The following is a 70,066-nucleotide window of genomic DNA, read 5'->3' on the forward strand; positions in this document are numbered from 1 at the left end:
AGGGGCCCAGCTCTTAGATAGGAGGGAGGCACTCCCCAGGGATCCAAGAAGCAGCAGGGAGGAGCCCGGCAGGGGCTGGTGTCCCTGAATTGCTGGCTTCACTAAGTTCTTGGGCTTCTATAGCGCAGGAAGTCGGTGCACCCCAGAGCTGCCTCCGCTGCTTTGACTCTTGCTAATTAAAAAAATATATATATTTTAATAGTTTTTAATATATATATTTATTGATTTTAGAGAGGAAGGGAGAGGGAGAGAGAGATAGAAGCATCAATGATGAGAGAGAATCATTAATCGGCTGCCTCCTGCACGCCCCCTACTAGGGATTGAGCCTGCATCCTGGGCACGTGCCCTGACCGGGAATCGAAACGCAACTTCTTGGTTCATAGGTCAATGCTCAACCACTGAGCCACACCAGCTGGGCAAGCTTTTCTTTTCAAAAAGGTCCCATTTCTTACGGACTCTGGAGCCTCCCCTGCTGTTCGGTGGCATGAGGGGCGGGCAGGGCGGGGCACAGCTGCCTCTCAGGCTGTGGGAGCGACACCTCTCCTCGTAGCGGCACAGCCGTGGAGCTCCTCGCACCCCAGCTGATGGTTTTCTTTTTTTTTTTTTTTTAAACTTCACTTATAGTGCTTCATTTCTTTTTTTTTTTAAATATATTTTATTGATTTTTTACAGAGAGGAAGGGAGAGGGATAGAGAGTTAGAAACATCGATGAGAGAGAAACATGGATCAGCTGCCTCCTGCACACCTCCTTCTGGGGATGTGCCCGCAACCAAGGTACATGCCCTTGGCCGGAATCAAACCTGGGACCTTTCAGTCCGCAGGCCGACGCTCTATCCACTGAGCCAAACCGGTTAGGGCTTCAAGCTGATGGTTTTCTAGTCTGTTGTTGTCTCAGTCTGGGCAGACTTCTCCCTGGGCCCAGCTGGCCTCCCACCTGCCTGCTCCCTCATGCACAGCCTAGGTTTGTCTGTAGCCACGGATGGGCAGATCTTGGCAGCTCCAGGCTCATCTCTGGAACTGCCCGGAAAAACAAGCAATGATCAGTTGCTAAGTTTTAAATGAATCTTACCTTCTGGGATCCACTCAGCTTTGGGGGGGGGGGGCTTGGGAGTTGGGTTCAGAACGTGGAATAGGATCCCAGTTTCCCTAGTTACTGACTGCAGGGCCTTGGGCAGGTCACCTCACTTCTGTGGTCCTGTGTTTTCCTCCCCTGGACACCCCCGGGGGCTCTGTTGTTCCCTCACAGGGAGGGCCTGCACAGATTAGGAAGGGATGGGTTACATGGGGGATGAACATAGCAGGTACTTCCTGCTCCTTCCCACTCCGCCCACCTCTCTCCTTGGCTGGAGAGGTGACCAGACTGACTTGTACTTTCACTGGCAAAGTTCCTGGAGGGGAAGCTGTTGGTGGGCTGCTCCAAGCCAGGGCGGCAGAGATCCTGCGTTTTTGTTAAAACGTGCTTCTCCATCCAGGCTATGGGGAAGTACTATCTCAGTGTCCTTGCCAGGCATTTGCTCACCCCGGAGTCCCCAGGCGATCTGTAAGCAGGCCTCTGGTCTCTCCCTGCCTTCTGACAGCCCTTCCCGTGCTGTGAGGGTCAGAACATGGAATAGGATCCCAGAATTGGCCCTGTGCCAGGCTCTGTGCTGGGTGCCAGGCTCTGTGCTGGGTGAACAGGACAGACATGGGCTAGCCACTCCAGAAACATTAGCTCATTATAGCTGCTTTCACCCTGAAATATCCTCCAGAAAACCCACACGGAGGAAGAAGGGCACCAGCAGCCTCACTCCAGTACAGTAATCTGTTCCAAAGAATAAATGACAACCAATACAAACAATAGGATTTCAGTGAAGGAGCAGGGTACAAAAATTAACATATACGAACAGTCCACAGAGGTTATGAGGGTGTGAAAATCCCAGGCACAATGTTAACAAAGAAGATTAAATACTTTGGAATAAGTTTAGCAAGAAATGTGCAAACCTATACAAGAACAATGTTAAAGGCACCGTGTAGGACTTGAACAGTCCATTCTTGGATGACAGGACTCAGCATGATAAAGATGCCAGTTTCCCTAAGTTAATTTACACATTCAACGCAGTCCCACTGGGAACCTCGTAGGCTATTTTACGAAGTTGGTCACATTTGACCAAAGTTCATGTAAAAAACCCCCACAAACCCATAGAAATAACCAGGAAACCACTGAGGAAGAAAAACAACGATGGGGGACTCACCTTTCCACACATTCAAACACACAGTTAAGCCACGTGGTCCTGGTGCAGGAAGAGACACATAGACCGGAATAGAATAGAGGGCCCGGAGGGGGATCCACGGACGCGTGGACACAGCATCCGATGAAGGTGCCATCTCAAGTCATTGGGTGGGAGATGGACTTTTTATCAATAGCACTGAGATGACTGGTAACCATTTGGAAAAAGGCAAAAGTAGATCCATATCTCACACCATTCCTAAGAACCCCTGGTTAGGGATCTGAGTGTAAACATTAGAACCATACAAGTACTAGCAGGAAACATGGGTGAATTCTGTTTTAAAACCTTGATGTAGGGAGAGCTTTCTACCTGAGGGTCAAAATTCAGGGGCAATGAAAGATGAATACATTTGAGTAAATAAAAATCTAAAAATTCACGTGACAAAAGCACACACACCATAAACAAAGACAAACTTGAAGCATAATCACAACATACATTACAAAGGGCTAATATCCCTAAATATCCATGTAGATTATTTAGAAAATGAAGGACAGAGGATCAAAAATCCAATAGAAAAATGAGAAAAAGATGTGAACAATTTACAGAAATGGCCCTTAAACATGAAAAATACTCAGATTGACTCAATTAGAGGAATGCAAATACTGTGGTCTGAATATTGTGTTTCCCCCTCCCCCAAGTTCATACGCTGAAACCCTAATGCACTTGGTGATGACATTGGGAGGTGGACCTTTGGGAGGTGAGTCAGTCATGAGGGTGGGGCCCTCATGAGTGGGATTAGTGCTCTTTTAAGAAACCCCAGAGCCACTCCACCACGTGAGGACACCGTGAGAAGTTGGCAGCCTGCAGCCCAGAAGAGGGTCTTCACCAGAACCCGCTGTGCTGGCACCACAATCTCGGAATGCCAGCCTCCAGGACTGTGGGAAATAAATTTCTGTTGTTTGTAAGCTACCCCGTGTGTGGAATTTTGTTACAGCAGTCCGGACAGACTAAGTCAGCAAATTAAAACTGAGATTCCATTTCTCACCTACCAGCTGGCAAAAACAAATCCACCCCCAAAACCCAATGACCAGAAAACCCCACATTCTGTTGGTGAGAGGCCATGGGAAAAAAAGCACTCTCAAATTGTGTGTGTGTGTAAATTTGTACAACCCTCTGGAGAGAAATCTGGTAATATCTAATAAATCGCATATATACTTGCATTATGACCCAGCAATCCCTCTTCTAGGATCTAATACGCTTTTCTACAACAAGAAAATGTATATGCACATGGTTATTTATTGCGGCATTGTTTGTAAATGCAAAATATTGGAAGAACCCTAAAGTCCCATTCACAAGAGAGTGGTTAAGTGAACTCCAGCTCACCCACACAGAGGAGTAGTATGCAGCTGTAAAAAAAGGATGAGGGAGATCTTTGTGATCAGATAATGTGATTGCCAGGACACACTATTAAGTGAAAAATAAGCAATGTCCAAATGAGCATCTGGAGTATGCTTCCCTTTCGTAAACAAGAAGAGGCATAAGAAAACGGGTGCCTGGGGAGTGCGGGAAGGATAACCAGAAACTGCAGAGCAGGGTGGAAAGAAGGGAAGAATGGGTTGCAGAAGGGAATGGCACTTCTGCGAATGTGTCTTTCGCATGACGCTGACTCCTAGAGCCACAGCAATGGTTTCACGTTACACCCTCCCCCAAATGAACAATTAAGGTCAACTGGGATGTAGGGGGAACGGAGAACGGAATATAGACACGCTGTCAAGCCGTAACAGTTTCACAAGTGAATAGCAACCACACTGGCTGGGAAAGAAAACAATATTATGGTCTGGGAGATAATTAGTTGCAGAAGAAGGAATAAAAGGGAATTCTTTGTACTATTTTGAATGTTTTCTCTAAGATTAGTTAAAAATAACTCCATGAGGAAAAAAAGCAGAATGCAACACTATAAATGTTAACATCCCACATTTTAAATGTATGTACATGTAGGGAAAAAGGCTGAAGGAATTGCACGAACACCATAATATTGGGTATCTCCAACGGTGGACATTGCATTAATTTTTGCTTTTGCTGTCATTCATCTGTATTTTCTGAGTTCTCCTTTGATGGTTTTATTTGATGGGTCCTGGGAAACAGGTGAACAAGACAAAGTATCTCATGGAGCTTACATTTTAGTAGGGGACATGGGAAACGAGTTAAAATAGCTTGTGCAGAAAATTAACCGAAGTTGATGTGATGGAGAGATTGGTGGTCAGGAAGGTCTCTCCCAGAAAGGGACGTTTAAGGTAAGAGGTGAGTAACCGGAAAGAGAAGGGCTGGGGTATGGAGTGGGAGGGGTGGAGGGAGCAGTGGGCAGAGGCTGCGAGGTTGGGGTGGCTGAGCCTGGTTAGGGCCTGGAAGAAGCCAGGTGCGCTGGGGGGAAGGGGCACGGATAAGCTCGGAAGGATAGTGAGGGGCTGAGTTTGGGGCCTGGTGTGGCCTTGAGAGCCCCTGGAGGGAATTGAGCATATGAGGTTTTTTTAAAAAAATTGATTCCAGAGAGAGGAAGGAAGAGGGAGAGAGAGAGAGAAACATCAATGATGAGGGGCAGCCAGCAGCCTATGGTGTCCACAGCCATTGCTCCTGTGTGAGAATGAAGGCAGGGCAGGCAGCAGAACCAAGAGACAACACACCTGCCCGTGTTCTCGGACCCCAAAGGCCCAGCTGCGCCTAAAGCTGGAATGATCACTCGGACCAGTGGTCAGCAAACTCATTAGTCAACAGAGCCAATATCAACAGCACAACGATTGAAATTTCTTTTGAGAGCCCAATTTTTTAAACGAACTTCTTCTAACGCCACTTCTTCAAAATAGACTCGCCCAGGCCGTGGTATTTTGTGGAAGAGCCACACTCAAGGGGCCAAAGAGCCGCATGTGGCTCGCGAGCCGCGATTTGCCGACCACAGACTTGGACAATTTGGGCACATGAGCGGATAAATAGCCTTTCTTGTTTAAGTTGGGTTTCTGTCTCTTGAAATTGACTAACAGGCTCAGAGCCTATCAGTGAGTGGAGGGTCCCCCATTTCCAGGGCTGTCTACCCCCCTCCACCCTGTAGTTCAGGTGCCAGCTTTGTGGCAGGTCCTGGACCAGGCAGCCAGCAGCCGTAGGGCAGAAGGTAGGGCAGACCTGGGATGCCTTGGAGAGATGCTGAGCAGGCACAGCTGGGCTGCAGCCCTGTGGGCAAAGGCATGCCCCGCCCCCAGCCAGGCAATTGGTCCTGATAGAGTTCACGTGGGCTTGGGGAGGTGCCACGTGAGGTCAAGCCGTGAGGTCAAGCCGTGAGGTCAAGCTGTAAGGTCAAGCCAAGCAGAGCCCAGGAAGGAAGACTCACTCTCCCACGAGGACGCTGCTGGTCCTTCCATTGCTCACAGCCAGAACCTGGTCAGTCATCAGGTCAGTCACCTGACAGGAGAGTGGGTTGCCTTGGAGTGTGTATGTGGGACCTCTAAGTATGCAAGGGGGGCTCATGTGTGTGCACCAAAGCCGTCTAAGCAGACACACACGAAACTGCAGGTGCTGTGAGCTGAGCGATGCTACATTCAGTGTGTTCAGGGTGTCTAGGAGCAGGGTGTGGGACCCCCAGGAGTGGATGTGCAGGGGGCTTGGCCAGCCGTGGACGGCCATACTTTGTAACAACCCTCCTTCCTCCTTCTCTCGCGTGATTTCTGCTGCTCGTGTGGCGTGCTACTGGTGCCCTGTCCAATGACCTTGGAATGCGCCGTGTCCACACACGCCAGCCCACTGTGATAGCCTCAGATGCCATCCGCTGCAGCTCCCCTTTCTGAAGACTGTGGCGAGAGGAGGCCACCCGGCATGCACAAGGGTCCCTCCTCAGCCCCCACCCCTCGGGCCCCTGGCAGAGAGAGGTCAGCCTTGTTTGCAGAAGGACCTTGAATGTGGTGCCCTATGTGGCCACAGGGCGTGTCGTGGGTAGAGGAGGCAGGAAAAGCTGAGCCAAACAGTCCCCTGTGCCAGTGGGACCCTGAGTGTGTTTGTCGTTGGGACGGGGTGTCAGTGTAGGGTGGTGATGCCACTACCATGAAGGCTGCTACAGTCATTCTCAGGAGGAGCGGCCCCAGAACACGGAGGTGGCCCCTGAGCCATGCACACTGGTGTTTAGGACAGAGGAGTGATTATATCGCACACAGAGATGGGGCTTAAGCAGCAGGCTGTGCCGGAGAGAGATGCTGGCGGGGGTGGGGGGGGGGCGCAGGGGCTATTCCTGAAAATGGAATTCTTGAATGGGTTAAACCTCATGGAACATCCCAAGGGTGGAAGGCAAGTTTCGTCTACAACTCTGAGTGACCACGGACAGTGGGTTTGAATGTAGGACAAGGGAATTTGCTCGTTCTTCAGGTGTAGATTCATTTGCTTTGAACAGTGGCAGCAGGTGGCCAGCAGGTGGCAGTGTGCGCTTGGAGCGGGACTGATGGAAGCAGGAGTCTTGTAAGTCACTGACTCCTCAAATATTCAATATTCGGTCCACAGGAAAATGACAAGGCTTCAGTGGGCGCTAATTTTGAGAGAATATATTTTCAGTTTGATGTTGATTCCTGTTTCCTTTCCTTACGAGTTTCAGATGGCACAAGCCCCCTTAGATACAATGTTACTTTTTATTTTGAAATTTAAAAATAAGTCTTCATTGTTGAAAGTATTCATATGTCTCCCTTTCCCTGCATTGACCTCTTCTAGCCCACCCCGCCCCAGTTACTTCTTGCAACACTTTTTATTGAGATGATGTATTTATTTCGAACACAGAAAAGATCCACTGTTGCTTAAATAGCGCTTAATCCAGGAGCAAGAAAAAGCTGTTCACCTTCCAACACTGATGAGTACATAGGGGGTGCCCCCGGCCCCCCCACAGCACTCTTAAGGGTTGCAGAAGCAGGATGGGTTTCACCCCTGGAGTGCATGTAAAGCTATACAGTACAGCAGACAGATATATTTTTTGCCTGAAAAAAAACAATACAAGTAAACCACAAGGTGCCAGAACTGCTTGTAAACAAGGTCCCTACTCCACATGGAGCCAGAAGCTCCAGGTGCTGCCGAACCTTTGACCGGATTCCTTTCAGTCCTGCACGGACAAAAATACTAGTTCTATACAAAACAAAATTCACAATTGCCATTCTTGCTAGCCCTCTTCTTAAGAAAGGGGTTAGTGAGTTGTTTTAGCCCTTTGTGGGGTGGGGGAGAAGATGGAGAGGGGGTGTTTAAGGACGGGCGAGGGAGGCAGAGTGGACTTGAGGTCTCTGCTCCCTGCCGCTGGTGATGCTGGTGGGACCCTCCTCAGAGATTCTCAGCTGTCCCCCTCTGGCAGTCTAGGCATTCAGGAGTCTGCTCTGTTACCTGCCTGGTCTCTGATGGAAACTGCTGGATTTCATGCGCCAAGATCGGGGCCTCTCTACCCCACACACGTCCTTCTGTGGCGCCCAGCATCAAGGCCGAGATGCAACCACTGGTCCTCGCGGCGGCGTGAGGGGACTCGCGTTGCCCTATATTGTCTCTGCAAACACCCCAGAGGGCAAGACCAGCTCCGGGGCCCATGTAAGCTCAGGCCATCTGGGCCCATCCTTAGCGAGGGGCCGTTCCTGCGTCTCAGAGACCTTATGTTCTTTGAAGATGCTCAGTCCTGGGAAATGGCTGGACTGGTAGGGGGGCAGCTGCGACCCCTCACCACCATGGCACACCCACCAGGAGCCCTGTTCATCCCTGTGGTTCAGGGCGGGGGCTTCGGGGATAACTGGGCTGGCACCGCCAGGCAGAGGGCACTCGGTTAGGTGAGGGCAGAGAGGGCTGTAAGGGCCTCCAGGGTGTGCCTGAGCCCCACAGGCCCGTGTCCGCACCTCGTAAGTGGCAGGTGGTGATGTGGTTCTGCTGCCCTGGACTTGGTAGAGAGGTTCAGTGTGTAGCTGAGTCCCACTGAGACCTGTCCCACCAACCAGGGAACAGGCAGCCCTTGGAGGGGGTGGGGCAGACAGCTGACCTGCGATGGCCAGGCTGTTTCTAGAGACAGAATCAGAGTTTGGGCACCGCCTGCCAGGCGAGGGCAGGGGCAAACAGGCCCGGGAGAGGCAGGAGCAAGCCTTAGTCCCTTCTGCACCTCTCTCCTCCATGTTGTCTATAAGTCATGACCGGCAGGCTGGGGAGGGACGGGAGGTAGGGAGAGCTTCCTTTTGAATGAAACCTTCACAGATGAGTTTGCATGGTGCGTGTGAGGGGGGGCGTCTGTGTATGTGTCTTCACATGTGTGAGGCATGTTTGGATGTGTATGTACACATGGGTATTCAGTGTGTATATGTCTGTGTGTATGTATAAGTTGTATTATATGTGTGCATGTAGGAGTGCTGTGTGTGTGCAAGAGTGTGTGTGTGTGCATGTGAGTGTATGTGTTTGTGTGTGCATGAGTTTGTGTGTGTATGTCTATGTGTGCATGAGTTTGTGTGCATGTTTCTCTGTGTGTGTGTGCATGAGTTTGTGTCTGTGTGTCTGTATGTGTGCGTGTGTGTATGTGTGCATGTGTGTATGTGTGCGTGCACACGCTCCCATGTTCCCGAAAGGTCTTAGCCCCTAGGGACTGGCAGGACGTGACCTGCTGGCTTTCACACAATCATATCTGGGCTGGAAGCCAGGCTTCCTTTTGGGGTCGGTGGGCCCTGGAGGCTGCTTGGCTCCGGTTCTGAGCCTGGCAGTGGCAGCAGGCTCAGCGGAGGGCAAGGCCCCCACAAAGCCTCGTAAGGGGGCAGGGCATCGATGGAGATGGTGTGGAGGTCGCTGTGCGCCTGCTGGTGTCCGCCGGAGCCGTGGCCGCTGTCAGTGTCCATCAGTGAGTAGGGTGGTGGCGCCTCCGTGGGGAGGTACAGCTGAGTGGACCCTGGGCCCGTGCACTCTTCGTAGCTACGAGAGAAGGAAGGGGCTCCCTCAGGGCCTTGGGGCCTGGCCCTCGGGCGGGTGTGGTCTTTCCCCAGAGCTGAGGGCCTGCGCTCAGTGACAAGCTGCCTGGCTCGGACCAGCCAGGCCTTTGTCACGGCAGCTCCAGGGAAACCTCTCCGCCCCACAGAACCACGGAGACCTAGATTCTGGTGTTCTGTGTGAACTCCGTGAGCAGGTCTCTGAGCGCAGGGTCGCAGGTGGCTCAGAGCAGCAGGATGCTGGGGACCAAATGTCTCCCCTGCTGGCCCCTGAGTGTGGGCGGAGCTGCCTGGAGCAGCCGCAGGCACCCTCGATCTGAAGTCTCCCCAAAGTGGCCCTTCCAGCCCTGGGGCCCCTCTGAGCCGGAGGTGCAGGGCTGAACAGCGTCCTCTGGCCGGGAGAGGACACGTGCACTGCCCCGCCCCGCCCCGCCCCGGGAGCAGAGGGAGAAGGGAAGCGGGAGGGCCCGAGGGTCCCCTGGTAGGAAAGTGAAGGAAGCCCGAGACCTCTTCTCTTTTCAAGTACTAGCTGGAGGGTGACCTGCGGAGGGGGGCTGCAGGAGAGGACCTAGCGGCCCAGAGGAGAATTCGCCAACGGGACAGGGCCGTCCGATGGCCCTGAGTGCAGTCTGGATGCACTGACCCCCGTCCCAGTGGGTGGGGTTTGGGCTCTGGGGGCACAAACGAGGGGGCTGGGGCCCGGGCCCTCCAGCCCACCCCTTCGCCCCGGCCTGAAGGGGCTGAGCTTTTCTCTTCCTTCTTGTCTCTTGGTGGCATCTCTGAGTCAGACCCTGCCTCCCTGGGACTGCTTGGTCAGGAGGGTGAGAGATGGTCGTACCCTCTGAGCAGATGTTTTCTGCATCTATGCCCCTTGGGGAGGTGTTGCTATTTCCCATTGGGGGGCATTGTGCCCAGAGCCCCACCCTCTCACACCCTCTCCCCAGGAGGCCTCCTACCTTGGTGGAGCATCCATGTGCAGCCGGTGCAGCCTGCTGGCCTCGGCCTCCCGGTGAGAGCTGCCAGAGGGTGCGAGCCGGTCTCCCCTGAGGCTGCAGGCGCAGTACGACCCACGGCTGCAGGGGGAGTGCTCCTGGGAGTCTGCGGGGAACAGACATTGGGCCTGGGCTTCAGGCTGGCACCAGGAAGGGTCCCCCCAGCGTCCCCCCAGAATGTGACAGCCCAGTGCTGAGCGGTGTGTGATGAGCTTTGGTGGACGTAGTGCTGAGGCTGTGGGGACAGAGCAGCCTGACCCAGCCTGGGGTCAGGAGGGCTTCCCGGAGGAGGTGCTCCCAGAGCTGAGTCTTGTCTAGGATTTAGCCGGGGAAGTGGGACAGGCTGGGCAGAGGGAACAGAACAGCTTGAGCCACAGAGGGAAAGAAAAAGAAGAGTGTGGTGTGAGCAGGAAGCTTTGAGCTGTGGAGAGGGTCTGGGGCATGCAAAGGGGGCCAGAGGCTGTCGGGGAAGGAGGGCTGCAGAGGTCTCTGGGGTCAGGCCGCCCTACTCCCTGCTCCCAACCACACACTATTCCCTTAAGATGTCCCAGGGAGAAAGGGTCTTCTGTGATGAATTCTAGTGACTCAGTATACCGCTTTCTCTTCTGGGTATGTATGTATGTATGTATTATTATTTTTAAATAATTCTTTATTGTTGAAAGTATTTCTTCTGGGGTTTGGACCACATGTTAGCACATCAAAGGCTCCGGAAAGCCTGCCGCTGAGGAGCACACTCAGCCTCCCCAGCATTTGGCCGCAGGATCTTACTTTCTTCTATCAGTGTGAACATCCTACAGCGGAGGTTCAGAGAGGCTCCGGGACTTGCCCGAGGCCACACAGCAAGTCACTGAGAGGGCCAGGGGCCGCTGGCTGTCCTGGCTCCTCACCCTGTCAGCTCGCCACCTCCTGTTTCTGACAAGACTCCAGGTGGCTAGGGGCAAGTGGGAGCTGCAAAAATGGCTGAGACTTGAGGTCTCCCCAACACCAATGGCCTTCCAGGTGGCCCCTCCCCTCAGAGGGCAGGGCTCAGCATCAGGGCGGGGCTCGTCTGGGGTTGGGCTTATGACTTCCCTTTGAGGTCAGCAGCACCCTGGCCGCCACCCCCCCCTCTCCCCCCCCCCACCCCCCCACCCCCCCCTCGTATAGACTAAGAGACGGAGGCTCAGGGTAACTCTAAAGGCTGCTCTTTCCACTCTCCTAAGCTCTTTCCCCCACTCTAGGGGCAATGGTGAGTGGAAAAACATGGATACAAAACTCTCTCTGCATCTATACCAGGTGGGGAGGTGTTATCTCAGGGCAGCGAGAAGGCTCCCGGGAGGAAATATTCCACAGGTGCCAGCCTGGCTCTGTCTGGATGACAGGACCACGACCCTTATTTTCTGCTTTATATGTTCTGTATTTAAGGGTTTTTTGTTTTGTTTTTTTTTCCACGAACACATATTGCTTTTATACTAGGATAAAGGAGCCCAATAACATGCTGTAGAAGGGAGCGGGAATGAGATTTGTTTCTCTTCAGGGCTTCAGCCGAAGGTGGGTTTTGGAATAACTTGGGGAAGAAGCTCAGGAAGGAGACAAGCAGGAAACAGCAGGGTGATGGCACCCAGGGCTCTGGCGCAGGGCCCGTGCCTGCCGGCGTCGTCAGGGGAGGATCCCGCCGGCTGTCCGAACCTCGGGAAAGCTAAGGCTGTTCCGCGGGCCTGCGTGGGGGGCCCTGGTGGGAAGGACGCCCACACGCTGTCCCACCCTCTCCTTGGACTGCTCTTCTTGGGCCTCCCAGGGAAACAGGCTGCTCGTGGCCCTCCCTTGGCTGTCACTTAGTCACAGTTCAGGCAGGTTGGATGCCGTGGAGAACGCCTCGGAGCTGCCAGGCTGGCGGCTGGCAGGTGGGGGCGCCAGCCTCCGTGGCCTGGGAGCGGGTGTTGGAGGGGAAAGATAATGAAAATAGTCACCACTTCCTGAGCACTGACTCACTAGCCAGGTGCTGTCTAGTTTAGTCCTCGCAGTAACTTTTGGGGGTGGGTCCTGTGTACCCAGTTCACAGATGATTCACTTTAGGTGCACAGAGGCTAAGCACCTTGCCTGAGGTTGTACGGTAGGAACGGAAGATGAGGGCCGTTTTGGACACCCTGGGTGTGCGGTGGGTGTGAGGTGGCTGTGGGGCCCCAGGGGAAGATGTCTCTGGGACGCCTGGTACATGGTCTGGGGCGAGGATGGTGGGTGGTCCTGAGGCTGCCCTGGGTATAGAGAGAGGACGCAGGGCCCCGGCTCCGGCTCTGAGGACCTTGATGCTTTCCTCCTCAGGCAATAGGAACCCCCCAAAAGTCTGGGAGCAGAAGGAGAGAGACGGAGAGTCTGTCCCTGGGGCCAGGGAAGGGAGTGTTTGAGGACAGAAGGATCCCCAGTGCCAACAGGTCAAAGCCTGGTGCTCTGCCCACAGCTGCACCCAGTGTGTTTTTCCTCTCTTCCCTGGCGTCTTTCAGCCCCACCCCCATGCACTCCCAGAAGGCTGGAGAAAGGTGTGGGGGAATCAACACTTCCAGGCTCCCCACTGAGGCCCCAGGGAGGTGCCAAAGCCACAGCTGAGACCAGAAATGGCTAGAGAGGTAGGAACCCCCCAGAGGCGTCCCCACAGCAACAAGGCTGCAGGGTGCTGACAGCAGGTGTGGGGAAGCAAAGGCCTGGCTGTGACCTCCTGTCACTCTCCCTGCTCTGGAGGTCAGGGCTAGGAGTCACTCATGTGGCAATGGCCCTAGGGCCCCAACAAAGGGGTGCCCCCCGGTCCAGCTCTCCTCAAGGCCACGGTTGGCCGCTCAGACTTTAGCTTGGGAACCACTGCGGACCCTTCGCCATGTTCTGAGTACCAGGCTCGGGCTTGGGGGCTTCTAGGCCAAGTTGCTCCAGTTTCCCGGCCTTTACAGTGGGCGGACACAGTTCTTACGGCGAGGATGAAACACGGTGGTTCCTTTCCTTGCCCACAGAGCACTTTTTCTGGGTCAGGTCCTGCGCTGGGCTGTGGGCCCACGTGGAGAGGAGCTTTGTGCAGGCCCTGCTGTCACTGGTGCCACACAGCCATCCCGCGGCAGGGCCACTGGCGGCGGAGGAGGGACAGTGCCAAGACAGCACAGGGAGGAAGGTCCAACTCAATCGGGGAGGGAGGAGGAGGGGCCAGAGACTCTCCCAAAAGGAGAGAGCATTTGAGCCCCGTCGGGAAGGACAAGCAAGCTTTTGTCGGTTGGGGAAGTATGTGGAATGGCATCCTGGACACAGGGAAGGGCATCTGCAAAGGTGCAGAGGTGGGCAGGGGCTTGAAGGAGGTGCTCTTCCTGTCCGGCAGGAGGAGCCTCTGGCCCTGCCTGGCTTGGAGAAGCCCTGCAGGCCTCAGCGCAGGCTATGTCCTGCCCTTGAAGGTCGTCTGAGAATTAAACACCGTGGGGTTCCTTCCTCTGCTTTTAAATCCCCGGCCCCTTCCGAGAAGGAGAGAGCCAGGGGGCCGCATTCTGTAAAAGGCTGGGCACACTAGGCAGGTGGGCACTTCGGGACTGGGCAGCCCAAGAGTTCCCCACCAGCTCTGTGGTGCGGGTGACCCTGTGACGGGGAAGGTCTCAAGTCAGTTCTGCTTGCACTTTGCAGGCTCGTCATTCATTCATTCGTCATTCAGCCCATGCATTTATCCATCCACTATTCATTTACCCACTTATCCCATCTGACACCCCACCATCCATTCCCCTATCCTCCTACCCATCTTTCCATCCATCCACCATCCACTCACACATCCCACCCACTCACACATCCCACCCAACCCACACATCTACCCCCCATCCAGCCATCCATCTACCTCTCCATTCATCCATTCTTCCACCCTCCCATTTAGCTATCCATCCCTCATCCCAGCCCTCATCCCTTTCTCCAACAATCCATTGATCCATCCACTCACTCACTCCACACCTCCCCGCGCCTATTCACCTCTTCATCCCCCTACCAGATACCCTCCCATCCCACTCACCTATGCCTTTCTCCATCCATCCCTCCGTCCCTCCATCCCTCCATCCCGGCACCATCTGGACCAGCTGTCAGTACAGCCTGGACCATCAGTGGGCAGGGCTGGGGAATAGCTACCTGTCTTCCCTCTGACCGGCAGCCCCACCCTGGGTAGACAACCAGGCTCCTCGCGCCATTGAGGACATCACGGTGAGCAACTGTGAGCTCTTCCGGATCACCAAGACCTCAGGATGCCTTCCCTGCCCGCCCTCCCCCTCCCACGGCAGAGCAGCCGCCTCCTTGATGCGTCCTGGGTTGCAGTCGCGATTGGACGGGAGGGCCAGGCCCTGAGAAGGGCAGCAGCTCACCTTGGCTATCCTCGGAGTCTCCACGGTAGCGGTAGCGGCGGTGGCGGCGGGGCGGGACCCGGGCCTGCTTGTCCCTGCGCATGCTGCCCAGGATGATGGTGACGCAGGAGATGGTGATGACCAAGCCTATGACGACACTTGCCACCATTATAGGAGACAAAAACACACTCCTCTTCCCCAGGTTCTCTAGTCCAGCGTAGAAATGGTCGGTATGGTTGGGCCAACCTATTGGGAGCAAAGAGAGAGGATACTGAGCTGGGGCACAGACCTGGCCACACACCTTCCTCCTCCATCCTGCTGCCCTGGGAGGTATGCATCCCTGGCTCAGTGGAGGAGACTCTGAGGTCAGGACCAGACACTCTCCTGGCTGCTCTTCCAGGGAGGAGGGGAGCAGAGTCCCGAAGGAGCCTTTGGTAGCAGGATCTGACCTCTCCTCCGCTCCTCTGCAGTCTCTGGTCTAGGAGCTCAACTAACTCAGGGATAGGAAAAGGGAAGCTCAGAGAGGGCAACGGGCTTGCCCAGGGTCACACAGTGAATGAGTGAACCCAAGACTCAGTGCTAGACAAGGACTCTCCTCCCCCGAGACACAAGTTTAAAGGGCCAGCAAGTCTTCACCAAGGTCTTGGGAAGGGCTGGGGGATGCACAGGAAGATGGAGAATGAGGACCACCTTTGCTGGCCTCCAACCATGGCCTTCTGCCTCAGGGGTGAAACCTACCCAAGGGACTCCAGGGCAATCAGACAGGCCTTGGCTGTGGGCAACAATGACCCAGACATGCGGTGCTGGGGTTGGATCAGATCAGGGAAGGCTTCCCGGAGGAAGTGAAGCCGGGAGGCATTCTGGGCAGGCGGAGATTGGGACAAAGGCCCAGAGGTGGGGAGGGACTCCTAGGAAGGGGTGTGGAGTGGTGGGAGCATGGAACAGTTTCTCAGCACGTAATTCACAGACCGTGGATTCCTGAAAACATTACGGGGTGTTTTGGGGACGAGCCCTTGATCTCCTAAACCTCCCAGATTCCTTAGAAGCCCTGAGTTGTCTTGGGACCCAAACCAGCCTCGGTCCCAGGTCTTTTATTCACCAACATCCGTATCCTGAGAAGGTGGATGGCCCAAGGGTCCTCTGGGGAGAAGGGCCCCTCCTTGGCCACCTTCCTTGGGGGAAATCCCAGAGCTCCTCCATCAGAGCTGACCTGCACCTTAGGCTCTGGCGATGTAAGACACAGATGGTCCTGGGTTCAAACCCTAGCCCTCCCTCCTGCAGGTGGTGCCCTCTGAGTAATTCACATTTCGGAACCTGTCGCTTCATCTGTAGAATGGGAGCAGTGATCTCTGCTATGAACTAATGAAAGCACACTGGCTAGCAGGATGTCTGTACACAGTAGGTGCTCAATACGTAACAGTCAAAGCTGCAAATTATAAAAAGAGACCTCAGCGTGAAAGGCAGGACAGTGAAGCTTTAAGAGGAAAACATGGGAGAACATCTTCATGACCTCGGATGTCTTAAACAGGATATGGAGGTACCAACCATGAATAACTGGAAGGTTTTGGAAGAAGGCTACACCAGCTACAACCTGCCCCGGATCACTGGAGAATGCTTACCAGGGAGGTATCTGTTTGCACAGGCGTCTGGAACTGGTTCGTGGATCCCAAGACACAAAAGGGTCCTTCTTCGCTTCTCTATGCAATCATCCATTTTTCTCCATTAGCTGTTTCACGCTAATAGGTTTGCTCTTTGGGGAATACCCAAGAGCAGTTGCACCATCCGTTACCGCCGTTCAGTGGCACACAGTATTAACAGAGTATCATGCGCCTTGGGATGATACAGGAAATGAATTTTGAAACCTGGCCCTCACGTTCAAGGAGGGGACCTAGAACAGCCTTCAAATAAGTGAGAAGGAGAAGGCCCTGCAGGGTTCCTTTTCGGCAGCTGACGGGAAATGTGCGGTATCTACCCAGGCTGTCTTCTCAGGAGCACTCACATCCCCGTGCCCTGGTCCCTCTCATTACCTGTCTTTCAGTGTGAGGGTTGCTTTAGTACTTTCCATCCTGCAAAGACTTTTGCAGTTGAAGTATCGTGCTTGGCGACTGGATTAAACTTAGAAACAGACCCTCATTCAGGTTCTTTTTTTTTTTTTTTTTTAATCAGGTTTTTGCATTCTACTCTAAATCCAAGCCAGTGTCAGACAGAGGGGAAATAACTGTGCATACCTTTCTCTTCCGGCACATCTCACCAGCTCGCCATCCCCAGCGCTCTTGTGACAACACAGGGGTCTAGAGCTGGGACTTTCATTCATTCATGTCACTTAAACATATCCTACTGCAAGAGAACGCGCTGGAATGGAGCAGAAACTGGTATTGTTAAACCAGCTACTGAAGTTCAGCCGCTGTTGTGGTTATAGAAATTAGTGCAGTGTTTTTATTTAATGCTCAAGGTAATTTATAATTTAAGGGAATTCCAAGAACACGCCACAGGTTTCTGAATCTACAAATTCCGTTCTACACTGCATCTTGTCTGGGAATTTGGTAGTCGTGCTGTTTTAAATCATTGGGTTTTACACGTGGTATGAATGCCAGTGTGCTGGTATCAAGCAGGTATAACTGATCATTCTACTCCTTCCCAAGGGTAAGAAGGGAGCGATGCCACAGAGCTACTATTTTCATTGTTTAGAGAGTGTTGGTGACATACTGTGTGCTTATAGCCACATGTACTATGAGAGTCCTTAAACTATTGAGATCATTGTTGATATTTTAAAGTGTTGGAGGTACCTTTCTAACTTGAAAAAAAAGATGAGATTTTGGAAAATGTTTAAAGTATTTTATGAGCAATCCTTTAAATTTCATTTAACCTAAAACCTGAAATTTCAATAACAGACAGAACCTCTTTAACGAGGCTGCCATTCCACTGAAAAGGTGCCCACCTTGGCTGCCATGGTTATAACATTTTAATCTTGGAGGTGAAGTAGTAAAGCCCTGGTTCTTAGGAACCCCAAGAGAGTGTTCCATAATCTTATCTTCTGTATTATTGCCTGTAAAGTTTAAGGTTAAACATGAATAAAGTAAATAATTATACATAACACTTGATAAATGTTATATCTAAAAAGTTAAGAACGTCTGTTAATCCAAAGATATCATTATGAGAGTGAAAAGGCAATCCAAAAAGAGGGAGACATTTTCCACAGTAATGTATCCAACAGAGGACTTGCATTCAGAATATAGAAAGAATTCCTATAGATCAGTAATAATAAGATCTAATAGAAAAATGGGCAAAAGAGTCAGGGTCGCTTCACAAAAGAGGATAGCCAAGGTGCTAAACTATATTTAATCACCAGGGGAATTCAAATGAAAGCCACAGGGTGATATCTCTACCACCCACCAGGATGGCTAAAATGAAAAAATCCAGACAATACCAAGTGTTGGCAGAATGTAGAGCAACTAGGGCTCTCAGACATGGCTGGTGGGGATATGAATTGGCACAGTTACTCTGGAAAACTGTTTAACTCTAGCTATTAAAGCCACACACACACACACACACACACACACACATATGTGTGTGTGTGTGTGTGTGTGTGTGTGTGTGGCTTTAATAGCTAGAAACCCAGAAATTGTACTCCTCGATGGAATGCATTCTCCAACAGAAATGCATCCATATATTCACCAGAAGCCGTGTCCTAAAACTGTGCAGTTCAATATGGTAGCCACTAGCCACATGTAACTAGTAACGTTAATTAAAATAAAATAAAATTTAAAATTCAGTTGCACTAGCCACATATCAAGTGCGCAGTAGCTACACATGCCGGCTGGGGGCTATCATACTGGACAGTGAAGACACAGAACATTTTCATTATCACAGAAAGTTCTATTGCACAGCACTGTCCTAGAACATTCACAGCGGCACTACCCATTCACAGCCCCAAACCGAAGACTATTCCGATGCCCATTAAGGTAGAATGGATACGTGCTTTGTGGGATACTCACACAATGGAATACTATATGGTGATGAGAATAAATGATCCAGTTACGTTCAGTGCTATGGGTGAATCTCATAATGTAATGTTGAGCAAGGAAGCTGTGAGCTTACTTTGTTCAGTACACCGATGACTTGTGCACCTTTCAGAAAAAAAAGGAAGGAAAAGAAATCCCTGATTTGTAGTGTTTGTCAACACCCATGGTGTAAATACTCCCATCATGGTGGATTTCATGCTGACTACCAATGGTTCAACAGCTCAGGGAACTCCTGAATGTTTAACTAAGGAGCTGGTATTTCTACTAAACAAACAAACAAACAAACAAACAAACAAACCAACTCTAGAGAATCCCCAGAAAAGGAACTCCTCAGTCCTCACTGCAGATGTTGAGAGTCTCCTGGTGTCCTGGGACCAGGAGGGGGTAAGATTGCAGCAGGCAGGAGGGGAAAGGTTTGCTGGTCTGACTGTTCACTGCCTCCACGTGGGGCTGAGGGGGGCCGGTTGTGACACCTTTCTTCTTGGGTTAACAGTTTTAGTTTCAAAAGAGGGCTGTTCCTTCCCTGAGAACAGTGGGCTCCGTGTGGAAAGAGCACTTTATGTGGCATCAGGCTGGGCGCTTCAGAGTGTTAACCACAAACGTGTTGTGTGATCTGGTCAGTCCCATTCTGCATCTGAGTTTCTGCGTCTGGTGTTGGGGTAGAGTCCCAGGGCAAATCCCGGAGGTCAGCAGGTGACCTCTTATATCCAATCTACACGAACCTGTTTGATGGTCATCCCATCCTGTGCCCGTGTTGAGTCTGACAAAAGGCCGGCACTGCTGTGAACCTGTCACATGCCGCCTCGCAGTGCCTGGCAGCAAGCTCCAGTCTCTCTGTGGTAGATCAAACCTGGCATCAACGAAAGGCTGGCGTGACTGTTTCCATTTTACAGAGGAGCACACCGAGGTTTCTGGATACTCGGTAGCTTGCTTCAGATTCCACAGCCAGTGTCAGTGCCAGGTTGTACTTGAACGCAAGCACTGTCTCCCACGTCGCACTGACGCTGAGGGAGACCCAAGCCCACCCACACGCTCTGCCAGGCTGCGAATGCTGCCCACCTGTGGAGTAGCTGCCCCTCTCTTGCCCCCGACCTTCTGAGCTCTGACTCTAGTCTTTGGTGCTTGTTTTTCCTTCTGGGGACTTTTCCCTCTGCCCCTCCCAATGGGCAGGGGGTAGGGCTGTGGACACTCAGAGAGCCCTACCCTAAGTCTTCCAGGTTTGAATGGGAGATCTTGGTATCTTCGCGTGTACCGAGCAAGATCATTTGTGAGCTAAGAAAGTTAAAGTGATTCCCCGTTCGGTGTCTAAATTCCCAGAGCAGGTCTAGGTCTGGGAGGGGGGCATTAAAGAGCCCGCTCTGCGTCCATTGCAGAAATGTGCGAGGGCATCGGCTGCATCTTGGTTCATTCACTTGTCGGTTGTTCAATAAGCCCTTATTGAAGCAGTGATTTCCAGGTTTGGTCTGAAGAGAGGGCCCGGCTTGGGGCGAAGTCAGAAATGCCAACCTGTTGACCCAATTCGGAAACCCCAGGATCTCCTTGGGCAGTTGGCAGAACTGGGTGTGTTGGAGGAGAATTGAGGGTCACCCCAAGATTTCTGGCCCGAGAGACTGAATGTCTGGTGTCCTAAACCAGGACAGCAAAATCAAGCAACAGTGGCTTGGAGGGGAAGACAAAGACTTCTCTTTGGGACAGGCTGAGCTTGAGGTGTGTGTGGGCGTGGGGGCTTCCCAGGGGAGACAGGCCAAGGAAGGCATCAGAAACTCAGGCAGAAGCTGGGGTGGGAGAGGGTGGTGGAAGCTGCCACTTAAAGTAGTGAGGATGAGGGGGTCTGGAGTGAGTGAGAAGGCCAGGGGCCAGGTTGGAGCCCTGGGGGCGGGTGCAGGAAGATCCACCGGCCCCCATCAGCCCAGACGGCCAGAGGAGAACCTTGGGGGCTCAGAGTCATTGACAAAGTTGAAGTGACCAGCAGGGTCACAGGTAGCTAAGAACTGGAAATGCTGGGAGGAATTGGGTGACGCAGAAATCAAGGAGGTGTTGGGCGGGGGTGCCGAAAGGGCGCAAGTGAGCACTGCATACACAAGTTCGGAGAAAAGGGAAGGAGTTGGATTAGACAACATGGGAAGAGTTGGGCAGAAATGAAGAGAGATGACGGAGGAAGGGGTGGTCCCAAAGCCCCCCAGCAGCTGGCCTGCCATTGCCTGGGACCTGCTGTAGATGAAATCTGAGTGGCCCCCACCTGCAGGCAGATGGGAGCAGAACTGCTCTGGCTGAAGCAATGGGGAGTGCAGGGCCTAGGGCTCTGCCCACCTGGGCTCACCCTCACCTCCAAGGAGTGTCTTCACAGCCCTGGAGTCCTTCAGAAGTGGGCATGCAGAGGGCTGTCGAGGCCTCTACTAGTGCAGATGGGCACGGCTCTGAAGGGCCTGGCTTGACCCCAGAAGGTTCTGGAAAGCCCTCCACACTCTGCCCATCTCCACTCCCAGTGGCTCATAGGGGCGAGGACATGACCCCCTCAAGCTCTCTGTGGGGCAGATGTCCGTGGGCTCTGCCGTGCCCCTGAGTGGCAGCCTTTCCACCTGGCATGGGGCTTGGACTTTGATTTCCTGATAAGGCACCACAGCCACGGTGACACAGTAACAAGAATGTACTGAGTTTGTGCTGTGTATTAGCAACGATCTTCTTAACTCTTGACCTGAGCCCTCCTTCGGTACCCCGGGTGGCCAGCAGCCAGACTGGGCACCTCTACCTCCCAAAGCACCCCTCTTTGCACAGTGACCCCACTGCCACTTTATTCCCCTGGGGCATGCCTGGTGATCCCACCCAGACAGGCTATGCCAGCGTCCCCTACCCCCTACTGCTACAGCCCCTTGATGTTCAAAGAGTTAATAATTAGGGTTTCAACCATTTGGAAGAAAGACCGCAACCCCAAGAAGCATGACATGTAACCAGTGGTAGGAATTTGAACAGACAGTGGTGAGTGGGGATGAACCTGGAAGAGGAATGATGGCAAGTAGATAAATGGGGCTAAGGTGAGGGACCCTGATTCCACACAGACTCACAGTCCCAACTCATCCAGGAGAAGGGACGGGAGGGCGTGCTTCATTAGATGAAATGAATTAGGAGATGAGGCCTCCCTGTGGGGATGCACCAGGGAGGGTTTCCTTAGGACAGTGAATGCCAAGGAGTGTGTTCTGTGCAGCCCCAGTCCCGTGAGATGTTCCTTGTGGTCAATTAAATTTGGGAAGACCACTGGGCTTTCTCATTCCTATGGAAGCCTTACAACACACATCACCACTTAAAGGCTCTGAAAAGTCCTGCAATAGCAAAACCTTCTTGTGTCACCCAGCATTTCACATGCTCATTTGGTTATGGAAATTTTTATATATATTTACTAGAGGCCTGGTGCATGGATTTGTGCATCGGCGGGGTCCCTTGGCCTGGCCTGCACCCTCTCGCAATCCAGGACCCCTCAGGGGATGTCAGACTCCTGGTTTTGGCCCGATCCCCACAGGCCAGGCTGAGGGACCTCACTGGTGCATGAATCCGTGCACCGTGCCTCTAGTATGCATATAAGATCTTTTGTTAATCTCTTCTTGCCCTCCCTCCTTCCCCCTTCCCTCTGAGATTCATCAGTCTGTTCCATGTTTCCATGCCTGTGCATTGAGCGTCTGCCTCCTGGTGGGCAGTGTGCGTCACAACTATTGGTCGAACAGTTGAATGGTTGAATGGTCGGCCTGTCGCTTAGGCTTTTATATATATAGACTAGAGGCCCAGTGCATGAAATTCATGCACAGGGGGGTGTCCCTCAGCCCAGCCTGCACCCTCTCCAATCTGGGACCCCTCGAGGGATGTCTGACTGCCCGTTTAGGCCCGATCACGGTGGGATTGGGCCTAAACGGGCAGTTGGACATCCCTCTCACAATCCAGGACTGCTGGCTCCCAATTGCTTGCCTGCCTGCCTTCCTGATTGCCCCTAACCACTTCTGACTGCCAGCCTGATCACCCCCTAAACACTCCCCTGCCAGCCTGATTGATGTCTAACTGCTCCCCTGCCAGCCTGATTGATGTCTAACTGTTCCCCTGCCAGCCTGTTTGCCCCCAAATTCCCTCCTCTGCCGGCCTGGTCACCCCTAACTGCCCTCCCCTGCAGGTTTGATCGCCCCCAACTGCCCTCCCTTGCAGGCCTGGTCTCTCCCAACTGCCCTCCCTTGCAGGCCTAGTCCCTCCCAACTGCCCTCCCCTGCTGGCCATCTTGTGTCCACATGGGGGCAGCCATTTTTGACCACATGGGGGCAGCCATCTTGTGTATTGGAGTGATGGTCAATCTGCATATTACTCTTTTATTAGATAGGATTTTTATTGATTTTGGAAAAGAAGGGAGAGGGAGGGAGAGATAGAAACATCAATGATGAAAGAGAACCATTGATCGGCTGCCTCCTGCACACCCTACACTGGGGATTGAGCCTGTAACCTGGGCATGTGCCCCAACCGGGAATCAAACTGTGACCTCCTGGTTCACAGGTTGATGCTCCACCACTGAGCAACGTTGGCCAGGCAGCCATGGAAAATTTTTTAAAGTAACCTCATTAATATTTCTCAGAGGAGCCTCGATCCACACTTTGGGAAGTAATGATACAAACTGACAAAAATGAGATGTCCCTTGCAGACGTCAGGGGTCTTATGTGTGGCCCTCCCCACACCCATCATACCACATCCACCCCTGGAGCTCTCTGGCCAAACATTCTAGCGCTGTTCTCTGTAACCCTGACCCCAACGTCTGCCCTCGCCTGACCATGAGCCACAGAAGGATGCAGAAGGAAACTTACTGGGGCAGACATCTCTGAGAGACATCTTGGAGCAGAAGGGTGAATGGATCCGCCCACACAGCTCTGACTCTTCACCTGCAGAGACAGAAAGACAGATGACGGGGTGCCTGCACAGCACCCACCGGCCTTGCAGGCTGTGTGCTCATGTTCCCTGGGCTGTCAGCCTCAGGGGAGAGGATGGTGACTTTGAGAGCAAGTGCCCATTCTGGCTGGGGGCCGGGGGAGCTCTGGGCTGCAGAGTATGGGGTGCTAGAGCAGGGATAAGGCAAATTTGTGCTGGGTCTCTATGGTGGGTGAAATATGTCTCCTGGGTGGATCCTTGATTGGGAATAGATGTCATGGAGTTCTCCTGACTCATGAACCTATAAGATCCCACTGCCTCAGTCAACTGCAACAGGCCATGGCATCCTGGGCATCTTATAGCTGTTGGGACTAGATGGACCCTTAAAGACCGGCCCAATGTCCTTATTTAAAAAAATTTAATTTAAAACAATTTTTAGATTTTAAAATAATTCTTTATTGTTGAAAGTATTACATATATCCCCTTTTCCTCCCCATTGACTCCCTCCAGCCAGCCCCCATTCTCCCCCCCCGCCCCAGGCCTTCTGCACCCTATTGTCTGTGTCCATGGGTTATGCATTCAAGGTCATTGGTTGATTATCTCCTACCCACCCACCCTCCCCCACCTTCCCTCTGAGATTCCACCCTCTGCTCCATGCTTCCATGTCTCTGGGTCCATTCCGTTCATCAGTTTATTTTGTAACTTAGATTCCACATATGAGTGCAATCATGTGATACTTGTCTTTCTCTGAATGAGTTATTTCACCTAGCATGATCCTCTCCAGGTCCCTCCATGCTGTCTCAAAGGGGAAGAGTTTCTTTTCTTTTTTTTTTTACTGCTGCATAGTATTCCATGGTATTAATGTACCACAGCTTTTTTAGCCACTCATCTACTGATGGGCACTTGGGCTGTTTCCAGATCTTCGCTATTGCATATTGTACTGCTATGAACATAGAGGTACATACATTCTTTCTGATTGGTGTTTCAGGTTTCTTGGGATATATTCTTAGAAGTGAGATCACTGGATCAAATGGCAGATCCATATTTAATTTTTTGAGGAAACTCCATACTGTTTTCCATAATGGTTGCATTAGTCTGCATTCCCACCAGCAGTGAACTTGGGTTCCCTTTTCTCCACATCCTCTCCAGCCCTTGTCATTTGTTGATTTGTTGATGGTAGCCATTCTGACAGGTGTGAGATGGTACCTCACTGTCATTTTGATTTTTATCTCTCGGATGATTAGTGACTTTGAGCATTTTTTTCATATGTCTCTTGGCCTTCTGTATGTCCTCTTTGGAGAAGTGTCTGTTTAGGTCCTTTGTCCATTTTTTAATTGGATTGTTTATCTTCCTTTTGTTAAGTTGTATGAGTTCCTTGTGTATTTTAGATATTAACACCTTATCAGATGTATCATTACCAAATATGTTCTCCCATACAGTGGGTTCTCTTTTCCTTTTGTTGATGGTTTCTTTTGCTGTGCAGAAGCTTTTTATTTTGATGTAGTGCCATTTGTTTATTTTCTCCTTACTTTCCTTTGCCCAAGGAGATGTATCCGTAAACATATTGCTGCGAGAGATGTCTGAGATTTTGCTGCCTATGGTTTCTTCTAGGATTTTTATGGTTTCATGACTTACATTTAAGTCTTTTATTCATTTTGAGTTTACTCTTTTATATGGTATAAGTTGGTGGTATGGTTTCATTTTTTTTTTGCATGTATCTGTCCAATTTTCCCAACACCATTTATTGAAGAGACTCTCGACTCCATTGTATGCTCTTGCCTCCTTTGTCACATATTAATTGAGCATAATGGCTTGGGTTGATTTCTGGGGTCTCTGTTCTGTTCCATTGATCTATATGCCTGTTCTTGTGCCGGTACCAGGCTGTTTTGATTATGGTGGCTTTGTAATATAACTTGAAATTTGATATTATGATTCCTCCAACTTTTTCTTTCTCAAAATTGTTGCAGCTATTCAGGGTCTTCTTTGGAATATTTGTTTTAGATCTGTGAAATATGCCACTGGTATTTTAATAGGGATTGTATTGAATCTAGAGATTGCCTTGGGTAGTGTGGACATTTTAATGATGTTGCTTCTACACCATGAACATGGTATATTCTTCCACTTGTTTATATCTTCTATCTCTTTTTTCAATATCCTGTAGTTTTCCAAGTACAGGCCTTTTGTCTCCTTGGTTAAGTTTATTCCTAAGTATCTTAATTTTTTTTCCTTATTTGAGGAAGGTTATTGTTACATTTTTGCAATACTAGATGAGGCACCACTATCTCCTGCTCCTCCAATATCTCAATACAAAAGACAAGAATCAAGGGTGACAGTGAAATTAAGATAAAAAATTACAAAAGCTGAGGCTTTAGAGACAAGGACTAGTCTATGTGTAGAAAGTTGTAAATGGTTTAGTTCAGCCTTACAAACAGTAACTTCTTTTCCGGTTAGGACGTCTCCCAAGACTCAGAGCAGCGCCTTGGACGCCCTCCTCAGCCGGGATGCCCGGGCCCAGCGAGAAGCCCACAGGGGTGAGGAGGGGTGGCCGCGCTGGTCGGGGTCCTGGCCTCCAGGCCATCCCGCCCCGCTCAATGCGGTCACAGTCCCTCACACTCAATAAAAGTGAGCGAGCAAACGGGTCAGCCTGACTAGAGGCAAAGCGCTCAGGGCCCTGAGGGGCCCGGCCGGGACCCAGCTGCCTTTCCTGAGCCCCATTTCCCAGGCGGGGAGGACCAGCCCGCTCCTCACACCCCTGAGACCCGGCACCCCTGTCACCCAAGGCAACCGTGACCTCGGAACCGCCTGCCTGAGCTGCCCTGTGCTCCTCCCCTCCAGGCCACGCGTGGGCCGGTCCTGGGCCACAGCCTCGGCTCCGCAGGGGGCAGCACCCAAACAGCAACTTCCTTCGAAGCAGAGCCGACCCTCAGCACACGCACCGAGGAATTTCACGCTGTGCGTCTCCTCGCGAAACACGGTGACAGCAAGGTGACTCAGGCAGTGGAGTGACCCGCGGCGGGCTGTGGAATGCAATGCACTGTACAGCTGTCCCTCCCGCAAGCTGGGAGCACGTGTTGTGTAGAATTCTAGAGGCAGAGCCTGGACAGGACCCGAATGGAGGGCGGCCTGAGAAGGGACTGGCTGTAAGAGGCACTGGGTGGTGGCAGTCTGCAGGACCCAGGTTGGTGCGGGGTCGGGGCTTCCTGAAGGTCAGTGTCTGCGGTGCACAGGCTGCCGGGACACGGGCTGTGCTAACCCTGCAGCTCCCAGAAGCCCGCCGACAGGAAGCCGGGGCTGCGCCACAGCGGTCACCTGCAAGCACGAGGCGATGCAGAGGAGCAGTCACCGGCAAGGCTGGCAGGTGTGTCTCTGCGGGGGGGGGGGGGGGCGAGGGGGTGTCAGGGTGTCAGGGCAGGGCGGTAGGGAATAATGAGCACCACCAAGCGCTGTGTGGACAGCGTCCCCCCCCCCCCCCCCCCGCCCCGCATTAAGGTGCGACACGCCAGAAGCCCACCCCACCCCAAAGGCTGGGCCCTGGGCTCCATCTCATAGCCGGCAGGGCTCTGGGACACCGCACAGGAGTTTTAAAAGGCAACGCGTTCCCTCTGGGAGGGGCACCGAGACCCCGGGGCGACCCCACTGGCCTGCGCCTGCACACTACCGCGAGGCCGGGCTCTGGGTTAGTGGCAGGGAAGTCCTGCAGCTTAGAGGGAGAGCCGGGGCAGGCCGGCGGTCTGTGCTGGCGTTAGAGAACGCGCACGCACATGCGTGCGCACATGCACACGTACACACACCTGGACATGCGCAGGCGCGCGCACTGTGCAGTGGCGCTGTCGCAGCAGCAATGGCATTTCTGTATGAAGCTGTGCTACTCGACAGCACAGAGTCAAACCAGCTGCCGCCGGAGTCTCAGTAGCGTACCTTCCCCAGGATTCAGTAGCTCATCGCAGCACCCCCACCACCCAGTCCTCCATGCGTGCGTGGGTGGCCGCTCCCGCAGGTGCGTGCTGCGTGTGCGCTGGGGGCCGGAGGGCGGGGCCGGAGGGCGGGGCCGGAGGGCGGGGCCGGAGGGCGGGGCCGGAGGGCGGGGCCGGAGGGCGGGGCCGGAGGGCGGGGCCGGAGGGCGGGGCCGGAGGGCGGGGCCGGAGGGCGGGGCCGGAGGGCGGGGCCGGAGGGCGGGGCCGGAGGGCGGGGCCGGAGGGCGGGGCCGGAGGGCGGGGCCGGAGGGCGGGGCCGGAGGGCGGGGCTAGGCGCACCTTCACTGCAGCATAATGTCCTTGAGGTTCTCCTGCAGGATCGTGTCCTTGACAGCGTGGAACAGGAAGCAGATGTTCTCCATGTAGATGGCCGTGGTGAAGTGGTGGAAGAGGGCCTTGCTGCGGTTCTGGCGCCGGGGTCGAAGCACTGAACCAGGTAGCGCTGCACGTCCTCCAGCCCGTGCGGGTCGCCGCGGAAGTCCGCGAAGTGCTTCCTGATGGCGACACTGCGCAGCCTCTCCACCAGCAGGTCCGTCTTGTTGAGGAAGAGGGCGATGGACACGTTGATGTGACGATGGTCTCGAAGATATTCATGGACTCCAGCAGCCGGTTGGTGTCCGGTCCTCCATGAGCACCTGGTCGTACTCGCTGGAGGACACCAGCAACAGGATGGACGTGAACCACTTCTGGCGCTGGGACCGCTGGCTGCCCAAGTCCACCATCTTGAAGGGGATTTTCTTGATCACAAAGTCGTGCTCCATGATGCCCTTGTGGCCTTCCTGGCCAGCAGGAGGTCCTGCTTGCTGGGGAAGGAGTTCAGCTGGCGACCCGGTCCAGGCTGTCCAGGAAGTACTGCACCGACTCACCCAGCTGGAACTCGCTCCTATGGATGAAGGCCTCCCAGATGCCCGAGTCCCCCCAGAGGGCGCTCAGGGCGGCACGTAAGCTCGAGGGTGACGGGCAGCCCGGCCTTGTTCTCGAAGGTCATGAGGAACATGCCATGCTTCTTGTTCTCCGAGTGCTGCCACGGGATGCTCAGCTTGTCCCGCACGTCCACGAGGACCTTGGAGCCCTTGAGAATGTTGTTGAAGATGGTATCGGTTTCGCAGCGCCTTCTGGTCGAATTCGGGTCATGGATGATGTGTATCTGCTTGAGGAAGGTGGACTTGCTGCTCTCGCCTGTGCCCAGCAGCAGGATCTTGAGACGCTGATGTCCGGGCAGCGCCGCAGCACCTTGTGCTCGGCGTTGTGGGCCCTGCTGCCGCCCACCCTGTGCTCGCGGCCCCACCGGCCTCAGCCAGCAGCAGGAAGCGGCTTAGGGTCCGCACCGCGGTGGACGTGGCAGCTCAGGCCATGGACCACCACGCCCTCCCCCCCCCCCCCCCCCGCCTTCCCCCGCGGGCGAGGCTAGCCCCTGCAGCAGCTGGCCGACCCTCAGGCCGTGTCCAGCCACCGCCAGTATTTTAATTTTTTTGTTGTAATGGTAAATGGGATTGTTTGCTTGGTTTCTCTTTCTGAGAATTCTTAGTGGTGTATAAAAGAGCCATCAATTTCTGGGTGTTGATTTTGTATCCTGCTACATTGCCAAATTCATTTATTATATCCAGTAGTTTTTTGGTGGAGTCTTTAGGATTTTCTATGTACAATATCTTGTCATCTGCGAATAATGAGAATTTTACTTCCTCCTTTCCAGTTTGGTTGCCTTTTATTTCTTCTTGTCTGATCGCTGTGCCTAGGATTTCCAGTACTATCCTATATAATAAAAGTTGGGAGTGAACGGTGGAATGACCAGTTGCTATGACACACACTGACCACCAGGGGGCAGACACTCAATGCAGGAACTGCCCCTTGGTGGTCAGTGCGCTACCACTGTGGGAACGCTACCCCAGGCCTCAGGGCAGGAACCTGGGCTGTGATCCTGGCCTCCTCACCCCAGGCTCCTCCTCCTCACTCCCTACCGCCTCCTCAGGATGCCTGCAGGCCACTCAGTGCCACCACCGGGCTTGCAGAGCTGACCCTGGAGGCTGGGAGGCAGTTCGCAGCCGCTGAGGGACTGAGGCCTACTCCGCTGCCTCTCAATGATATTGTCCCTGGGCCCAGGCCCCGACTGGGTCCCTTGGAGAGGCAAATGCTCTGGCTCCACTGAAGATGCTGGACCAGGGAGCAGCCTCTCAGAGGGCAGGTCCACAGCCAATCAGCTGACTGGGATGAGCGGTGCTCCTACAGCCAGCTGATCCCCGCAAGCCACGCCCCCACCAGCGCAGGATTCCTGTGCACCCGGCCTCTAGTCTATACTAATATAAAAGGGTAAAATGCTAATTAGACTGGGGGACCTTTCCGACGTCTTTCTGGACAAAGCCATGGTGGAGGGGCCGAGGCAGAGGTGGTTAGGGGTGATCAGGCCAGGAGGGGAGGGCAGTTGAGGGTGAGCAGGCCGGCAGGGGGCCAGTTGGGGGCAATCAGGCTGGCAGGGGGGGCAGTTGGGGGCGAGCGGGCTGGCAAGGGGGCAGTTGGGGGCAATCAGGCTGGCAGGGGGACAGTTGGGAGCGAGCAGGCCGGCAGGGGGGGCAGTTGGGGGCAAGCAGGCCAGCAGGGGGGCAGTTAGGGGCAAGCAGGCTGGCGGAGGAGGAAGTTGGGGGCGATCAGGCCCGCAAGGGGGGACAGTTGGGGGTGAGAAGGCTGGCGGGGGGGGGGCGAAGTTGGGGGTGAGCAGGCCAGCAGGCTCAGTGGCTAGGGGTGATCAGGCAGGCAGGCAGGTGAGCGGTTAGGAGCCAGCAGTCCTGGATTGTGAAAGGGATGTCTGACTGCCGGTTTAGGCCCGATCCCACAGTCGGACATCCCCCAAGAGGTCCCAGATTGGAGAGGGTGCAGGCTGGGCTGAGGGACACCCCCCCCCCCCCCCCCGTGCACGAATTTCATGCACCGGGCCACTACTCTAATAAAAGCCTAAGTGACTGTTATGGCAGAAAGACCAGAATGACCAGTCGCTATGATTCATACTGACCACTCAATGCAGGAGCTGCCCCCTGGTGGTCAGTGCGCTCCCACAGGGGGAGCGCCGCTCAGCCAGAAGCCGGGCTCATGGCTGGCAAGTGCAGGGGCAGTGGCGGGAGCCTTTCCAGCCTCCTTGGCAGTGCTAATGAGCAGCGAGTCGAGTGGTAAGGAGCAGTGTGCAGGTGGGCCGTAAGGAGCGAGGGGTCCCAGACTGCGAGAGGTATGTTCTACTGCTGGCTTAGGCCCGCTCCCTGCAGGCAGACATCCCTCGAGGGGTCCTGAACTGCAAGAGGGCGCAGGCCAGGCTGAGGGACATCCCCCCCTCCTGCCACCACTGCACAAAATTCGTGCACCAGGCCTCTGGGGAGACAGTTGGGGGTGAGAAGGCTGGCGGGGGGGGGGGGGGCGCAGTTGGTGGTTCTTATTCTAGTGTTGAATAAGAATGGTGAAAGCAGTCATACCTGTCTTGTTCCTGTTCTTAGGGGAAATGCTTTTAGTTTTTGCCCATTGAGTATGATGTTGGCTATAGGTTTGTCATATATGGCATTTATCATGTTGAAATATGCCCCCTCTATTTCCACTTTTCTGAGAGTTTTTATCAAAAATGGGTGTTGGATTTTGTTAGATGCTTTTTCTGCGTCTATTGATATGATCAGGTGATTTTTGTCTTTCAATTTGTTTAAGTGATGTATCACCTTTATTGAATTATGAATATTGTACCAGTCTTGCATCCATGGACTAAATCCTACTTGGTCATGGTGTCTGATTCTTTTAATATATTGCTGGATGCCATTTGCTAATATTTTATTGAGGATTTTAGCATCTATGTTCATCAGGGATATTGGCCTGTAATTCTCTTTCTTTGTAGTGTCTTTATCTGGTTTTGGAATTAGGATAATGCTGGCCTCATAAAAAGAATTTGGAAGTGTTCCTTCCTCTTAGATTTTATGAAATAGTTTGAGGAATATAGGTGTTAGTTCTTCTTTGAATGTTTGGTAAAACTCCCCTGTGAAGCCATCTGGACCTGGGCTTTTGTTTGCTGGGAGTTTTTTGACTACTGCTTCTATTTCATCAGTTGTTATTGGCCTATTCAGGTTTTCTGATTCCTCCTAATTCAGTTTTGGGAGATTATATTTTTCTAGGAATTTGTCCATATCATCCACATTGTCCAGCTTGTTAGCATATAGTTGTTCATAGTATTTTCTTACAATCCTTTGTATTTCTGTGGTGTCGGTGGTTACTTCTCCACTTTCATTTCTGATTTTATTTATTTGGGTCCTTTCTCTTTGTTTCTTGATGAGTCTGGCTAATGGTTTATCATTTTAAAAAAGTATTTTATTGATTTTTTTACAGAGAGGAAGGGAAAGGGATAGTTAGAGACATCAATGAGAGAGAAACATCGATCAGCTGCCTCCTGCACACCCCCTACTGGGGATGTGCCCGCAACCAAGGTACACGCCCTTGACCAGAATCGAACCCGGGACCTTTCAGTCCGCAGGCCGATGCTCTATCCACTGAGCCAAACCGGTCAAGGCTGGTTTATCAATTTTGTTTATCCTTTCAAAGAGCCAGCTCTTGGTTTCATTGTCCTTTTGTATTTTTTTTTTAAATCTTTCTGTTATTTATTTCTGTTCTAACCTTTATTATTTCCTTCCTTCTACTTACTCTGGGCTTTTTCTTGTTGTTCTCTTTCTAGTTCTTTAAGTTATAGGGTTAGATAGTTTATTGCTGATTTTTCTTGTTTTTTTGAGGCATGGTTGTAGTGCTATGCACTTCCCTCTCAGGACTGCTTCTGCTGTGTTCCAGACATTTGGGATGTTGTGTGTTCATTTTCATTTGTTTCCAGGAAGTTTTTGATTTCTTTCTTGATCTCAATGGTAACCCATTCTTTGTTTGATAACATGCTATTTAGCCTCCATGTGTTTGAATGTTTTTGGGTGTTTTTACTGTAGTTGATTTCTAATTTCATTCCACTTTGATCTGAGAAGTGGTCTATCTTTGTGAATGATCCATGTGCACTTGAGAAGAATGTATATTCTGTTGTTTTGGGGTGAAATGTTCTAGAAATGTCAATTGAATCCATATGATCTAGTGTGTCCTTTAGAGTCTCTGTTTCCTTGTTAAGTTTTTGTCTGGAAGATCTATCCAGTGAAATCACCAGGGTGTTAAAGTCCCCAGCTATGACTGTATTGTTGTTGATCTCTCCATTAAAGTTCTCTAAAAGTGTTTTAAAAAATATACTTAGGTGCTCCTATATTGGGTGCATATATGTTTACCAGAGTTATATTCTCTTGTTGGATTGATCCCTTTAGTATTATGCAGTGACCTTTGTTGTCTCTTGTAATGGCCTTCATTTTAAAGTCTATTTTGTTGGATATGAGTATTGCCACTCCAGCTTTTTTTTTTTCTTTTCCATTTGCATGGAAAATTTTTTTCCATCTCTTCACTCTCATCCTATGTGTGTCTTTTGTTTTGAGGTGGTTCTGTTGTAGACAGCATATAGTTGGTTCATGTTTTTGTATCCATTTAGCTACCCTATGCCTTTTGATTGAAACATTGAATCAATTTACATTTAGGGTTATTAATTACTAGAGGCCCGGTGCATGAAATTTGTGTACTCGTGGGTGGGGGTGGGGTGTCCCTCAGCCCGGCCCTCGCCTTCTCGCAGTCCGGGAGCCCTTGGAGGATGTCTGACTGTCAGCTTAGGCCTGCTCCTAACCTGTCAGTCCGACATCCTTAGTGCTGCCGTGGAGGTGGGAGAGGCTCCTGCTACCGCCACTGTGCTCGCCAGCCGTGAGCCTGGTTTCTGGCTGAGCAGCACTCCCCCTGTGGGAGCGCACTGACCACCAGGGGCAGCTCCTGCATTGAGCGTCTGCCCCATTGTGGTCAGTCTGTGTCATAGCGACGGGTCATTCTGTATTTCATTCGATTTGCATGTTAGCCCTTTGTTATATAGGATAGTACTTATTTATTGTCATTTTAATTCTGTATGGCTCTGTTTTTTCTTATTATTACAGCAGTCCTTTTAGCATTTCTTGTAATGCTGGCTTGGTGGTGATATATTCCTTTAGCCTTTTTTGTCTGGGAAGCTCTTTATTTGACCGTCTATTTTGAATGATAGCCTTGTTGATAGAGTATTCTTGGTCTCAGATCCTTGCTTTCCATTACCTTGAGTACTTCATGCCATTCCCTTCTGGCCTGTAGAGTTTCTGATAAGAAATCAGGTGTCAGCTTTATGGGAACTCCTTTGTAGGTAACAGTTTACTTTTCTCTTGCTGCCTTTAAGATTCTTTGTCTTTCATTTTTTGGCATTTTAATTATGATGTGTCTGGGCGTTGGCCTGTTTGGGTTCTTCTTCTTCTTCTTCTTCTTCTTTTTTTTTTTCTTCTGGTGTTGCAACGTGAAAGCTTCTCTGAGCAAGAGTTTTTAACCATGTATCTCACTGTCAAAATAAACATATAAAATGCGAAGACTTTCCCAAATGCAATGACCATTTGCCCATCTACTCGTATTTCTACAGTGTTGTGTCTAAGTGTTGTGCTGGCTTGGAAAGAGTCTGTGACAAGTCCCTGGGTTTCGAGGCAGAGCTCATTCTATCCACCGTCACTGGTTTGGCTATGGGGTTAGGGTCTCCTCTTCTCTCAGCTTCCCCTTTTCTTCTTCTTCTTTCCTGATGGCCTGGATGTGTTCTGAGGAATGCTATTGAGGAGACTGGTCCAGGGATTGGCTTTCGATTCCTGCCAACCACTGTTCCTCTTCAATGACTTTCTTCCACATTTTGTGGTTCTGCACAAGGTGCTGAGTTATTTGGCAGCAGGTTTTCCTCCTTTTGAAAGTTTTCTTTCTTGGAGATTCATGATTTTCATAGATTTCCTCTTCATTTGGTGCTTTTTCTTCTTCCTCCTCTTCTTCTGGGTCATCGGTGTCTCCTGACTCATCACTGCCTTCCACCCATTTCCCTGGCATCAGTCCGGCTGAATCATAGAGGACCCACAACGTGAGAGATAAAGGATTCCTGAAGGTTGGCCACCTGGGAAGCAGAATGGTCCATGAAGGGGCTTATTGGTAACCCAAGACTGGCCTCTTCGTCACCCTGTTCATAAAATTCACTGATAATACGCTCTGTCCACTGAAGATGGAGCTCTTTACATTTAGCTGGTGCATTGATATCAGCCAACTTTATACACATTTGACAAACTAGTAGATGATCATTTTCATTGGTCCAATCTATTCCAACACCATCGTTTACCACTTCACCCTCCCTCTGTTGGAGCACAAGCTGGGTGGCTCCACAGGGAATATTGTGCGTTGGCTCTTTAAGAAGGTGCCCGAACTTTCAGCCAATGCTTTTTGGCAGGGGGAAGGAAGGGGAGATATGATCTCCCCAGGGAAATCTCTCTGGTGTGGTAAGCTGCTTGGGGAAGTGTGATTTCAAACCAGAAAATTCACTAAGACTCTCTAAGGGTCTGGGACCTATGCTTTCTAAAAATACATGTGTAGAGGAGAAACCAAGATGGAGGTATAGATAAACACCTATACTGCTGCCTCGCACAACAATTTCAAAACTGCAACTGGAAGACAGAGCGGACATCGTCCAGAACCACCGGAAAGCTGGCTGAGTGGAAATTCTACAACTAGAAGGAAAGAGAAAAGGACACTGAGACTCAGAGGAGCTGTGGAGGACAGAGGTGCAGAGACACGTGTGCACGGAGAGGGTGGGCGGCTGAATACGCGGCTGGCTTACTCGCAGCGTGCAGAGAGGGCGGGCAGCAAGCGCGTGGCTAGCTTTCTCATTCGGGAGGGAAACAAAACCTCCCGACTGCACTGAAATCCAGTTCTGGGTGAGACTTTGGGTACCCAGACTCATTTGGAAAGAAACTGGACTGTCTGGCAGCAGGCTCGAGGGCAGCCTTCTCTCAGAGGTGCGTGCAGCTATTGCCGTGGGACACTGAGACACAGGGGCCTCTTAGGGCGGGGCTGACGGGAAACCAAGGCTGTCTGCTCCGCCCTGAGACTCCGCCCCATCCAAGCTGAGCACAGAAGCTCTCCCAGTGGAGACACAGCTGATCCTCACAGCCAATTGGCCTGGAGGTCAACTCCCCGCAGTGATACTAACAACAATCTAGGCTTAACTACAACAAGACTGTGCACACAGCCCACAAAGGGGTGCAACAAGAGTGTCCACCTCAGGTAACTGGGGAGGCTGAGCCACTGGGCCCTGCTAGGACACCCAGCACACAAAGCCACTCCATCAACTCAGGGAAGCAGCTAAAATGCGGAGACAAAGAGGCAGGTCACAAATGAAGGAAATGGAGGAAAGCAAACGATTGGATATAGAGTTGAAAACCATGGTTATAAGGTTTTTCAAGAGTTTCCTAGAAAAGGCCGATAAATTTAACAAGACCCTGGAGGATATGAAAAAGAACTAGAAATTAAGTATACACTGACTGAAATAAAAAATATTATACCGAGACCTAAAAGCAGACTAGAGGATCGCAAGAATCAAGTCAAAGATTTGGAATACAAAAAAGCAAAAAATACTCCTCCGGAAAAGCAAAAAGAAAAAAGAATCCAAAAATATGGTTCTATCACCCAGAACCATGGGAAAGAATCCAAAAATATGGTTCTATCACCCAGAACCACGGGAAAGCTGGCTGAGTGGAAGTTCTACAACTAGAAGGAAAGAGAAAAGAGCATTGAGACATGCACAAGCGCTGAAAAGCTGAGGTACGAAGGCGTGCGAATCGGGCTGGTGGTGGGCGACTGGGCGCGCTGCTTTTTTCAACCCAAAGGGAGACAAGCTCCCTATTACTCCGAACTCCAGTTTCTGGGGAGACACGGGGGACCCAAACTCCTACGGGGAGAAGCTGGACTGTCTGCCATCGGGTCGGAAAGTGAGGGTGGCTTGCTTGCAGGGCTGCGCGCAGGAATAATTGTTTACTGCGCTGGGGCGCGGGACGGGGTCTGAGATGCAGAGCCGGCTTACTGGCAGCCATCGCCGTTTGCCACGCCCTAGCCTAGTGACGCCCTGAGACCCCGCCCCGCACAATCTACAAACCCACCCAGGCTCCAAGCAGCACCTTTAGCATATGTGAATGGCCTGCCCTATCGCAGCTTAACCTAGCAAACTTGCAGCCCGGGTCAGACAGCTCCAAAACCTCCAAACCCCAAGCAAAGAGGAGAAAACTGTAGTTCTTGCTGTAACTCCTCCTGGGTGGCCTCAGACAGTAGCTGACCTGCACCCCATTGGAGATCCAAAAGCCAGTGTACCTAGTGGTTAGTGTGAGACACCAGATTTCAACTCCTCACATCCATAAGTGACACATTCAAGAGGCAGACTCAGTGAACACCAAAGCCCCACTGAAACAAGTCCTGCACCATAAGCGTGTCTCCAGCACAGCAGTTCTTCCATTATAGACACAGCGGGTCCTCACAGCCAATTGGCCTGGAGGTCAATTCCTCCCAGTGTACCAATAGCAATCAAGGCTTAACTACACCAAGACTTTGCACTCAGCCCACAAAGGGGTGTATCAAGAGCGTCCACCTCAGGTGATTGGGGAGGCTGAGCTACTGGCCCCTATAGGTCACCTACCACACAACGCCACTCCATCAACACAGGGAAGCAACAAAATGCGGAGACAAAGAAACATGTCACGAATGAAAGAAATGGAGGAAAGCAAACTACTGGACAACATAGAGTTCAGAACCACATTTATAAGGTAACTCAAGAATCTTCTAAAAACCGCTGAGGAACTTAGTGAGACCTTTAAGGATCTTAATGAGAATGCCAAAAAAATGGAAAAGGACCAGTCTGAAATTAAGCATACACTGTCTAAAATAAAGAATATACAGAAACTCAACTGTAGATCAACGTACCCCAAGAATCAAACCAAAGATCTGAAATATGAGGAAACAAAAAACACCCAACCAGAAAAACAAAAAGAAAAAAAAAAAAGAATCCAAAAATAGTGTAAGGAGCCTCTGGGACAACTTTAAACGTACCAACATCCGAATTTTTGAGGTGCCAGAAGAAGAGAGCGAGCAAAATATTGAAAACCTATTAGAAGAAATAATGACAGAAAACTTTCCCTACCTGGTGAAAGAGACTTACAAGTTCAGGAAGCACATAGAACCCCATACAAGAGGAATCCAAAGAGGACCACACCAAGACACATCATAATTAAAATGCCAAGGGCAAAAGATAAAGAGAGAATCTTGAAAGCAGCAAGAGAAAAATGGTTAGTTACCTACAAGGGAGTACCCATACAACTGTCAGCTGATTTCTCGGCAGAAACTATGCAGGCCAGAAGGGAGTGGCAAGAAATATTCAAAGTGATGAAGAGCAAGAACCTACAACAGCCGTGGGCAAACTACGGCCCGCGGGCCGGATCTGGCCCGTTCGGCTGTTCTATCCGGCCCGAGGAGCTGAAAGAGCGGAGGGTTCTCTTGCTCTCCCCTCCGCTCCTTTACTTTGAATTTATATTAGTTCACACAAACACTCCATCCATGCTTTTGTTCCAGCCCTCCGGTCCAGTTTAAGAACCCATTGTGGCCCTCGAGTCAAAAAGTTTGCCCACCCCTGACCTACAACCAAGATTACTCTACCCAGCAAAGCTATCATTCAGAGTTGAAGGTCAGATAAAGAGCTTCACAGACAAGAAAAAGCTAAAGGAGTTCATCACCACCAAACCAGGATTACATGAAATGCTGAAGGGTATTCTTTAAGAAGAGGAAGAAGAAGAAAAAGGTAAAGATAAAAATTATGAACAACAAAATGACATCAAATACATACCTACCAACAAGTGAATCTAAAAATCAAGTGAATAAAAAATCTGAAGAACAGAATGGACTGGTGAATGTAACAGAATCAGAAATATAGAAAGGGAGTGGACTGACAATTCTCAGGGGGAAGGAGGTGGGTGTGAGGGGTGCGGGAAGAGATTGGACAAAAATCTTGCACCTATAGATGAAGACAGTGGCGGGGGTGGGTGGGTAAGGGTATGGGGTTGGGTGGGGAATCAGGTGGAGGAGAACTATGGGGGGAAAAAAAAGAGGAACACCTGTAATAATCTGAACAATAAAGATTTATTAAAAAAATAATAAAATCCCTTTGAAACATTGCAATAAATAAATAAATAAATAAATAAATAAATGAAAGCAGCAAGAGAAAAACAGTTATTTACCTACAAGGAAGCACCCATATGATTGTCAGCTGATTTGTAAACAGAAACTATGCAGGCCAGATGGGAATGGCAAGAAATATTCAAACTGATGAATAGCAAGAAACTACAACCAAGATTACTCTACCCAGTAAAGCTATCATTCAGAATTGAAGGTCAGATAAAGAGCTTCACAGATAAGAAAAAGCTAAAGGAGTTCATCACCACCAAACCAGGATTATATGAAATGCTGAAAGGTATTCTTTAAGAAGAGGAAGAAGAAGAAAAAGATAAAGATAAAAATTATGAACAACAAATACGTATCTACCAACAAGTGAATCTAAAAACCAAGGGAATAAAAATTCTGATGAACAGTATTAACTGGTGAATATAATAGAATCAGAGGCATAGAAAGGGAATGGACTGACAATTCTTAGGGAGAAAGGGGTGTGGGAGTTTGCGGGAAGAGACTGGACAAAAAGCTACACCTATGGATGAGGACAGTGGGGGTGGGGGGAGGTAAGGGCAGAGGGTGGGATGGGAACTGGGTGGAGGGGAGCTATGGGGGGAAAAAAGAGGAACAATTGTAATAATCTGAACAATAAAGATTTATTAAATTTAAAAAAAGTGGAACAACAACAACAAAAGATAACTACAGAACACTGCTAAGAGATATTAAAAACATAAATGAATGGAGAGATATTCCATGTTTATTGATTGGAATGAAGCAAGCTGATCATTCTCACAATATGGTCAAGTTGTGTTCATATAACAAACATTCCCAAAGTTAAAAAAAAAATACATGTGTATACCTCGAGGACCCCTGTACTAGCCCCTCTTTCTTCCCACAGCTCCTGTGATTCTGAGATGAAGGCCTGTCTTTGTGGGGTGTGGGAAAGTGGGGGAAGGGCTTCTAAGGACAGGAGGCACTGACAACTCGCATCATGTATGGTTTTCTGTGGTCAGTATGAGTTTGGTGGCATCTCGGGGCATTCGCCGCAGGCGAATTCTGGTGCATTTGTGCAGCTGGAGCCTGCGGGCGTTCGCGCAACTGACGCGTTATGGCGCGTTCGTGTGTCTGGCGTGTTTGGGGGCTGGGCGACTGGCGAGTTCTACCACATTCGTGCGGCTGCTGCATTCTGTTTGTGCAACTGGCGCGTTATGGCGCGTTCGTGTGTCTGGCGTGTTTGGGGGCTGGGCAACTGGCGAGTTCTGCCGCATTCGTGCGGCTGCTGCATTCTGTTTGCGCAACTGGCGCGTTATGGCGCGTTCGTGTGTCTGGCGTGTTCGGGGGCTGGGCGACTGGCGAGTTCGGGGCTGGGCGTTTGTGTGGCTGGTGTGTTCTGGCGCATTTGTGCGGCGCCGCATTCCGTTTGCGCGACTGACGCGTTACGGCGCGTTCGTGTGTCTGGCGTGTTCAGGGGCTGGGCGACTGGGTGACTGGCGAGTTCGGGGCTGGGCGTTTGTGCGGCTGGCGTGTTCTGGCGCATTCGTGCAGCTGCCGCATTCTGTTTGCGTGACTGGCGCGTTCGCGTGGAGGCGGGCGCGCCGCTAGCTCATTGGGGAGGGCGTGGTTGGTGCTTTTTGTGGCGCACGCCTGCGCTGGCGCTGGTGCTGGCGCGCATGTGCAGCAGCGGCCTCCCCGCTTTTGTGTTACAGGGGTGGACAGACCTCTGCAAGGCCGCAGGGAGAGGTGAGCTGTGGAAACCGCCATGTCAGTGGTGCCCGGCTCAACTGCAGTCACGTAATTAACTACATATCATCGCTGTGGTCGGCAAACTGCGGCTCGCGAGCCACATGCGGCTCTTTGGCCCCTTGAGTGTGGCTCTTCCACAAAATACCATGGCCTGGGCGAGTCTATTTTTTAGAAGTGGTGTTAGAAGAAGTTTAAGTTTAAAAAATTTGGCTCTCAAAAGAAATTTCAATCGTTGTACTGTTGATATTTGGCTCTGTTGACTAGTGAGTTTGCCGACCACTGAAAGGTATGATGTACAAACTCTTCAATTATGATGAGTCATAGTGGTTTTAAATATATATATATATTTAAATCGGAGCTCTTTTCTAATATATATTTTTTATTGATTTCAGAGAGGAAGGGAGAGGGGAGATAGAAACATCAATGATGAGAATCATTGATTGGCTGCCTCCAGCAAGCCCCCTACTGGGGATGAGCCCGCAACCCACGCATGCGCCCTTGACTGGAATTGAACCCCCCGCCCTTCAGTCCCCAGGCCAATGTTCTATCCACTGAGCCAAACCAGCCAGGGCTGTTTTAAGCATATTATAATAGCAAAGTGAGATAGCCCTTAACCTTTCTAAGCCTCAGTATCCGCATCTATAAAATGGGGACAATTACACTATCTAAATCAGAGTGCCCTCTCAGAATGCAGTGGAAATGCTTATATTTGGAAAACTGTGTTTGAGGCATGATCTGACCATGCCATATTCACTCCCCTCCACTTTATGAAGGTTTGCATTATGCCACATCACTTTTAGGAGAAGACTTAACACAAGTACCTATTTTTGCTAACCGTAAAGAATCGGAAGATTTCCACTTTTACAACAAAAGGCGAAAAGTAAAAATAGCAAACGCCGTTTGTTTTGCGGCAGCCTTAAGGGAGGTGGTGTGCACGCCTGTCCAGTGCCTTCTCCCGGGGCGACACTCCGCATGGGTGAGCCATCTGTGCCTTATCTGGTTTATTTTGTGCAAGACTCGTGTCTCAAGGCTTCATTTTACACCATTTTGGCTGACGGGGAGTTTTTGCAGGAGCACTGCTCAGGTAGCGGGGAAATCTGTATATTTCTGTAGTTCTTATAACTATACTGGGAGGTGGTAATATTGTTCCCATTTTCAAGAGGACACTGAGGCTCAGAAAGGTAAATCTCCTATCCAGAGTCACATGATATAGGCCATTTCCGGAAGCCCTCCAGGTCTGAGTGTCGCCCTTCAGGAGGCCGAGAGCAGATCTTGGCCTTTCTGCCCCCTACCCTGTGCTCAGAGCATGTCCAGGTCTCTGAAGGCGTCTAACTGATTATTCCCAAAGACGGAAGGTGAAGCTCAGAGCCCATCACCTTTCTTGCGTGGTACCAGGAGGGCTGGGTCCTTCGTGAGCCAGGCTCCAGCCCCAGCAAGGCATGGAGAGAGGAGGACTGCATCCATGGGCCCACGGAGGGGTGGGGTGGGCATTACTTAGCTCCCCAGGGCGGTGGGGGAGGCAGCTCTGTGGTTTGGTGTTGCGCGCAGCCAGAGTGGGAGAAGGTGCGGCGTGGACGCCCCCTCCCCCCCCTTGGTACTGAGATACACCAGCGGAGGCAGCAGGCACAGAAGCGGGGGGAGGGGGGCAAAGGGGGAGGAGGAAGGGGGGCATAGCCTGGGTGACCCGCATGTCGGAGGGTTAAACTTCCTGGCTCAAGGATGGGGAGTGGGTTCTAGTTTCAAACTCCACAAAGCCCAGACCCCCTTTTCCCTTCCATCCCGACCCAAAGTGCATCCTAGTTCCCCCTTCTTGGGTAGGATGTTAAGGGATCCTCCCTCCAAACCGACGGCAAGGGGCCAGGGAGACTGGATTATGTCCCTAACGCGGGGTGGATGCTCGTCTGGGACTCAGGCAAGAACCAGGCAGACCCCTTCCCCGCGGCCCGATGGCGTGTTCAGGGCCAGCGTGAACTGACGCGGGTCCGGGTGGCCTGCACAGGGGCACCGGCCAGGAGTCTGGGATCCTCGGGGATCGCGTTCGGGGCGCGCTTCGGCTCCGCTTAGACCTCGTGCCCGCCCTCCTAGCGCTGAACTACCCCAGGTGTTTGTAGGGGCGCGGGGCCGCCGCAGAATGGGGGAGCGAAGAGGGGGCCGGGACCCCCCTCCTGGGGCCTCCGCAGCACCACCCCAGGCCTCACGCTTCTTACTCGCTTGGCTGCTTCCTCTGCTCCGTGCGCGCTGCTGTGCTGGCTTCAGCTGGGATTCCCGCTCTGGTTCCCGCGCAGATGCTTCAGCGCTGTGCCTCTGTTCTGGCGTCGCTGGGCGCAGGGCTCCTAGGACAGCTCGGCATGCAGGGGCGGGACAGAGGCGGGGCCAGACGGAGTGGACCAGTTGCCTGTGTTCCCGAGTGGAGGCCGCGTGGGCTTCCCTGGCTGGCCCTGTCCTGCCGCAGCCTCGCCCGCAGTCTCGCCCGGCCGCCCCTGCCCTTCCTCTCCCCACCCCTGCCCCCTCCCCGCAGCTCTCCAAGTGGCTGTGCGCCTCCCAGCGGGCTTCAGCAGCTGCGCTGCCACCCACCCGCAGGGCGCCTTGGGGAGGCCAAGAGATGCGGGAGGCCAGCGAGCCAGCCAGATGTGTGAGGACAGACAGATGTGTGTAGAGAATGACATACAGACTGCAGAGAGCAGAGGACACACATACAGATCTGTTCAGAGAAAAGTAGACAAACGATACAGATCTGTGCAGAGAAGGGTAGACAAATGATACTAAAGGGTGGAGGAGGGAAGGAGGAAAGGCCGTAGGACCTCTCAGGTTCCCTTATTTAAGACTCTGAGAGATGTTTCCCTTTATTCTGGCCCCATCCCTAGCACGCATGCCCCCATGAGAGCCCCAGATGGAGCTGGAGTTCCCCAGCCTGAGGCCCACCCCCTCCCATAGTCAGGGATGGCGAAAGCAGGGCAGGAGGCAGAGTCCAGAATGAACAGTTATCAAAGGAGGCTTGGAAGTGTCCTCACCCACTGAGGCCCTACCATAAGGTCCCTCTGCCTCCACCCAGGGAAGCCGGAGGCACGCTGACTGGCAGAGCTGTGGTGCCTGAGGTTTGTTTTCTCCCCCACAGTCTGCTCTGCCCCCTCCCTTCCTGCAGGGCCCATCAGCTAGAGGACAGTAGGATTTGTTGTAAAGATTCTTGGCCTGGGAGGTGCCTGGAACCAGGGCACTTAGGGGTGGCACTGTTTAATGCTCCAGGACTGGCTAGGCAAAAGCAGGGTGGGGCAGGGTAGGAGAGCCGGGCTTGGACACTGAGGCTGGGACGCCTGGGGCCAGGAGGGAGTATGGAGTATATTGTGACCCTCAGAAGCTCCAGGATATGGAAGCCAGGGCCAGCTGCTCCTGTGATTGGGCTTGAGGCCTGGGAGTCTTCTTGGAAGAGGAGGGGGTGGTGGACAGATCTCATGGATTCCAAGGGTTATAACTATGAGTACAGGGAGCAGGCCCTTCAGACAGTTAGGAAAACTGAGCTCAGAAACCAGGATGAGGGGGTTACATTAGCAGGAATGGCAGAATAAAGAAACCCTCTCTTCCATAAAGGCAATGAGGACAGTGGAAAAATTGTCAAAATCACATTTTCAGAACCTTGGAATTAATTGAAGACTTAACAATTTGGGGAGTGTTTATTAGGAAAATGGCTAAATCTTGGTATGCACAGTGAACTTGGGTATGTTTCAAATTACCCTAGTCTCACCCAGCCGGCATGGCTTGGTGGCTGAGCATCAACCTATGAATCAGGAGGTCACAGTTCAATTCCTGGTCAGGACACATGCCCGGGTTGCAGGCTTGATCCCCAGTAGGGGGCATGCAGAAAGGCAGCCGATCAATGATTCTCTCTCATCATTGATGTTTCTCTCTTGTTCTCCCTCTCCTTACCTCTCTGAAATCAGTAAAAGTATTAAAAAAAAATTACCCTAGTCTCATCTCCCTTTCTCCAACCCGGTGGTAGTCTTGAAATTCAGTGGCCCCACACTCACAGTGAAAATAAGCAGCCTAGCAACTATCGGATGGGGAGACCAAAGCCCAATGCCCAGATAATTTTCCTAGAAGGTCTCATTTTATTTTATTTATTTTTAAAATATATTTTATTGAGTTTATTTATTTATTTATTTATTTATTTTTATTTATTTATTTTTTTTACAGAGTGGAAGGGAAAGGGATAGAGAGCCAGAAACATCGATGAGAGAGAAACATCGATCAGCTGCCTCCTGCACACCTCCTACTGGGGATGTGCCGCAACCAAGGTACATGCCCTTGACCGGAATCAAACCTGGGATCCTTGAGTCCGCAGGCCGATGCTCTATCCACTGAGCCAAACTTGTCAGGGCCATTTTATTTTTTTATTTACTTATTTTTTTGTTAATCCTGACCAGAGGATATTTTTCCATGAGGATATTTTTTCAATTGGTTTTTAGAGATAGTGGAAGGGAGAGGGAGAGACAGAGAGAGAGAAACGTTGATGTGAGAGTGACACATCAACTGGCTGCCTCCTTCACAGGCCAAGATCGAGCCTGCAACCAAGGTACGTGCCCTTGACTGGAATCGAACCCGGGACCCTTCAGTCTGCAGGCCGACACTCTATCCACTGAGCCAAACTAGCCAGTGCGAGAAGACCTCATTTTAAAGGTTCTGTTTATTTAACCTGACTGGAAGCTTGCACAATGTGAATAGCCTTTTGTTGGGAGAGTATTTGTTGAAAACAATCAATGGTAATTGTGTAACATGGAAGCTGCTTAAGGCAGGGATAACATCTGGGCAAATCTTAAAAGGAATAGCTGGTGAATGAGCTGTCCACAGTGGGCTTTGAAAAACTTTGGCATATTCCTGGGAATCTAAAAGGCCACTCTCAGGTATAAAGCTATGCACATGCCCAGGAAAGACCTGGAAAAGCTCCAGGTTTTCAGTGCGGGCTGACCTTGAGGCTCTGGGCAACAGAAAGTGAAGGCTAGGGCAGAGTTGTAAACTGCCTGCCTGCGCATTGAAGGACTTCCCCAACGTGCACACATAGCCCTCGGCAAACACGGAGAGACTTACTGGTTCCAGGCATCTAAGGGAACTCTGCCAATTATTAGCTGACCACTACCAAGCAGAGACTTCTGCGGCCACACACAACAAAAAGTACAAACTTTATAGTATTAGTTTAGGGCAGCCACTGAACAAAGTGCAGCAGGAACAAAAACCAGTAACACCAATAACCCCTAGGGCACAAGGATCTGGTTTCACAGTTGTCACATTATTTAAAACTAGAGGCCCGATGCAAGAGTAGGCCTTCCTTCCCCCGGCTGCCGGAACCTGCTTCCCTCTGGCACCTGGAACCTGGGCTTCCCTCTGGCCTCCAGCAGGCACTCAGCTTTCCCTCGCAGCCCCGGCTTCGTCAGGAAGGTCGTCTGGTTTAATTAGCATATTACGCTTTTATTATTATAGATATGCAGGTTGCTACAAAAACTATGAAATATGCAAAGAAACAAGAAAGTATGGTCTATTCCCAGGAAAAGAAAAAGCAATTAGTAGAAACGATCCTCAAAGAAACCCAGACGTTAGACTTAGTAGACCAAGACTTTAAACCAGTTATTTAATAAATGTTTAAAGAACTAAAGAAAACCATGTCTAAAGAACTAAAGAAAAGTATGAGCATGATGTCTCACCATCTTTGTTGATAGAGAATATCAACAAAGAGGTAGAAAGCATTTAAAAAGAAATAGCCCTGCCGAAACCGGTTTGGCTCAGTGGATAGAGCGTCGGCCTGTGGACTGAAGGGTCCCGGGTTTGATTCCGGTCAAGGGCATGTACCTTGGTTGCGGGCACATCCCCAATGGGAAATGTGCAGGAGGCAGCTGATCGATGTTTCTCTCTCATCGATGTTTCTAGCTCTCTATCCCTCTCCCTTCCTCTCTGTAAAATATCAATAAAATATATTTAAAAAAAAAAAAAGAAAGAAATAGCCCTAACCGGGTTGGCTCAGTGGATAGAGCATTGGCCTGCAGACTGAAGGGTCCTGGGTTAGATTCTGGTCAAGGGCATGTACCACGGTTGCAGGCTCCTCCCGGGCTGGGCCATGGTCAGGGCATGTGCAGGAGGCAACCAATCGATGTGCATCGATGTTTCTCTCTGTCTTTCCCTCTCTCTTCCACTCTCTCTAAAAATCAATGGAAAAACATCCTTGGGTCAGGATTAAAAAATAAAAACTAAAAAAATTAAAAGAATCAAATAGAAATTCTGGAGTTGAAAGTACAATAAGTGAAATAAAAAATTCACTAGAAGAGCTTAAGAGCAGATGTGAGTTGGCTCAAAAAGGATCAGCAAACTTAAGGATAGGTCAATTGAGATGATCTAGTCTGTGGAACAGAAAGAAAAAAAAATGAAGAAAATTGATAGTTCCTTAGATACCTGTTGGACATCCGCAAGCTTTCTAAAATATGTATAATTTGAGTCCCACCAGAGAGAGAGAAAGAGGCAGGAACACTTTGAAGAAATAATGCCCCCAAACTTCCCAAGTTTGAAAAAAGTATTAATCTACACATCCAAGAAGTTCAATGAACTCTAAGTAAAATAAGAACTTACCTTAGAATTTATCCTAGACACATCATATTGAAATGATTGAACATCAAAGACAGAGAATATTGGAAAGAGCAAGAGGTAAATAATTTTTCACATACAATGTTTCCTCAATAAGATTAGCAGTCATTTCTCCTCAGAAGACAGTGGGCTGACCTTCACAGTGCTGGAAAAAGCCTATAAACCAAGAAGTGTATATCTGGCAAAACTATCTTTCAAAAATAAAGGAGAAATAAAGACATTTACAGATAAACAAAATGGTAGGAATTTCTCACTAGCAGATCTTCCTACACAAATACTAAAGTGAGTCCTTCAGACTGAAATGGAAAGACTCTAGATAATAGCTTCAATCCACAAAAGAAAGAGAGATCAGCAGAAAAGGTAGATAAAAAAGACAGTTCAAATAGACATTTTCTTGTTTGTAACTCTTCCCTCCTGTATGGTTTAAAAGACAACTTTTAAAGTTGCATAAGGCAATCATTGTAAATCTATATTGATGGGCATACAATGTATAAAAAGTAATATGTATGGCAATGGTAGTACAAAGGAGAGGGTGGTAGTGGAGCTATACAGGAGCAAAATTTTATATTAGGCTGGTACAAATTCTAACTCTGTTGTTCTAAGTTGAGATTTTAAATATGATCTTCAAGGGAACCAATAAGAAAATAACTCAAAAGCTAGAATAGAAGGTTTGACAAGATAATGAAAATGCTACACTAGGCAATATCTATTTAACATAGAAGAAGGCAATACTGGGGTAATAGAGCAACAAAAAACATAATACACAAAAAACAAATAGAAAAACGGCAGACAGAAATCCTATCTTATTGGTAATTACATTAAACAGACAAGGATTAAACATTCTAATAGAAAGACAGATTGGCACGATGGGTAAACTGCCTTGATCCAACTATATTTTGTCCACAGAAGACACGCTCTATATTAAAAGACACAGTAGGTTGAAAGTAAAAGATGGAAGAAGATATACCATATAAACAGTAACCAAAAGAGCTGGAGCGACTAATGTCAGACAAAATAGATGTTAAAATAAAAATTGTTCCTAGATGCAAGAGGTACATTTTATAATGCTAAAAGGGTCAATCTGTCAAGAAGATAAAGTCAGTTAAACTTATATTCCCCTAACAACAGACACCAAAAATACTCAAAGCAAAAATGGATAGAATTGAAGGGAAAATAGACAATTCAAGAATAATTGTTGCCCGACCCATGTGGCTCAGTGGTTGAGCATTGACCTATGAACCAGGAGGTCATGGTTTGATTCCTGTTCAGGGCACATGCCCAAGTTGAGGGCTCGATACCCAGTGGGGGTGTGTGCAGGAGGCAGCCGATCAATGTTTCTTTCTTGTCATTGATGTTTCTATCTCTTTCTCCCTCTCTCTTCTTCTCTGAAATTAATAAAAAATACATAAAAATAGCCCACTCTCTCAGCTCTAGAAATGGAAGAATTTTAAGATCTTTATTTAGGTATATAAAAAAATACAGTACATTTCATGCACCAGTGTGGTCAATATATAGTCAATATCCCTAGAGCAATTATGACAATGATAGGAAATAGAAGGTTACAGGAATTTGTTTATTCAACTAAAACACCTGGATTAAAATTGTTAATCTAAATAGCAACCTTATTATGCAAAAAATCTTATATGTTTGTGAGACCTAGACATATATAAGTATTATTAGTAAAAAATTAAGTAGTTATAAAAAATAGTTATTGGTTAAAAATAAAGTCAGTGTTATCTACAACCCCCTGATATGTAAGGGGCCTTCAGAGTGGGGACCTTAGTCATGGCCAAGGGTGAGCTGGTTTGCTTCCATCCCTGCCCCTCCCTTTGAGTGATTCCACTTCTCCCAGGGGTGTTTGTGCTGGGACGTTCCCCATGTGGCTGAAAGGGGGAGATGCACAGAGGACTATGGGGCTTGGGTGGGACGGGGGCCTTGCCTTCCGCAGGGTGTGCCTGAAGGACAGGGCCCTGCTGGGGTTCCCTGAGATGCGGCAACAACGAGGTGTGAAGGCAAATGGCTTGGCTCCGTTGTGCAGTCATAGTTGGGTTTGGACATTGGCCAGAGTTGCCAATTGCTGTGGATCATATCTTGAGTGCCTCTGAGTCCAGAGATGAGGAGAGAGAGAGAGAGAGAGAGAGAGAGAGAAGAGAGAGAAGGGACAGCAGGAATGAACGACCAGGCGAGGCAGAGATGGGAAGAGGTGTTCTGCTCTGGGCACATCTGTTCCCACTTCCCAGGCAAAACTAGAGGCGTGTCAGTGAGTCTCAAATTGGGGTCACGCTCCTCCAGGCCCTCTCTGGAGGGTGGCCCTCACCCTCTGGTCTGTCACACGTGATCTTCAGTGTCCCTCCAGGATGCATTCACAGTTGCTTCATGGTTCAGCAAGCCACTTCCCTGACGTAGGCTGCAGCTCAGCGCTCAGTGCAGTACGTAACTGGTGTGGCAGGCGGATGAGGGCCCCTGAGGACCCAAGTTGATAGCTGCCAAGGGCCCCTTCCTCCCTCTTCACAGGCCTGGAGAGGGGCCTCGGAGTGGGAGGGGTCTGGGGAGAGGGGCCTCGGAGTGGGAGGGGTCTGGGGAGAGGGGCCTCGGAGTGGGAGGGGTCTGGGGAGAGGGGCCTCGGAGTGGGAGGGGTCTGGGGAGAGGGGCCTCGGAGTGGGAGGGGTCTGGGGAGGGTGTGAGGAAGTTGAAGCATGGCAGGCAGCATGGATAGTCCTGGGCTCCCTTGGGACTGGGCTGTGGGGAGTGTCACCCACAGGTCATTCTGTCCTGCCCTTTGCCTCCAGGGAGACGGGCACTAGGGCCTCCCCAGCCTCACGGGGGGGGGGGGGGGGGGGGTTAGAGACCGTAGGGGAAGACCTGTCTCTGGTAGTTGAACATCAGCTCTTTGAGGAGCCAGAGAAAAAGTCTCTGCATTGGACTTGTGGTCCTCGTGACAGGGTTATGTGGAGGTCCAAGCCCAGACAGACCACCAGCTTGGATTTTCCAGCATTCTGGGGGTAGCCACTGCTGAAATAGGTTCCTGGACATTTCAGGGACCTAGTGTTTGCTACCCAGGGTGGTGAGGTCTCTGGGACCCACAAAGAAGGGCTGCTGGGCTGGGGGGTGCGTGCTGTAATTCCAGGTCAGGCCTGGTGTCCAGCTGGCTGGAGCCGCAATGGTTTGGGTCCCCAGGCCCAGCGGCCCCGGCCCCTAATACAGCAGCTCCTCCGTGGAGTCCGTGCTGTACAGCTCTGCCAGCATCTTGAATCTGGGCCCCCAGTCGTTGAGGAAGTCGTAGTCGATGTCGGAGTCGGACGAGCCGGTGCCCAGGGAGCTGAGGGACTCGGCGATGGACTCGGCGCCCTCGTAGTCGAACAGGTGCAGCGTGTCATAGGGCAGGCCGCTGCTGTCGTGGTCCGCCTCGTCCTTCTTCACCTCGATCACAGCGGCCATGTCCCCGAGCTCCCCGGGCCTGGGGGGCGGCAGGTGCCGCGGTGGCTTCTGCACCTTCGCGTACACCGATGGCCGCACGTCCCGCGTGGCGCGCGGAGGCTTGGTCCCGCCGTGGCGCACCGAATTGAGCACCGACACGTCGTAGCTGGTGGTGTCCATCTCGCCGCCGCCCTCCTCGTCGTAGGAGACCAGCTGCTCGTGGATCTCGGGCACGCTCTTGCCGTGGGGACGGCCCTGCTTCCGGAGCCGCCGCCGCAGGAAGAGGAGCACTGTGATCACTGGCCGCGGGAGAGCCGTGGGTCAGAGGGAATCAGCCGCTGGCTGGCCCAGCCCTCCCCTGCGCCCTCCCCGTCCCTGGGAATTCCTGCAACTTCCCAGGGGTACCCTGGCCCCACACAGGTTTGCTTGGGTTCAGACACCTGGTGGGTCCACCGCCCCACCCTGCCCCCATGTGGTCCCGCCTGGCTGTCAGAGGCGCTGGTAGGGGTGGGAAGGGAGAGGTACCCAGCGGGCTTCCCTCAAGCTCATTCTCTCCTCCAGCGTCAGCCTCATCTGCCTGCATCCTCATTTCCTCCCTCCTCATACCACTGTGGCAAATCCTCTGTCACTTTATTTTTTTTTAAACAGATTCTTTTTCTTTCTTTTTTAAAAAATTGATTTAAGAGAGAGAGAGACCGAGAGAAATATCATTGTGAAAGCGCAACATGGATCTGTTGGTTGTCTCCCATTTGCATCCCCTCTTCCTTCTGGGGTTCCTGGAAACGCCTCCCAAATAAACCACTTGCACCCCAATCCTAGGTTCTGCTTCCTGGGAAACCCAAACTAAGGCAAGGCCTGAAATGCTTCTAACCAGGAAAAGGTGATATCGAGGCAGGAGGAAGCCTCTAAACGGAAAGAAAGCTCCTGGAGAGAATCAAAACGACAAGTTTTTAAACTTTGCATTTCTTTCCAAAAGATGAACTGGATCCTCTGTTTTCAAAAACAGTTTTCACGTAAATAAATGCCAAGAATGGTGCCTGGCACACAATACTTTGAATGTCATATAGAAAGAATTTTGAAGTGGGGGAAGGTCTTTGAGCCCTGTCCTCCTCACCCCCCATCCTTAGGCACCCAGGGAGGTGAAGTTGACAGTCCTACCTCACTGGGGCTCAGGGTGGGGACTGGCTCAGGGCTATCCTGTGGGCTGGAGGCAGGATTGTCCTGGATCCCTGGCCTCTCCCTCCCTCGGAGCAGCCCCCTCCGTGTCCCCTCCCGCCTCCGGGCACTGACCTGTGATGGTGAGGATGCAGAGGAAGATGGCTACCAGCACCGGGATGATGTTGTACCCCTGGTAGAGTTTCCCGTTACAGAAGGTGGCCTCGCCATGCTCGTTGCACTTGCACACGGTCACAGTCAGCGTGCTAGTGCCTGTGAGGCTCGGCCTCCCGTTGTCCGAGATGAGCACCGGCAGGTGGTGGATCTTGGTATGCTCCCGGTCAAACTGCCCGTACTTGACTGTGATGTTGGCCGTGTTATCTGGAAGCACCAGGGCCTCAGAGTCAGGCTGTGCTGCCTGGAGTGCCTGTCCCCTTGTCCACACGGACAGTGTAGCTTGTCTCCTCCTGGATTGTGCCCGCCCGTGTGCCACCTGGGGTGCCTCTGTGTTCTTTGCGTCCCCTGCCTTACGTTTCAGCCTTTTGTTCTTCCAGAGGGGAGGTATTTTGGGCAGCTCCTTTGACTTATCTTATAAGAATGGCTTGGCCAGAATGTAAAATCCCTGTTTTCTGTTTCTGTGAGCAACTGATAATGCCTGATCCCTTCCTCCCTAACTCCACTCTAATGATAGGTGACTCTCTTTCAGCTCAATTAATGAATGTATTGTTTTAAGCTTTGACAAATAATAAGCGGGGAAGTAAAGTTTTAAAAAGTCTTTTAGATCGGGATAACTTCTGAGACTCTTTCTGTTATCCCTGCAAATTGGTTAGAGACTAAAAACAATGCTTACGCTCCTGGGCATGCTGAGGGAATGATTACATATGGGATTGAGAATGTCTGGTGCAGGCTGGACCTGGGACTATGCTTTGGCCCAAATTTGACTTTCCCTCCCAGCTCCAATCAATGGTTTCCTGTGAAGAACTCCTCAGGGAGCGTTTTAAACCTGCAGGCTTTCAGACCTCACCCCTTCCCAGCCACCTCCTTTCCTTGCGTCCCTATCCCCCTCCCACATTTCTGACTCAGTGGCTTTGGGCAGAGGCCAGACAATCCGCCTTTTGTAGGCTTCCTGGGAGGTCATGATATTGATGGTCAGGGAGGGTACAGGATTTGGAGGGGATATTTGACGGCTGTGTAGGGTTGGCTCACTCAGCAAGCCAGCCGAAAGCAAAGGAGGCCATATTTTAGATTTCAAATGAAAGCCAGTTCATTTCATTATTAAGTAGCCTTGTCTATTAATTATACTTGAGAGTAAACAATATGGCCATTGACACTATGGGAGAAATGAGTGCTTTCTCATTATACCCATTTAATGTTATAGCAGGACATTCACGCTCAGTGAATCCAAGACCAACAAGCTTGCCTCCTGGCTGCACATGGGGGTTCTTTGGGGTAGCACTTAAGCTTTCTACCCCCTTGCAGACCTCTCTGAGGTGAGACTGAGGTGGACCTTGGGATGGGATGATGGGTATTTTTGACACTTAGTTACTACTAAAGACAGCTGAACGCTGAGTGGTCTGTCATTGACTGTCAACACGTCATGGCCACCTTCCCTGTCCCCCAGGAGGCTGTGGCCGATCCTCTGGGTCTGCCCCACTCTCAGAGACCCCTTTTCCCGACCTTCCTTATCCTGACCTTGCGGTGGCTGTTTCTATACAGGGATCCTCACCAACCACAGTTTTGCCAATCAGGGACAGGCAGGAATTCCACCCCATGCTGGGTGATTGATTGCTCTAGTTAGATTTAAGGGGGACTTTTACTTTTTATTTGTTTTCTGAGGAAGCTGCTGAAGCTACAGAAACCTGTCTACCAGTGACTGGAGTGCAATCAACTCAGCATGATCCCACTCCTGAGCGCTTACTCATTGGAAGCTCTGATTGGCTACTACTGACATCATAGGACTCTCGGGTCTGTGATTGGCGGACCAGATCCTGTCCCAGGCCCCTGGCGGTAAGTAGTTATTATAATTGAATTAAGACCAAGTTTTCTGATTCCTTGGCGTTTTGAATTCCACATTTCCAGTTTTGACTTTTTGGAAGAGACCTCAAAGTTCCATGTCATAGAGTAATTTGTAATTATGCTGAGCTCAGAGATTGCGTGTGAGAAGGAATCCCTTGGCTAGTTTGGGAACCGAACTGACTGTCTGCACCCCATATCTATTCTGTATGCCTAGTCTCTTACGGGGAATGGCAGGCTATGCGGACTTGACAGTTTGGCCAGGGCACCTCTGACCATTGTATAGGCCAATGAGGTATTTGGCAGAAGTTGTACAAAATATGCCATCAAATGGAAACCCCAGTGAGGCCTTGCCCCCAGTTTGTTGGCTTGAGCCTTAACCCTGGCGCTTCGATACTCAAATAACCTCACTCCTGACCCCCCTAAGAGCCAGGCTAACTACGTTCATGTGGACGTACCGTGATTATCCGTGAGGGTGAAGTTGCTGTCCTTGGTGTTCAGGGAGAATTTGAACTTCACATCTTTTGGCGTTATGTCCTCGTCTATTGCCAAGATTTGCACCACCAGCTGGAGTGTGGAAGATGGGGGTGGTCAGTGACGGTGTTGGGCTTGTCTGGAGTTCGGTGATGGAGACTTTGGGTTTAGAACTGACGGTGGCTGCCTCCCACCTGCAACACTGACTTAAATGACCTCCACAAACATACTCTTTGTACCAGCCCCCACCCCGCCAGTCTCCGTGTTTTCTCCGAGCCTCAGTTTCTCCACCTATAAAGTAGGGATAATGTCACCTTTCCTCAAGGCTGTTGTGCAGGTCACATTAAGCAAATGACTGTGGGTGGGAGGTGCTGCTCTGAAGCCTGCCCCAGGTGGGCACCGCCTTGTCCTCCCACCTGAGCCAGACTCACCGTGCCCTGCTCAGCATTCTCACACACTGTGGGCTCGTAGGGCTTGGCAAACTTTGGGGGGTTGTCGTTCACATCCAAAACTTCGATGTGGACCTGTACAATGGATTCCTTGCCCGTGGGGTTCCCTGCAGGGGGAAAGGACTTGTCACTGCAATGGGCTCAGCTGATGCGTGGAGGGGACTCCTGCAGGGGTGCCCTTGTCCCAGGAAGAGGGGGCTGTGGAAGAGAGGCCAGGGAGGGTATTCTGGATGAAATGAGCGGAAGAGGTCGGGGGTCAAGCTTCATGCACAAGGATGCTTACTAAAGAGTTACTTGTAAGAATGAAAAGGTAATCTCAGTGAATTTAAAAAGGTTTTAGTAAAATTGAGTTAAGTAATCACCAAACTAATCTAAGGATTTAATTAAGTAATTAAATTAATTTAATCAAGTATAATTTATTAAATTAAATTACTTAATTACAAAATGATTTAAAAGGTAAACAATGTAAGTGAGATTGGGTCAATAAATTATACCACTTTAAAAGAATGAAATATGTGGCCATTTATAATGTCCATGTAAATTACATTTTAAAAATGTAATTTAAAAAACGATGGTTAGACCCATGAGAAAATGGTTCTGAAATAAGGTTAAGTAAAAATGCAGGATACGATTTTATACAAATATTATAAACTTACTTCTGTAAAAATATGTATAGAAAAAGGATCACAGAAAAGTGCGAACAGTAGTTGTCTCTGTATGGTAGGATTATGGGGGGATCATTTTCTTCTCCTAGCTTGTATTTTCCATATTTTAAAAGAAACAACAAATAACTTTTAAAATTTAAGTTACTTTCAAAGTTTAAAAAGTGTATGACTGTAAATAGGGGGAAGAAAGGGCTAAAGATGGATCTGAAAAACACAGGAGTCCATCACAGTCGGCCTGGCTGTCATATTGGGGATGTGGGTAGCACTGGGGGGGCCTTGGCCAAGTCCCGCTTTCACCCCCTCTCCGGGGGTGGTCTCCTGGGTGAGGCGGGAATGTTAATCTTTCTTCTGCAGGGCGGTGGCGATTTTCTCATAGAGGCAAAGGGTGCAAAACTCCCAACACTTGCCTTTCCCTTTGGCAATGGTTACACTAATTTCTGGAGAACCTAACCATTTTGGAGTTAAACCTGCTGCAGATTTTGAATTCACCCCCTAACTGGGACATAAAGAGCCCCAAACAGCCTTTTCCAAAATCTGTGATAAGAATCACGTGGCACTTGTCCGATGCATATTTCCTGTCCCGTTTCTGGCTCACTGGTCCTGAACCTCCAGGGAGGGGTCTGAAAACCTCTGTTAAGAGGTGCCCTAGGTGATTCTTGTCACGGGGACAGTGCTTCATAAACCGTACTGTGCATGAGATTCCGATTCAGTCTGGTGTTGGGGCCTGGCACTTGGCCCTTATAACAAGGTCTCAGGGGATATGGATGCTGCTGGTCCATCCACACTTGGGGATGAAGGCTGTCTAGCATCCCAGCCAAGTGGTGCTTCAGTAGGAGCTTAGCATACCTCCAGAGACCCACCGTGACAGATGATGCCAATTGTGAACGAACGAAGGAAAGGAGAAAAGCCCCAATACCCTGGCAGATGGGGTTACTCACCTCTAGAATCCAGTTCCTTGGCCTCCACAGTCAGGTTATACCAGGGAGTGACTTCTCTGTCTACTTCTTTCTCATTGTAAATATTCCCCTGCTTGTTTATTTGGAAGAACTGGCCCTTGTCGCTGGTCCTGCGGATGAAGTATCTGCCCGGGGGAGAGAGACTCATGGCTTTCTATTGCTCTTTGCTGAGTTCACATCCCTAGTACGACAGACAAGGCCCTTCAGGGTCTGTTCCTTGCATCCTCCTCCATCCTCTTCTCACTGCCCATTGCACCCTACCACCCAGAGGGGTCCAGAGAAGCGAGGTGATCCCTCTGATCTTAGCGATGTTGTCATCTCTGATGTGAGGGTGGTGCCTGAGACTCCATCAGTAGTGCTCTCAGAGCTGAGGCAGGTGGCACTTTAATCCACTGCACTATAGCGGGGATTGTGTTTGTGATGAATGAAAAGATAGTTGGCAAGATCCAGGAAGAAAAAAAAAAAAAGGAGCTGTAAGAGGTAAGAAGTGAGTAAAAGAAAATTAAATTTGTGAAGTAAAACTGAACAGTTCTTCCAGAAATCATAAACAAAGGTATGAAAAGGTGAAAAGAGAGAGGAAAACTATAATTATAATTATTTGTTACTACCGAAGAAAGTTCCAGAGCAAATGGAACAGAAGAAATAACAAAAGATATAATGAAAGAAAACCTTCTTGATCTGAAGAAAGGCCTGAATCTACAGATTAAAAGAGGCCATTGATATTAGGCATGGTTTTAAAAGGAGATCAGTATGTAGGTATATCCTGATGACACACTTGAATTTCAAGTCTATACGAAGAAACTGAAGAGTCCAGTCAGGGGAAACAAAAAGCATTTTTATAAAGAGAAACCAGATTTACTCCAGGAGGTCCCCATAAATTAAATGCTAGAACACATTGATAGTAATTTTGGAGTGAAGTGTCTAAAATCTGAGTATTAGACAAGTACATCTAGATGTTATGAACATAAGAAGGCAAAAAAGCTGGTATTTGTAAACATGCAAGAAATCAGGAATGTTAGCTATCATCCACAAAGAAAGTTTCTGAAACAAATTTTTTTTTGAAAACTTCATCTAATTGAAAAATGTCTCAATATAAAGCAAAAACTTGGGAGGAATTAAAATGAAACTATTGGTTTATTATTATACATAAAAAAGCAATGGTATTGTGTGTGTGTGTGTGTGTGTGTGTGTGTGAGAGAGAGAGAGAGAGAGAGAGAGAGAGAGAGAGATTTTTAACTAGAAAATATAGGTCCTGGGAAACATTTATAATTTTACAGATGGAGTAAATTTCACTGATAAAAGTAAAAATGAATGTACTGTACCAAAATATCTTAGAGAAAAAATATATGGGGAAAAAGAAAAACCCATTAAGTTTGAGAAATGGGAAATGTAAAACAAGAAAAAAAATAAAATTAAACATGTCATTTATGATGAAAAATATAAATAGGTTAAACACAAAGCATCCCAGTTTATATGAAAAAGCAAAGTCAACTACATTGTATTTTTGACAGACAACTTAATGCCAAATGACCTAGAAAAGTTAAAAGTCAGATTTGGAAAATTTCTATCAGGCAGACACGAATAACATGAGCACAGGACCGGCAAACTTAACATCAGGCAATGTGGAGTTGAAGGCAAAATGTTTAAGCAGAACAAACTGGGTAAGGTCATTAGATAAAAGTTACAAGTTGTAGTGAAGGTAAAATAGTTATCAACTATTAGAAACGTTAAAATACATAAAGCAAAAGCTTCAAGGAAAAAAATGAACACAGATACAATTATATTACATCACAAGTTAAAGCAGAAATACAAAATACCCTACCACTAGTAAGTGAAAAGAAAATCAATCTTAAATTAACCCTTGGGTCAATGAAGAAGAAAAGTGATCATCACAGACTATTTAGAGTAGAATGGCCATGAAAGCAGTAGCCCCAGAACATAGGAGATGTGGCCAGAAGGGAGGGACACGTTTGTCCTTAAGAAGACGACAATATCCCTGACCCGTGTGGCTCAGTGGATAGAGCGTCGGCCTGCGGACTGAAAGGTCCCAGGTTCGATTACGGTCAAGGGCATGTACCTTGGTTGCGGGCACATCCCCAGTAGGAAGTGTGCAGGAGGCAGCTGATCGATGTTTCTCTCTCATTGATGTTTCTAACTCTCTATCCCTATCCCTTCCTCTCTGTAAAAAGCCAATAAAATATATTTAAAAAAAGAAGACGACGATAACACAGAGACATTAACTCCCCCGACATTGATATGTAAACATCATTAGAATTCCGATGTGTTTTAAAAAACTGGGTAAAGAATTTAAAAATTCACAAGAAAGACTGTTTTAGAGTGCATAAAAAGTATGTAAAGTAAAAAGCAGGGAGGGAGGGGCTTACCTTCTATAAGCTTACACCAAGTTTCAGTGTAAAGATGCTACCATAAAACAGAATGGCTTTGCCAGGGAATAGCTAGAATAGAGGATTGGGAAATAGATTCGGATACAGACAGGAATCTAGTATATAAATATAAAGGGTCAGAAAACGAGGAGTTACTTCTATGGTGCTGGTACAATCGGTTAATCCTCTGGAATAACATTGAGGTTGGAATCAATTCATATTCACTATCAAATGTTAAGTGGCTCTAGAAAGTATGAGTTAGAACTATATCTTTTGCCCCAGAGGGTAGAAGAGAGGAGTCTAGTTGAGACAGAAGAACAAATAGTGATGAAATGGGAGTGGTAGGATAAAAAAAAAAAATTAAAACAATAAAAAACCCCAAACCGGACAAGCAAACAGCAAATCTGCCATTAACGTATCTCACCGTTTGCCGTGAAGAAAGGCGTGATAGGACCACATTAAATGCGAGTTTGGTGAACAGGCGTTACCTGGGAGTGGGGGCTACTGATGTTTCTTTATCCATCTTTGTGTCATTTCTCTGTGAAATGAGCCCTTTCCCCTCTTGTGTTTTGGGAAGACAGATTTAATAAAGCATGTTGAGTGGAGAGGGTTTACATATGTTGTCTAGTTGGTTGCCCTCTTGACCGCCAGGTCTCCCTCGATGGGGCCTGGGGGAGCCAGGGTCCAAAGAACAGGCCCTTCAAGGCTGAGCCGCCCCGGTGGCCAGGGCTGTGCGAGGTGGTGCTCAGGCAGGACACGTTCCCGGAGGGTAGAAGAGATGGCCACGCGGGCCAGTGGGAGAGCGTGGCTGCTAGTCCTGTGTCTGCCGTTTCCCACGTACGTGCCGGGAGGTTTTTCCTTTGGGTCTGGGCTCAGGCCAGCAGCCGGAAGGACCTCCGGGCCGGCATTGTCATGACCACCCCCTTCCTCACCCCCTCCTTACCCAATGCTCCTCCGCGCGGCGTCGGGGTCCACGGCCAGCACCGAGCCGATGAGAGGTTTCTTCAGGTTCTCCTGCAGCTGGAAGTGGTAGAAGGGCTTCTGGAAGACGGGGGGCTCGTCCACGTCTGTGACATGGATGGTGACACGGGCCTTGTTTTTGGAGGAGACGCTGCTTGAGTAGCGGAGGTTGATGGTCGGGTCCGTGGCCTCGATGGTGAAGCTGTATTGCTGGATGCGTTCGTAGTCCAGGGGCTGTGGGAGGGAAGAGGGTGGTGAGCCCCTGTTCAGAGCCAAGCATGTGGGGTGTGATCTTGCCAGCAGTCCTGCGAGGTAGTTCTGGGATGATACCCATTTTACAGATGAGGGGCTTGAGGCCTGGAGAAGTGATATTTCCAAGGCCATCAAGAGTGGCTGGGGCTGGCTGTCTGCAGCTGCCCCCCATCGCATCTCAGCTGCTTCCTTGCTCCACCCTCAAGCCTGGCTCTATGCCTGGCCTTGTTCCCAATACTGGGGACACACAGGGACCAGCCCCAGTCCTGCTCTCGAGGGGATCAAAGACTAGTGGTTCTAGCCACACTCCTTAAGGACGAGTCTTTTCTTATGTTTTTGCTCAAGAATCTTCTCCTGCCCTTGCCTGCTTAGTCCTCTCCTACTCACCCCTCCAGAAGCCGACTCATCTTCCTCCTTTTCTCGTATCACTGCTCCTGGGGCTTCCTGGATCACCTCCCAAGTAAGCTGTTTACACCAAATCCTTGCCTCACGGTCTGCTGTAGGCATAACCCAGCCTAAGGCACCGATCCTTCTCTCCTCACTACACCGTCCCAAGCTGACCCAGAGTGCATCTCTGATGGCCTCTGACCTGGTAGCCGCCCTGGGCGAGTTCTGGGGATGCTGGGAGCCCCCAACCCCACATCTGTCCCCATCTCCCCCGGTCTGCAAACCTTTGTGGGCTTGATGATGCCCTCGTTGTGGGCGGGGTCCGTCTGGATGGTGAAGGTGTCCCTGAACTCTCCCTGCACGATGCTGTACTTGGTCATCCGGTGCTGGGGTTCATCTGGGTCCTCAACAAACAGAGAGCCCAGGGGGCTGCCCACACGGATGTCTTCAGGCACCGTAAAGACGTAGTTGGCTGATGCAAATAGGGCATTGGGTTAATGAGATCCACAAGGCAATTGTCCCTCCTATTACCCTAATACAGGGGTTGGCAAACTCATTAGTCAACAGAGCTGCAGTTTGCCGACCACTGCCCTAATACATTCTGATGTGGGAAATGGGCATGGGAAGATAATAATAATCCCACATAACTAAAGCCTAATATGCTAAGTGTCTGACCATTCGTTTGACCCTTTGACCAGTCATTATGATGAGCACTGACCATCAGGGGGCAGGCGCTCCAACCAGTAGGTTAGCTTGCTGCTGGGGTCCAGCCAATTGGGACTGGGTGAGATGGGTCGGACATGCCCTGAAGCCCTCCTGTGGTCCCTCCCTGGCCCCGATGGTGCACCAGTGGGGTCCCTCGGCCTGGCCTGCGCCCTCTCGCAATCTGGGACCCCTCAGGGGATGTCAGAGAGCCAGTTTCAGCCCGATTGATCCCCGCAGGCCAGGCCAAGGGACCCCACCAGTGCACAAATCCTTGCACTGGGCCTCTAGTTAATAATAATAATGCCACTGGAATTTTCAGTCTCAAGGCAAAATAGTTCTCCTCTATCCATCCATTCACCCATCCAACTAGTTATTAAGCACCTACTGTATGCCAGGCACTTTGCTAGGGGAGTTATGCATTGACAAGAGAGACAAGGAGACAAGTCCCACTTTCCGGGAGCTTAAGCCATGCACAACGAGGCCACTTCAGGAACACTGGCCTGTCCTTGGGGAGGCCGAGCCTCTGACTTTGCCTCAGTATTAGAGGGTTCATGTGAAGAGCCATCACCTTCCTCCTCAAACAACACCCCTCCCCGCCAGGGCATGTGAAAAGCTCTTGTCAGACGTTTTTGGGGAGAATCCGTCTGTGGCTGGGCTCAGTGTTCGGAGTCAGGGGCAGTAGGACAGCCTTGGGAATGTGTGCAGGGATGGGGAGCAGGGCCCCTCTCTTCGCCCAAGTGACTTCCCTGAGCCCTAGGCCCACCTTGGGGTGGGGTGAGGGGTCGAGCCCCAGGTCACCGAGTCTGGAGCATCCCGCCCCCTGCCCCCTGCCCTGCCCGGGTCCCAGGGGAGGGGCTCACTCTGGGTGAAGACGGGGAAGTTGTCGTTGATGTCCTCCAGCGTGATCAGCACGGTGGTCGTGCCTGAGTCCCCGCGGAGGCCCTGGGCATCTTGGGCTTCCACCACGATCTCGTACCGGGCCTGCGTTTCTCGGTCCAGGTTGTTGACTTTTGTGAAGACGAGTCCTGCAGAAAGGGTCCCAGCAGGAGCCATGTTACCTGGGGATCTTGGAGAAGATGCTGGTGCCCAGGCCTTCTCCAGAGGGCAACTGACTGTAGAGCGCCCAGGTCATTCTAGTGTGCAGCCAGGGCGGAGGGACACGGGCCAACCACCCCTGCCTCCACCCCTGCACCTCGAGGCCAGAGCTGCCCAAACAGTTTGGTCCCATATTAGCCTTAGCTGCCGGGAGCACTGTGCTGAGAAAGAGCGTGAGGCCCCCTCTAGGCTCAGCGTGGAGGAGGGCTGTGATGGATCAGTGTGCCCACCGTGGCGCCCCACGGGGTGTGGTGTGTCTGCTGTGTATTTGCCATCCCTTTAGGCCTATCTTGCTCCGAAGATTCAGTCCTTACAGTTTTGTTTTTTTTTAAAATAAATCCTCACCCGAGGATATATTTTACATTGATTTCCAGAGAGAGTGGAAGGGAGGGAGTTGAGGGGAGAGAGAGAGAGAAACATCAACAGGAGAGAGACACATCGATTGGCTGCCTCCCGCACGCACCCCTACTGGGGTTGGGAAACCTGCAACCAAGGTACGTGCCCTTGACCGGGAATCAAACCCACAACCCTTCGGTTCTAACCACTGAGCAACTGGCCAGGCAGTCCTTACAGTTCTTAAAGCCACACTGAGTGTATAATTACAATGGGCCATGCGCTCTCTATACATTATATCAAATTCAAACTTCACAGCTACCATGCAGGATGAATAGAAGCATCCCATTTTGGGGTGTGGGAACCAGGGCTTGCAGAGGTAAGTGGCCTTCCCTGAGGTCTTTAGAGAAGGCGAGTGGGAGAGCTGGGCCTGGGAGCCAGGTCTGTCTGAACCTGCACCCAGAGCTGTAACCAGCTTCCACTCCTGCCTCCGGTGTCCACGCTTGGGTCCCGATTTTGTTCCCGGGACTGGAGTCCATGTCTTGGGGCACCTGTCTGCTTCCTTCTGCCCTCACCAGCCACCTTGTCTTAACATGGGATACCAACCACCTCCTTAGCACAGTGTGCTCAGTGGTCGGTGACCCCTGCCAGATTGGGCTTCCCTCAGTACCCACACTTGGAATATCCGTGCCCCCCCCCCCCCCAGAGCCACAGGAGGGTCAGTCTCACAGACCAGAGTTAGAAATGCCAAAATATTCGTCTCCTTTCAGGATGTGGTACATGACGGTGGTGTGCTCTGCCACGGTGGGGTCATCTGCATCCACTGCTGTCAGTTGGAAGACGGAGGTCCCTGTGGAGCGAGAATACAGGGGTTGCAGCCTTGTGACTGCCATCCCCCACCCTGTTCCCAGATGGGTGTCCCCTGAACCCACCTCCCTCAGGGCCCCAGGGCCCCAGGGCGAAAAGGCTGCTTTATTTCCTGAGGAGCCTGCTTGGGGGCAAAGTGCTGGCAGCAGGGGAGGCCCAGCCTGATCGGCCTGGAAGGGGGCAGAGAGAGCAGGTGGCTTCCGCTTACGGGGGAAGTGAGGAAGGGGCACATGGTTGGGGTCATGAGGAGAAACCTAGGAGAGTGAGGGGATGCTTCTTTCCTGCCCTGGGAGGTGAAACAGGAGTGGGAAGAGGCCCCCGCAGGGGTGGGGGTTACAGCTCTTTACCCCTTGAATACCAGGCTCTCCCTACTTAATAGGAAGGTCTGGTCCCAGGGCCTTGGCCAGGGCCCCGGACTAAGGGGTGGGGGGAGTGAACTTTTTTCAGGCACCTCCTGGGAGCTTAGGGTGCAACTGTATGAATAGCAATCTCTGGAGGCCTATGGTCCAGGCTGGTGACACACCTTGAGGTGAGGGCCCCAGTCCTCCCCCCTCTGCTCCTGCATGGATCCCAGAGAGGACTCATCTCGCCTTGGTGGCAGAGCTGGCATTATTCATGCACAAAAGCTATGCTCTTGTGTCAGTCCTCAGGGTCAGAGAGTGGGTGGGGTTTGCTCTGAAAAGTAATCAGACATGTGTGCCTCTGATGGTGAAGGCTCAGTCCATGATCAGGATCAGGGCTCAGTCTATGGCTAGGGTCATTACAATTACTGCCCTAAACTCACTGAATCCTAGCCTCAGGCATTGAAGTTGTTGATGGAAAGGTGCCTTCAGGCTGGGGATGGGGAGGAATAGGAGAGAGGGACAGACTGAGCACATACCCGCAGCTGACATCTCGGACACAGATGCGTTGAAAAACTGGTGAGTGAACACAGGCCAGTTGTCATTCACATCGTAAACTTTGATGACGAAGTTGGAAGGGGGCTCCAGCTCCTTGTTGGTGTTCTTGTCCACTATGAGGGCAGTGAGGTGGTACTGGGACGTCTTCTCCCTGTCTAGCCTCTCAAAGGCAAACACGTCCCCCGTGACCTCATTGACCCGGAAGACCTTGTCAGCCGCCTCTCCTCTCAGCACGTACTTGGTGTTCTTGCGGTTCTCACTCGATATGATCTAGGAAAGAAGAGGTTCTCTGAGCTGGGAATGGGCAGTGGTAGCTGTGTGTGCGCGCGCATGTGTGTGTATGCACATGTGAGTATGCAAGTTCCTGTGTGTATGTACACACATGCATGTTTGTGTACATGTGTGTATGTGTGGTGCTGGCCAGGGATCCAAATGGGACACTGCAATTTAAAAAAATTAAAGTATAGTTGACATACTATATTATATTAGTCTCAGGTGTACAACAGTGATTCGACATTTATATTCCTTATAATGTGATCACCATGATAAGGCTGGTAACCATCTGTCACCGTACAAAGTTATGATGACAATATTGACTATTTTCCTTGTGCTGTACATTACATCCTCATACTTCATTATTTATTTACTAGAGGCCCAGTGCACGAATTCATGCATGGGGGGGGGGGGTCCGTCTGGCCTGGCCCCAATAGGGGCAGATAGGGACCGGGGCTGTCAGGAGGAGGAGACTGCAGGAGGTTGGCCAGCCAGCCCCACCCCCGATTGGTGTGGGGGGGCCCAATTGGGGGTGGAGCTGGCTGGGGGGAGGTGCCGAGGGCCAGTGGGGGTGGTGGGGGCTGATCAGGGGTGGGGCCTGCCCTGGAGAGGGGCTGTAGGTAGTGGGCTGGACCCACCCCCATCAGCCCCCACCATCCCCATGGGCCCATGGCCCTGCCCCTCAGGGTGGGGCCAATAGGGGCCAGCAGCCTGGGGGAGGGGCCATGAGTGGTTGGCTGGCTGGCCCTGCCCCTGATTGGAGTGGGGGGCACCAATCAGGGGGCAGAGCTGGCTGGGGGGAGGGGCTGCGACCCATCAGGGTGGTGGGGGCCCATCAGGGGTGGGGCGGCTGGGGGGAGGGGCCACAGGTGGTTGGCTGGCTGCCCTGCTCCTGATGGGGTAGGGGGGCCGATCTGGGGTGGGGCTGGGCAGGGGGAGGGGCTGCAGGAGGTTGGTTGCCAGCCCCGCCCCCTGATCTGGCCGGTTTGCTGGCCGCAGTGGGCGTCATAGCGACCGGTGGTTCTGGTCCTTAAGGTGTTCTGGTTGCTGGCTTTCTATACATACAGATAACTGGAAGTTTGTACCTCCTAGTCCCCTTCACCCTTTTCATTCCTTTCCCCACCGCCCGCCCCTGAGGCAGCCATCAGTTCATTCTCTGTATCTATGAGTTGTTCTTCTGGTTTGTTTGTCTGGTTTTTTAGATTTCACATGTAAGTGAAATAACGTGGTATTTGTCTTTCTCTGACTTATTTCACTTAGCACACTAGCCTCAGGGTCCTTGCATGTTGTTGCAAATGGCAAGATTTTGTTCTTTTTTATTGCTGACTAATATTCCATTGTATACATGTACCACATCTTCTTTATCCATTCATCTTTCCATGGATATGTGGGTTGCTTCTGTATTATGGCTATTGCAAATAATGCTGCATGAACATAGGGGTGCATATGTATTTTCAAATGGGTGTCTTTGTTTTCTTTGGATAAACTGAGAAGTGGAATTGCAGGGTCATGTGGTAGTTCTAGTTTTAATTTTTTGAGGAACCTCCATGCTCTTTTCCATAGTGGCTGTGTCAATTTATATTCCCACCAACAACAGTGCACGGGGGTTCCCTTTTCTCCACATCTTCCCCAACACTTTTTATTGTTGTCTTTTTGATAATGGCCTTTCTGACAGGTATGAGATGATATTTCATTGTGTTTTTAATTTGCACCTTCCTGATAGTTAGTGATGTTAAGCATCTTTTCATATGTCTGTTGGCCGAGAAAGAGTGGGTCTCAAGACAGAAAAGGGAGCATCAAGAAGGGTGTGGTCAGCCCTGGCTGGTGTGGCTCAGTGGTTGGAGTGTCGGCCTGTGCAGCAAAGGGTCACAGGTTCGATTCCTGGTCAAAGGCACATATTTTGGTTATGCTCCCCATCCCCAGTTGGGGCGAGGTTGGGAGGCAACCAATTGATGTGTCTCTCTCACATTGATGTTTCTCTCTCTCTCTTTCTCCCCCTCCCTCTCTCCTTCCCTCCCTCCCCCTCCCTCCTTGCTCCTTCTCTCCCTTCCACTATCTCTCTGAAAAGCAATGGAAAACATATCCTTGGGTGAAAAAGAAAGAAAGAAAGAAAGGAAGGAAGAAAGGAAGGACGGAAAGAAGGAAGGAAGGAAGGAAGAAAGGAAGGAAAGAAGGAAGTAAGGAAGGAAGGAAGGAAGGACGGAAAGAAGGAAGGAAGGAAGGAAGAAAGGACGGAAAGAAGGAAGGAAGGAAGGAAGGAAGGAAGGAAGGAAGGAAAGAAGGAAGTAAGGAAGGAAGGACGGAAAGAAGGAAGGAAGGAAGGAAGGAAGGAAGTAAGGAAGAAAAAAAGGAAGAAAGAAAGGTTTAGCAACGTGCAGTCATTGGACTTCTTGGGGGAGCAGCATCAAGGGGTGGTGGGATGAGAAGCCATATAACAGAGTGTAGAGAAGAGTCTGCAAGGTGAGGACGTGGGACCAGGAGTGAGGTGGTGGGATGAGAAGCCATATAACAGAGTGTAGAGAAGGGTCTGCAAGGTGAGGACATGGGACCGGGAGTGAGGTGGTGGGATGAGAAGCCATATAACAGAGTGTAGAGAAGGGTCTGCAAGGTGAGGACGTGGGACCGGGAGTGAGGTGGGAGGCAGGGAGAGAGGCAGGGCAGCAGCGGGAGGTGGTAGAGCTTCCTGGAGCAGGACTGCGGTGTGCAGGGGCAGGCAGGGGGGTCCATGAGGAGGTCCTGTGCCCAGTGGCTGCGTCGTCTGATGAACAGTGAGGCTCTGTCACCGGTGGCCTGAAGGGACGGGTCGGGGGCTCTGAGTGAGTTGCTCAGGGTTAGGATACAAGGGTCGTTCCAAACTTGGTTCTGACGGGTGTGCTAGGATCCGTGTGGTTAGGGTGTGAGGGGCCGTGAGTCAGCTTTGATCTGTTCTATTAGAATTCTGCGTAAGAGCTCATTTGAACACACACTTCTGTTTTCCTTTCCTCCAGCAGGGAGTGCGCGTGCTTCCTGCTCCCAATTTCCTTTATTATTAACATCTTACACCGGTCTGGTACCTTTGTTACAATTAATGGACCGATACCGTTACATAACCATCGACCCAAGTACGCAGTTTATGCAGATTTTTAAGGTTTTTACAGAATGCCCCTTTTTTGTTCTCGGATCCCATCCAGGGCACCACATTACATCCAGTCATCAGCTTTCTATAAGCTCCTCTGGGCTGTGAGTATTCCTCAGACTTTCAGTGTTTCTGATGATGACCCTGCCCATTTAGAGATGGCCTGGTGTAGGATGTCCTCCTGTTGGAATTTGTCTGGCATTTCCCCCATAATTAGACTGAGGGTGTAGATTGTGGGGAACCCTTCCCTTTAAACATTACCACTGTAGCCCTGCCCAGTGTGGCTCAGTTGGCTGAGCATCGAGAGATCACAGGTTCAATTCCCGTCAGGGCACTTGCCTGGGTTCCAGGCTCAATCCCCAGTAGGGGGCATGCAGGAGGCAGCTGATCCATATTTCTCTCTCTCTCCCCCTCTCCCTTTCTTCCTTTCTTTTTCTCTCTCTCTGTAAAATCAATAAAAACATATAAAAGAATCTGTTTACTTACAATATTTTTTAAAAAAATGATCAGTATATTTGGACATAGGGTATTAATGCCCAAAGCCACGCTGACCCCTATCTGTGGATTCAGAAGTCGGCCCAGGCCTCACTCCCATTGTCCAGCCAGCTCTGTAAACAAAGGTGCTGCGCTCTGGCCTTGATAAACAGGGACTTCCTTCCCTCAGATGACATCTTTGGGAGTCAGGAGGTGATCCTTGGGGCCCTGTCCTTATCCCTCCCATGTACCCTTGCTTCTATCCGGGGTGGGTACTGCATTCGGCTCCTCTGTCCCCCAGCCCAGTTCCAGGTGCCAAGTGAACGCTGATGGCAGATGACGGCAGGCCTGACGCTCTTCCTGCCGCGGCGGGCCCTTGGGTGAGCCCTCCAAGGCTGCTGTGTCAGGCTATGTGTGACACAGGTGCCCCCTGCTCTCTGCCGATTCTCTCTGACTCACCCTGCAGATCTCCCTGGAGCCGGCCACTCTCTTCAGTGGCTGATTCACGGCACAGTTATCTCATTACAGAGGACGTGGGTGGGTTGGTGATATTTCCCTCTATGACACAGTGTTCACGTCAGGAGCCAGGAACCTTCTGCTTTCTGGGCCTGCGCTCTCCTAGGGCTCTGTCCTGGGCAAGCGTCTTTTCCCCTGGAGTGGCCACACTGAGCGAGTTAAACTTCCCAGTCCCTTGTGGGAGCCAGACTAGACCCTGGGCACCGTCAGCTGGCTGTTGGCGGGGCTGTGGATGGGTTCTCCCAGCTGCGGTGGCATTGCTGATGGGAGGCCGGACTGCACCCTCCTCCATCCAGGGTCCTCTCCAGTCCGTTTCTCTATAACCACAGGGCTCCTCCATCAGTGCTGTTTGCGGGGCTCTCTGCCTACTGTCTGCTATCCCCCGAGACTAGGCTGGGCAAACTGTTTCTGTAAAAGGCCAGACAACACATATTTCCAGCTTTGTAGGTCATAGGGTCTTCATCACAACAACTCAAACATGCCATCGAAGCGTGAAAGCAGCCACGGCAATGTGTCAGTCATGTGACTGTCCCCATAAATCTCTCTATATAAAACCACATGGTGGGCTGGTTCTGCCAGCCCCTATTTTAGACCACAAGCTGCACAAGGATGGGAGCCATGCTATCTTTGCCCCCCGTGGTCTCCCCAGAGCCTCGCCCGTGCTTGGCACCATACTTCCTCTCATCAGCGCATTGATCTGGTACTTCTGTAGCCAACCATGTTTGTTTGTTTGTTTGTTTGTTTATTTATTTATTTATTTATCTTTTAAAATATATTTTATTGATTTTTTTACAGAGAGGAAGGGAGAGAGATAGAGAGTTAGAAACATCGATGAGAGAGAACCATCGATCAGCTGCCTCCTGCACACCCACCACTAGGGATGTGCCCGCAACCAAGGTACATGCCCTTGACTGGAATCGAACCTGGGACCCTTCAGTTCGCAGGCCGACGCTCTATCCACTGAGCCAAACCGGTCAGGGCGCCAACCATGTTTAGATTTCAAGAAACTGACATAGTGAGATTTTATGCACTTGAAAGAAATGCTTTCCTCACTGAACACTCTCAAAATACCTAGTCCAGCTACCTGTCATTGTGTGTGAAATCCACTGCCAGAGCTATTATTCTGAATTAGAACGGCTCTGACATCAGGAACAACGTGAAACAGGAAGGCAGTTCACTGTCACTCTGAGTTCTAGGAAGGTGACTGGGGATGAGCACGTTTTAAAGAGGGAGGAAGTGGGGGTTGGAGCCCTGGAGGGCAGGTTTGTGTCAGTCAGGGACCTTGTTGTGGGTGTGCTAGAATCTGGGGAGTGGTATAGGGTGACAGAAAACTAGGGAGGGATAGTCTGAGAGAAAGGTTTTTTGGAGAAAGTGCAAAGGCCTAGGCCAGGGTTGGCAAACTATGGCCTGGATGATTAACTTGATCACCAGCACAGCTTTGTAGAAGGCTGCCCAGGTTTTCCAACCTCTCAGATGGGAAAATTTTATGGCAGGCTTGGCTGCTTCTGTCTTAAGCCCTGAACTGGTCATCTCAGTCTATGCCTGGGGTGGCCCTTCCACCAGTGATATTTGGTCCACAGACCAAGTTCTGGGAGGAAATACACCATAGCGTTCACCATCATTCCCACCACAACCACATCACTAACAACACATCACCACTACCACCATCACTCTCCTGGCCACTATTACCACCACCACCACCAACTTCCTCTTCCTCATTATCACCATCACCATTATCACCACCACCACTAACTTCCTCTTCCTCATTATCACCACCACCACCACCATGACCTTCCTCTTTACCATCACCATTATCACCACCACCACCACCACCACCATGA

At 50.7% G+C, this 70,066-nt stretch overlaps 2 protein-coding genes and 1 pseudogene across 3 annotated transcripts in view; all 3 read right to left on the minus strand.

The window, feature by feature from the left end:
- Positions 1-6,986: 6,986 nt before the first annotated feature.
- BEAN1 (brain expressed associated with NEDD4 1) lies at positions 6,987-42,581 on the minus strand. Its single transcript, XM_080644712.1, has 5 exons — positions 42,423-42,581; positions 23,332-23,406; positions 14,502-14,726; positions 10,120-10,261; positions 6,987-9,149 (listed from the first exon to the last, which is right to left on the minus strand). Exons 2-5 carry the CDS (start codon positions 23,354-23,356, stop codon positions 8,855-8,857), a joined length of 687 nt encoding a protein of 228 aa, XP_080500838.1. The 5' UTR covers positions 23,357-23,406; positions 42,423-42,581; the 3' UTR covers positions 6,987-8,854.
- Positions 27,648-40,233, minus strand: LOC308235262 (guanine nucleotide-binding protein subunit alpha-12-like; annotated as a pseudogene). The gene is made up of 2 exons: positions 40,191-40,233; positions 27,648-28,711 (listed from the first exon to the last, which is right to left on the minus strand). The product of its transcript is annotated as a guanine nucleotide-binding protein subunit alpha-12-like (transcript).
- A 5,689-nt stretch (positions 42,582-48,270) lies between the features above and the next one.
- Positions 48,271-70,066, minus strand: part of CDH5 (cadherin 5) — a 35,465-nt gene continuing 13,669 nt past the window's right edge. The window contains exons 3-12 of the mRNA XM_080643972.1: positions 63,829-64,117; positions 62,815-62,931; positions 61,514-61,678; positions 60,233-60,420; positions 59,293-59,543; positions 55,948-56,090; positions 54,327-54,451; positions 53,880-53,988; positions 51,544-51,789; positions 48,271-50,552 (exon numbers count right to left, since the gene is read on the minus strand). Coding sequence (XP_080500098.1) covers positions 50,032-50,552; positions 51,544-51,789; positions 53,880-53,988; positions 54,327-54,451; positions 55,948-56,090; positions 59,293-59,543; positions 60,233-60,420; positions 61,514-61,678; positions 62,815-62,931; positions 63,829-64,117 — 2,154 coding nt within the window. The 3' untranslated portion in view covers positions 48,271-50,031. The remainder of the gene's footprint in view (positions 50,553-51,543; positions 51,790-53,879; positions 53,989-54,326; positions 54,452-55,947; positions 56,091-59,292; positions 59,544-60,232; positions 60,421-61,513; positions 61,679-62,814; positions 62,932-63,828; positions 64,118-70,066) is intronic.

The sequence above is a fragment of the Plecotus auritus genome (assembly GCF_963455305.1).
Source record: "Plecotus auritus genome assembly, chromosome: 10".
Classification (NCBI taxonomy): domain Eukaryota; kingdom Metazoa; phylum Chordata; class Mammalia; order Chiroptera; family Vespertilionidae; genus Plecotus; species Plecotus auritus.

Bases quoted from the DNA above. Each gene is read 5' to 3' on its own strand.
- BEAN1 (XM_080644712.1), bottom strand. From the start codon at position 23,356: ATGTCTCTCAGAGATGTCTGCCCCA. The intron at 14,727-23,331 runs GTAAGTTTCCTT...TGCTCCCAATAG, and splicing joins TCTCAGAGATGTCTGCCCCA to GTTGGCCCAACCATACCGAC. The intron at 9,150-10,119 runs GTAGGAGGCCTC...CTTCTCTCGTAG, and splicing joins CACATGGATGCTCCACCAAG to CTACGAAGAGTGCACGGGCC.